Source organism: Pinus tabuliformis, chromosome 2_1, assembly GCF_031772625.1.
Source record: "Pinus tabuliformis cultivar Carrire ecotype Pingquan chromosome 2_1, CPIR1, whole genome shotgun sequence".
Classification (NCBI taxonomy): domain Eukaryota; kingdom Viridiplantae; phylum Streptophyta; class Pinopsida; order Pinales; family Pinaceae; genus Pinus; species Pinus tabuliformis.
In genome coordinates, this window is record NC_142299.1 from 923,004,757 (window position 1) to 923,076,845 (window position 72,089).

Below are 72,089 nucleotides of genomic sequence, written 5' to 3' on the forward strand. Positions count from 1 at the left end.
GAGGAGTATGCAAGGCAGGAACAAACACTACTATCTCAGCTAGATGAAAGAGGCAAACAAGAGGAACTGTTATGGCGACAAAAATCAAGAATTAGATGGCCCAAGGAAGGGGAACGAAATACGAAGTTCTTCCACAGCACAACCATATAAAGAAGAATGCACAATACAATCTCACATATTCAAAACTCTCAAGGAGACAAACTGGAAAATCAGGAAGACATAGAGAAGGAGTTGATAAATCACTTCAAAACTATTCACCAAGAACAACCCACAGACAGACAGAGTGCCATCAATGATATCCTATAGCACATACCTAAACTCATTACTGAGGAGCATAATAAATTACTGCTGAGACCAGTAACAATTATGGAAGTTGAAGAAGCGTCCAATCAGCTAAAGGTCGGGAAGGTGCCGGGACCTCATGGCTTCACGTCTATTTTTTATCATCACTTCTAGGATCTTATTAAAGTAGATGTCTGGAAGGTAGTAGAGGAATCAAGGGAAATTCATTGGTTACTCCCTTCGCTCAATTAAACTTTTTCGCCCTTAATATCAAAGTCGCGCAACCAAGCACTCTGTAGAAGTTCAGGCCTATTTCCCTCTGCAATGTTATCTACAAAATTATCTCAAAAGTCATAGCCAATCACCTCAAACCGCTCCTTCCTATTCTCATCTCTCCAGAGAAATCTGGATATGTAGAAGGTTGCCAAATTCTGGATGGTATAATTCTAACCCATCAAACCATTAATTTGCTCAAATTGAACAAACAAGTAGGTATGTTGCTAAAAATTGACCTTTCCAAAGCTTTTGATAAACTTAGTTGGACATACATAAGACAGATGGTAAAGGCCTTTGGTTTCAGTCCAACTTGGGTTCAATGGATGATGACTCTCATATCCTCCCCTCTTTGCTTTGTTCTTCTCAATGGAATCCCCTCTAAACCTTATCACCCTTCCAGAGGAATTCGTCATGTTGACCTACTATCCCCTTTTCTTTTTGTAATCATGGCTGAAGGTCTAGGTCATATCATAAAACATGCAGTCCAATCCAATGATCTCAGAGGACTCTCAGTCCATGGATCCCTTGCCATTACCCATCAACAATTTGTTCATGACAATATGCTTTTTGGTCACCCCTCTATACAAGAAGCCAGAACCTTCAAAGCTATTCTAGACACGTTTTTAGAAGCCTTGGGCACCACCATCAACACCTTCAAATCTCAGATTTTTTTTTCCATACTCCTATTTCCACCCAAAGAATCACCACTCGCATCATTGATTTCTCTCAAGCCAAGCTTTTGTCTCAGTATTTAGGCACCCCTCTTATAGACTCAGCTTCAAAACATACTTCCTGGCGTCAACTCATAGAGAAAATTGAAAACCGACTAGTATCTTGGACATATAGAACTCTCAATATGGCAAGTAGACTAGTCCTGATAAAAGCTATTCTTCAAGCTATTCCCCTTTATCTATTATCAGTTCTTGAAGCGCCAAAATGGGTACTGAAAAGAATTCGCAATTTTCAACGCAATTTCCTATGGGGTTCCACAGGACAAAATAGAAAGTGGGCCTCTAGTCAAATGGGATAAAGTTTGCAAGCCCAAAAAACAGGGTGGCCTCGGCTTACGAGATCATGAACAAAGCAACACTTTGATGGGAGCAAGGATCTGGTGGCAATGGGTCTCCTGTCCAAAGAATCTATGGGCGCAACTATGGATAACAAAATATGCTAACAATAGACCACAATAAGAACTAATCAAAATCACGACTACACCTACAGGTTCCCTAATCTGGAATGCGGCCAAGCAACACAGAGAGGTAATTTACCAGCATAGCTTCTGGGAGATAAGGGATGGAAGAACGACTCATTTATGGATGGACTCCTGGAAACAGAGACCCAAAATTGAAGCATTCTTACCAGATACAAGACATCATGCAAATCACATTAACCAGGCAGGCAATGTTGCACAATTTTGGACTCTAGGAATTACACAAGGATTCAGGCAATGGAAATCGGCAAGGCAAATAGTACAACAAGCAACGGAAGCATATCACTTGGAGCTACACAAAGAGCTTACCAATAGAAGAATCAGACCCCATACAGAAGGTGATGTTCTAAGATGGGGCTACACGCCAAAAGGCACATACACCACCAAAGAGGCATACCAAATACTATGCCAAACTCAGGAACCAATTGATCCCATCTGGCAATGTATATGGACTACAGGGATTTGGCCCAAAGTCTCCACTTTTATTAGGCTGCTGTATCATCAAAGAATTCTCACATGGGATAACTTAATTAAAACAGGATTTCATGGTCCTTCTTTCTGTCCCAACTGTCGCAACAATGAAGAAAATATTCAGCACCTAATGGATTCCTGCAGCATGGCAAATCAACTATGGGAGAAGCTCACATTCAGATGCCAGAGACCTTGAAGAATTCTTGGGGATTTAAGAAGCACCATCAGCAACTAGACTTCCGAGCCCTACAACAGCAAAATTCTCAATAAGTTATGAACCATCCTGCCAGGTCTCCTTCTATGGACAATTTGGAAGGAAAGAAATAAGCGAATTTTCAAAAATCATCAAACTTCCTTAGAAACAATATGGACTAACCTATGCCAGAACATCAAGGAAACTCTCACCTTGCATCAATGGACAATGGAGGACTTTCCAACCTAGCCACAGGAATTAAGTATATGGGCCAACTAGAATCTACATCTCCCATAAGTTCAATCGGCTCACAATAGAACCAGCATCAGAACCAGGCAGCTCTCATATTGGTCACGCCCCCCTACAGGAGTGATTAAATTAAACTTTGATGGAGCCTCCAAAGGCAACCCGGGAAAAGTAGGATATGGAGGCATATTTGGAAATCATGAGGGCCAACCCTTATTATCTTTTTCTGGCTCCATTAGATGGGACATGAACAAATCGGCAGAATTGGAAGGCCTGTGGCAAGGTATGAAGCTCGCTGACCAACATAATCTCTATCCAATCCTTATAGAAGGGGATACTCAAATCCTCATCAATATGGCTACTCAAATACAACAAGGAAGATCTGCCTTACGAGTTGTCAATAGTTGGAGACTAATGACCAGGCTTGAAACAATAGAGAAATGGATAAAAGACAGAAAAGCAATAACTTTTATTCATGTCAAAAGGGACTGTAACAAAGTTGTTGATGTTCTAGCAAACATTGGGACAGATCAAGACCAGATCCTTCAGTATGGACCGCTTGACATCGTAGATGACCAGAATCAACTGCAAACTTGCATTGACTTGGTGCTACAGGAAGCTCATCCCCCGGATGTGGATGACCATTAATGCGCTTGCGGTGAGAAGACAGGATGACGACGGATGGGCTGGCCACTTTGCTCTCGGCAATCTTCCCAAGACCAGAGTTAATACTCCTCAGAGCACCTCGCAGATGGCATTAAATGCCCACTATAGCCGAGGCAGAGCCATACCCTATTTAACCATGACGCCCACTCAAAAACCTAGCATTCTTCCCCTGTTCCATTGCGCTTGCCCTCTGCAGGCGGCCGAGCATACTGAAAGAACCAGTACAGGGCGACGCTGTTGGATTGTCTACAGCCTTGTTTCGGGCAAGGGTTACCACCATTCCCAAACAATTCTCTGTAATTCAGCACCCGCTCTCCAGCATTCTGATTCCTCAGTGCCCAAATCCCCTGTCTACTCCCCCTCCACTTACCCTGACTCTCTCTCTGCTCTTCCTTCCACCATGGTTCGCCACCGTATGCTTAGCAGACGTGGCGGCTCGCGGGGTGGTAGCTCTCGGTCTCAGGCTCGGCATCGCAGTATCTCGGATTCTCCAACTTCCTCGGCGGAAAATCCCCTCTTTCCAAACACCAGAAGTGGTCGGGGCAGAGCAGGCCTTCAGTGTTCTGGTAACGGTGTGGTGGCTGTGCACTGTGCTGCCTTCCCTTTGCCCCTGCACCAGACCCCCCATACCACGCGATTCCAATTCAGAAGCTCTCTAAACAAACCGATCATCGTCACCACTATTTCCATCTCCATTCTTGAGGAAGCGGAGCAGAGTATCTTGATGACAATCTCCATGGATGAGATGCACAGAGCTGGACCAAGTCGAAACAGAGACAATGAAGAAGCTCAAGATGGTAATGGTGGTCGGAACAAACAGAATGGGAAGGTCGTTGTTGGCAGCTCACATGAGGATTTGGGCCTGCAGAGTGATATGCAGGCTGTGGAAAGCCACATGATGAACACGTCGGGCCCGCAGCTGTAAGCCAGCAGCAGAGAAGGCGAGTAGCAGGCAGTGGGCCATACTGAGTCAGACAACCCAGATGATTGGGCTTGCTCGATTGTGGAGGAACCTGCCACGGAGGATTTCATTATGCGTGTCATGAATGCTAGGTGGCACTTCACTTAGCTCTTGGTTTTTTCTGCCTCTTTTTGTCTAGGTTGGCGGTCCAGTTCCGACGCACTACCGGTTTTTTGGGTGGTCCGCTGGTTTTGGGTGCGGTTGCTGGGTTTGCAATGTTGTTTTATTGGTTCTCTTCAGAAAACTGTGGATAATTTTTGGTATTCTTTTGCATCTCTCTCTCTATCCGACTGGTTTCCCTTCTGTCGTCTCAGATCTTGTTAATGGCAGCAAGCTGAGTTAGGCTGTGTTCCTTTCCAGCCAGGACACCTTTGTAAATACCTTTTTATTTTTTTCAATAGATTACTCTTACTTAAAAAAAAAGGAAAAAGTGTCATATGAAATGAGTTATGGTCTTTTTGGCATGTGGTAAGAATTCCTTTAATAGATAGTAAAGTGAGAGTAAATCTCCATGGTTTAAAATCTTGTTTTATGCATATATGTTTAATTGATATATTAATTATTATAATTAATAAGAATTTACAATAAAATTATAATTTAGTTAGTTTTTATAATTTTTTTTTTTTTTTTTTAATTTTAGTAATGTAAAATGCACTTTAATATCTATTATGGAGTGGTGACTATGAACTACTGACCATTTAATTTACATAATTGTTTTAAATACTTTCATTTTTTAAATTTTATAATTACAATTACATTAATTTTTTTCATTATCAATTCATAATTTGAATTTTTAATTAAAAAAAATCATTTCTCAAAATTACTTAGTAAGATTACAATATATCCTTGTCATATGAAATTTAAATAGCAAAGTTATTTATAGTTCAAGTTTTTTACTTAAAAAAATTCAAATTTATAATAATTATAAAATTATAATATAATAACTTCATTAAAAATCATTTTTTATTTTTTTAAACAAAACTTGAAAAAATGTTTGCATCATATTTGATACCTCTCAATATTATAAATCTATATCGATTATTTAGAATATTATCTATTTTACATATAAATTCAACATCTTTATATTAATAATAATTTTTAAGTTTCTATAAAAACCCTTGATACTAAATATATAATATGCCATAAAATTATTTTATTTGACATACATATATAAATAATAGATTATTTGTAAAGATATAAAGAAATTGTTAAAAGTATTAAGTTTTTATATTGTTACTAACTAAATTTAAACATGATGTTTTGAAATAGGATAGTTATTAATATGAATCATCATCTTCTTCTTTTATATATATATATATATATATATATATATATATTATTTTTGATTTAATTGTCTCTAATTTTATTAATAAAATCAAAATTACAATAGAATAGATTGAATTTAGTAGATTTTTTTTTTTTTTAATTGAGTTAACTCTATGTTTTTTAGTATTGTTACTATTGTTAGATGTAACTCTCCACTACATTTCCCTGGTATGGAACCAAAGATTTTTTTATTTAATTTTAAATCTAACATCTTATTGATCTAATTATCTACTATAATATCTCCCCATACTCGATTGTAGAGCGCCTCTCATACTCTTAATTTGGAAAGCACCTATCAATTGAAAAAATTTATATACACATATATAGAAACAAAACAAAAAAAATGTATATTAAATATCCACATACCAATACCTCATATGTGCATAAAAAGCATAATGAGTAATAGAGACAAACCATTTAGGTCTCGAACATATCATAATAGTCAAAATTTGAAATATTCTTATCTATACAATTCAAAATCATCTACTGGTGTGTAAGTATAACTTGTTAACAAAAAAATAAAATTTGAAATATTCTTATCTATACAATTCAAAATCATCTACTGGTGTATAAGTATAACTTGTTAACAAAAAATAAAATTAGGCTTAGAGGGGTGCGGAACAAGCCTCCTAAAACCATACACCATCAAATATTACAATAAAATAATTATGAACAAAATTGGGTGCCAAACCACACCCTTGAGATTTTGGACCATGCTAATGTTAGAGCATTAAATGCATCGATACCAAGGCCTGGAGGGGTGGGGAACAAGCCTCCTAGAGACATACACCATCAAGTATTACAATAAGATAACTATGAACAAGCCTCCTAGAGACATACACCATCAAGTATTACAATAAGATAACTATGGCCGTCAAGGTTCTAATCTTAGTGGGTAGTGTCAAATCTTTGCTTGATTTGAGATAGGCAATTTTCAATTTCACTTTTACTTCTTAAATATATACTTTGATTTCATCAATATTTACGATAGTATTTGACATTGATGATTTTGATGTTGCTTATTATACAGATATTGAGATGATTAATTTTTATGATTAGATGTTACTGCATTTAAATTTCATGAGACAAGGATATATTATAATTGATTTTTTTTAATTAAAATTTTTAATTATAAATTAATAATGAAAAAAAATAGTGTAATTTGAATTATAAAAATAAAAAATTGAAAATATATAAAACAATTATATAAATTAAATGGTATGTAGTTCATAGTCATCACTTTAGAATAAGTATCAACATATATTTCACATTGTTAAAACTAAAAGAATTGTAAAAACCAACTAAATTATAATTTTATTTTAAATTCTTATTAATTATAAAAAATTAATATGTCAATTAAACATATATACATAAACAAGATTTTTAAGCATGGAGATTTGCACTCACTTTATTATTTAGATTTACACTCATTTTATTATGGAAATTCTTACCACATTTCAAAAAAACCATAACTCACTTCATATAACATTTTATTAATTAGTCAAATTTTCACTTTACCATGGAGATTCTTAATTTTTAAATGTAAATCAAGATTGTTATAATACCATAGGCCAATGCAAATAACTTATCAATACCACCGGCCTAAAAAACCATTACTCAATTTATAGAGCACTTGTTCATATCATTTTAATTAATTAATTTAATTAAAAAAATGAAAATACATAATTATTTTGGAGAAAAATCTTAACCACTAATTTATATATATTATTATGAATAATTCAAAATATTCTATAGAAATTAAACTCATACTATACCTAATAATTATTGATAATTAAATTAAAATAAAATTCTGACTAAAATAAATATATTGATAGACATAAATACACCTAATTTTTTATTTTAAAATAAAATATATAATTTTATAATAAATAATATAATTTATTTTTAATTTAAATTTTAATAATTATTCTTAAAATATTTAAGAATTGTATTTCTGGTTCCATCACATAAAAAAACTTATATGAAATATTAAAATTGTTTTCCAAAAGTTATTCTCGGAAGAAAAGCTTCGTAATTTTTCGAAAGATATCCTAGCTTATCGTGCTAATACCTACTTCTTCATGTGCTCTGAGAATAATTTTAGCATTTTGCAATATAGAGGAATGAATTATGAGTGCAATTTGTATAACTCAAGAAAAATTAGGTTCGTTATTATGTTATTACGTTCGTTAGCACTTGATGTTAGCAGTTCTCTTCCTTTGTTCTCATGAAGATGGACACCGGGCAAGTTGGTGATGCCTCCTATTTAAGATTCCGTATGGACTCTTGGGTAAGAAGTCAGCTAGATGACAGGTGGTCTCCAAAATTGGTCTAGTTGCTTCATGCTTTTGGTCGCAATACAGTCGGTCATTTTGTTGTTCCCGCACATGGGAATTTATGGGAACAAGCATGGCTAGTAAATAAGCAAATGGGTTTTCCTCATATTTATTATCAACAATGGAATAGATTTATAAAAGCTTTAAGAAGGGAACATATAAAGTTCTTTAAAGAACCAGAAGAATTAGTGTGGTCTTTTGTATTTAGTTCTCATTGTTGACATGATTGATGCAATACAAAGAGATTGGTGAAAGTTAATTTAGAAATTTAAGGGTTTAGCAAAATCAAAGTTATTCATTTGGTTTACACTTTTAAACAAAATAGTTATGGTAGATAATTTGGTGAAGAAGCAGTTTCATGATTTTAATAGATGTTATTTATTTAAAAACAATTTGTAAGTTATCTTTTTATTAAGCTTTTATTTTCAAGAACTGTTGGGAAAATCTTACAAAATAAATTAGGACTTGATTGCATTGGACAAGGGGGAGAATTAATGGAAGTATGATTTCAATGAATATTTGTTAGGGGTTAAACCTTTCATTGTTATTCTTTTTCTATTTTGTTGGGTATCTCAATTGTAAAGAATAAAGTCAATTTCAATGATCACCTTGTTTTTGTTGATATATTGGGAGTTTATGAATTTCTTCCTAAGAAGACTGAGGTGAATAATGGTAGATAGATCAATTCTGTCAACATAAAAAAAACTATACCATTGGTTTTGTTTGATGCAGAGTAACACAAAATTGGAGGAAAAACAAACCTATATATATATATATGAAAATCATTCATTCACAATCAAAATAAGAACGCACTCAACTTATGGCTGAGATTTACTATAGAAAAAAGAGAGGAACAAATTAGGTATTTGCTGACTTTTTATTGGTCATTAATTAGGTTAAAAGACTTAACAAATGCTATGGTTTCACTTTAGTTCCTTTTGTGAATGAAACTATTACATTAAGATATTTTTAGTTCTTTCAGTTTATCTCATGTTAATAGGGGCTTTCCGATAGTCTTTATAAAGAAAGCTTACGATTGCATCATGGACTATGGTTGATTGGCGAGAAGCTAAATGAACAAATTTACTATACTACCATTCATTGAACCAGTATCGATATGAAGATGAAGCTGAAAAATTAAAAATAAGTTTAATTTTTGGTCATATGTTAGAATTTTCTAGAAATGAATGTGTTATGCTCTTCAAAGTCCTTTATGTTGTGGACTATTACGTTTTGATGAAGTTTATAAGTTATTGTTTCCCTTATAGTTTCTTTATTTTTTATTTTATATATGATATTTACCAGCTTGGATATCATATTAGTTTAGCCAATATACTCTACGGGATACATGCTGGTCACAGAATGTGATTTTATAATTAAATAAAATTACCCTTTTATCTTGGATCCTTTTTTACATGAAAGCACATATTCACAGAGATTGGCAAGAAGATCGGAGGTTTCCCGACCTCTTTTCATTTATATTCACACAAATCATCTTTTATGCATAACAAGTTGCGCTTCGTGTTGTGGACGAATTGTGAAATTTTGAGCAGGCGCATGGGTATACGCAAGGGAAAGTACAAAAGAGAACCATTGTAACAACATAGCCAAAACTGTTAGAAAGGCAGAGAATACAAAACATAATTCACACATAAAACATGAGCTGCTGCTCTTCTATTGATCACACAAAACATAATGATTACAATGAACCTGGTGAAGGGTATTTAAACCTTTTCCAACTAGCTAACTGCCTAAAATATATTGACATGCAACTAAATGCAATCTCACATTCAAAGTAGTCTATCACTTAACTCACTTGAATCAACACTCAAACACTCAATCATGCAATCACTCAGTTAACTGACTCTCTATTTTTATCTAACTCCTCATGCAGGTGTAATTATCTTAACACTCCCCCTTAATTACGACTGCTAAACTAAAACATGACTCATGAAAACTCAAACATGCTTGCTGGTCTATGTCTCAGCTAGGCTTACAACACCCAAGTTTCTTCTATGAAACTCAAACACGTATTGTGCTAATGACTTAGTAAATATATCAGCCAATTGATCACTAGATTTACAAGGCTTCAAGTGAACTTCTCCATTGCTCACAAGTTCTCTAAGAAAGTAATATCTAGTATCAATATGCTTGCTCTTCTGATGAAACACACTATTTTTGGATTGTGCAATCACTGAGACGTTGTCACAATATATTGTTGTTGATCCTTGTCGTTTCTGCTTGAGTCCATCAATTACTCTTCTTAACCACACTGCTTGATATGTTGTTGATGTTTCTGCTACATATTCTACTTATGCTGATGAAAATGTCACAATGGGCTACTTCTTAGATGCCTATGAAATCACACCTGAACCAAGGTGGAACACAAAACCAGAAGTTCTCTTCCTATCATCCAAACTGCCTGCAAAATCACTATCTGTGTATCCAATCAATTCCTTATTTTCTGTGCTTGCATACATTATGCCACAATCTCTAGTTCTTGCTATGTATCTCAGAATTCGTTTTCCTGCACTCCAATGTGTGTCTTTTGGAGTCTCCATAAATCTGGAAATCAAACTCACTCCTTGCATGATATCTGGTCTTGTAGCTATGAGATACATGAGGCTACCAACTAATCTTTTCAATAAATTTGGATTGACATTTAATCCTTCATCATCCTTGCTTAACATTGTATCTGTTGCAATTGGTGTAGGGATAGGTTTGCACTTTTCCATCCTAAATATTTTCAACAAATCTTTGGAATATTTATTTTGACAAATAAAAATTCCTTTTTTATATTGCTCAACTTTTATGCCAAGAAAATATTTCATGAGACCAAGATCTATCATCTCAAATTCTTTCATCATGGCTGCTTTAAACTCATCTATGTCAAAATCACCTGTAAAAATCATGTCATCAACATATAAGAAAACAATCAAAATCTATCCATGCTCATTTACCTTTGTGTACAAAGTAGGCTCAATGTTGCTTCTCCAAAATCCATTCTTGATCATGTAACTGTCAATTCTGCTACCAAGCTCTCGGAACTTGCTTCAGTCCAAAGAGTACTTTCTTCAACCTGTAAACTTTGTCTTCGTTACTTTCAACTTCATATCCTGGAGGTTGCTACACATAAATTTCTTCTTCTAGAATTCCATTCAAGAAGGTTGATTTCACATCCATCTGATATATTTTCCACTTGTTTTGAGCTGCTGTGGCTAGAACTGCTCCTACAATATCCAATCTGGCTACCAGAGCAAACGTTTCTCTAAAGTCTATTCCGAGTTGCTGCGAGAATCCTTTTGCTATAAATCTTTCTTTAAATCTGTCAATTTCACCTTTCTCATTCAACTTTGTCTTGTACACCCACTTCACACCAATGAGATTTTTATCCTTTGGTAAATCAACCAAATCCCATGTGTCATTCTTTTCAATAGCTTCAATTTCTTCATCCATGGCTTGCACCCAATTTTCATCTTTGATTACTTCTTCAAACAAAGAAGGTTGGAATGACAACAATGTAAAATTTGGACTAACATCCAAATCATCATAAATATCTTTCAAACTTCTCATCTTTCTCTTACCATTTCTTGATTCATCACCTGATTGATTGCTAGGAGAATCTTGATCTATTGATCTGCTTGAAGATCCATGATGCTCTGAAAATCTTCGAGTCATTGTTGGTGTGTCTCTGTTTGGTGTCTTCACTTGTGATTCTTGCTGCTCCTTTTCTACTACATCATCTTCTTCCATCAGTGGCACTTGTGCATCAACTGTTTTGTCTACAGTTCCATTCCATGACTCTTGTTCCTTGAACACAACATTTCTACTGATTAAGGTCTTCTTTGTGACAGGGTTATACAATTTGTAAGCTTTTGATTGCTCAGTATAACCAATGAATATGCATTTTTCACTTTTATCATCCAATTTTCCTCTTCGCTCCTTAGGCACATGTGCATAAGCTACACATCCAAATACTCTGAGATGAGATACGCTGCAATACATACCTGACCATGATTGTTCTGGTACTATATTCATCACACTCTTTGTAGGAGATCTGTTGATCACATAAATAGCACATGCAACTACTTCTGCCCAATACTCATTAGACAAGTTTCTGCCTTTCAACATGCTTCTTACCATGTTCATAATTGTCATGCTCTTTCTCTCTACTACACCATTCTACTGCGGTGTGTACCTGGTTGTAAACTGTCTTTTGATCCCATGTTGTTTGCAGTAATCATGGAATGCCTTTGAGTCATATTCTCCACCATGATTTGACCTCAATACTTTGATCTGTCGATCACTTTGGTTCTCTACTAAGGCTTTGAATTCTTTGAACTTTGCAAAAGTTTTAGACTTCTGCTTCAAAAAGTAAACCCAAGCCTTTCTATTGTAGTCATCAATGAAAGTGAGGAAGTAGCAACTTCCACCAATCAATTGCGTCCTCATAGGTCCACATAAGTCTGTATGCACTAGCTCAGCAAGTTGCTTTACTCTGTATGCAACTCCCTTTTGAAAACTTTCACGGTGTTGTTTTCCCAAGATGAAACACTCACAAGTACTAGCAGGCTCTTTGATGGGAGGTAATCCTCTGACCATCTGTTTCTGCTGCAACAATATTAAACCAGAAAAGTGCAAGTGTCCAAATTGAAAGTGCCATAACCAATAATCATCAGAACATGCAACTGCAAAAGAAATCACTTGACCACTGTAATTCAAAATGAGAGGAAAGAGTCTGTTCCTTGTCATCTACACCTTTGCTATTAGTTGCTTGCTTGGGGGCTTGTCATATATAACAAATTATTGACCTTGAAAGATAACTTTGTATCCTTTCTGTGTCAATTGACCAACACTTAACAAATTATGTTTAATACTAGGACCATAATATACCTTTGAGATCGTCTTCAGCTCCCCCTGTTTGGTCAGAATGTTGACCACTCCTTTTCGATCTACTTCAATAGTCTCTTTAGTCCCCAACTTTACCTCTGTTTACATAGATTGATTGAAATTTGCAACAAAATCCTTTTTGCCTGTCATGTGGTTATTGTAACCACTGTCTAACCGCCACACACTAGTAGATGGTTCATGCGTGGTATGGCAAGATAGGAACATAGAGTTAGTACTATCCGTAGTGACATTAGCTCTCTGGTTCCCTTGATCAGCTATTTTCTTCCTACAATCACGAGCAAAATGACCAAATTTATTGCAGTAATATCATCTCACCTTTGATATATCAACTCTTGGATTATTGTTAAAGCTTTTGTAGTTGCTTCCACTTGCATGTTCATGCTCTTCTCGGTCATCTCTTTGACCACCATATCTTCTACTTCATCCTCTTCCGCTCATTCTACTTCTGCCTCGACCTCTGTATCTTGAAATAAAAACTTGACTTTTGAAATCGGTCTCTAAAGTGGAATCCTTACTTCTGTCTATCCTTGCCTCATGCGATAGAAGTGATCCCATCAGTTCATCAACTATCAATGATGCCAAATCCTTGGTTTCTTCTATGGCTGCTACCACAACATCAAATTTGGTAGACAAAGATTGGAGGACCTTCTCAAACAATCATTGATATTTTATATCTTCATCATAAATCTTTAACTGATTTACAACAGTTATGACCCCATTCATGAAAGAATCGATGTCCTCTATCTCCTTCATCTGCAGACTTTCAAAATCTCTCCTAGTATTCTGCAACTTAACAATATTGACTTTGGCCATACCTTTATAGTTTGTCACCAAAGTATACCATGGTACTTTTGTTGAAGACGTGGTCATAATCTTCTGGAACACTACTAGGTCCACTCCCTGTTGAATAAGCTGCAACACATGTGCATTCTTCTTCTTGTCTTTCTTCCATTGTTCCCTCTCTCCATTAGTGAGAGCTTGTTGTTCTTATTTGTTCATACGTTCTAAAAACCCAAACTTCACATAATCCCAAATATCATGTGCCTGCAATGTGGTCGCCATCTTAATTGCCCACACATCATAATCTTTCCCTAAACGGTGGAAACTGGGGCTGTAAATTTGAGAATTCCATTTTTATATAACACGCCCTTCACTGAGTAAAAGGAAACATTTGAAGTGGCTCATTTTCAATAAAACTTCGCACTCAACTCAACGTATATGAAGTCAACCTTTCTCTGTATCTCTTTATATCTACGTATCTGCGAATTTATTAACGATTCTGCTGCGGTGATGGAGAGCGTGATAACTCTTTGCACAATGACTAACGTTTGCATTAATCCTCTAACACCATAGAAGGAGAGTGTGCTAACTCTTTGCATGGTGACTAACGTTTTCGTTAATCCTCTAACGCCATAGAAGCCAGAGTGACCTGCGTGCATGCAAAACTGCTATAGTCACATGCCGTTAATGTTCAAACACGAAAAACAAATATGTTTTTCTTCTTACACGGATTGCTAATAATCCATTTTACCTCACTCTGTGTAATCTCGTGCTCCAATACCAATTTTTTAGAAAAGCAGAGAAGACACAAAACACAATTCACACATAAAACATGAGTTTCTACTTTTCTATTGATCACACAAAACATAATGATGACAATGAACCTCATGAAGGGTATTTAAGCTAATTGCCTAAAATATCTTGACATGCAACTACATGCAATTTCACATTCAAAGTAGTCTATCACTTAACTCACTTCACTCAACACTCAAACATTCAATCACTCACTTAACTTACTCTCTATTTTTATCTAACTCCTCATGCAGGAGTAATTATCTTATTTTAACAAAAACCACCTTGGTTTTGACCGTGGAGAAATTCATACCCACTCAAATTCTTGGCCCTAATCCAAAAGGCATAAACGCCATAGAATGTTTACCGGCCTTGGAAACACCCTCACAAAATCTTTGTGGGTTAAACTCTTTTGCATCTTCTCCCCACATTTCCTTGTCATGGTGAACTACAGCGATTAGAATCGTAATTTCAGTGCTTTGTGGAAGAGTGAGGCTTCCCAGCTTCATCATTTTGGAAGTCCTCCTCACCATTAACGGTAATGGTGGATAAATCCTTAAGACCTCGTGAAGAACCATATTGACCTATATTGCAGATGAGCAGTCTGGATTAGCAACTGACATAATCATATTAAATTAATTCATCAAATAAATCTCAAGAATGCAGACTAGAATGCCACTTAACGATATATGTTCATAAGTAATTGCTTTGGTTCTTACTATTTTCAGGCGACTTAGAACCTCGGCATTGGGAGGTGCATTGTTACATAAGCTCAACGTTTCGTTTTTGGCCAGTTCCTGCCAGTCAGTATGCATGGCAAGGAGAATGACAGTCCAAGACAATAAAATGGATGTTGTTTCATGCCCAACCATGAAGAAAGTCTTGCATTCATCAATCATATCTTGAAAAGACATACTCAAATGCTTCTTCACATCATCATTGTTCGCTGCCATCATCAAGCCAAGAATATCTTTGCCATAGGGGTTCTCAACTTTCCCCGTCGTCGCATCGTTTTTGCGATTTGTGATTATTTGTCTAAGTGATCCCTGAATTTCTCATTCTAGACTTCAACCTTTCATGTTATTTCTGGTGGGTAAAAACATAAAATGAAATAGCTCATTAATGAGACTTATGAATATACTCAATCGAACGTGTTTTGCATCGAACAATACTAAACAAATTCACAAATCTGGACAGAAATCATAGAGATTTTGGATTCCAAAATATTTTGGAAATACGAAGTCAAATAAATAACTTTACTCTATCCTCAAATTCTACCTTACATTAAGGATAACCAATCCATTTATGATGTTCACATATGTGAACACACACTCTGATACAATATAAACTATTCTTATCAAAATATAACTCAAAACTTTCACGATGAAACGGTATATTACCTGTAACCTGGAATAATGAACTTACGGAAGCTTTCAGCAACGAGAATCGCTTGCTCAGTCTGCAGGTTGAAGATGTGTTTTCCTTCCATGTAGCTACTACTGAAATTAGTTCTCGTGATTACATCAATAGTGAGATTCCAAAATTCTTCGAGTACCTCTATCTCCTGCAGTCCAGAAGAGATTGTTTGGGGAGTAGTCTAACAACGTGGAGGAATTGCCCGGTTTCCATTGTTGCCTAGAAAAATGTCCGGCTCCGGCTGTTGGAAATTATTCTGCCACCCTCCGCCACCTTTCTGCATTAAAGTCGTGGTCTGATAGATTGCTCGATTTCCATCGCATTCTTTCCGCGAAGAGTTAATGCAAGTTTCAATTCGAATTTTCTGCAAACCGTGGGCTGCTCCTTGACCAATTCAACTTGACACTCCCCCTCACCAGCTCACCAGAAAATTCACTCCTGGGCTCGACTCGGCACTTGAGGTTTGGTGGGTGGCTTTTCTTGTTTCTTGTCTTGAGTTTCAATATCCGTTGCATTGATGTAACCTGCTATGTATTTTCTATGTGGTCTTGCTAAAGTAGGTTTATTCTATTGATGTTACAGGAACTATTGGTCACTATTCCAATCTTGAGGAGTTGCTATGGGCATAAAAAATATATGCTCCAGTGATGATGGCAGACTCTCCTGAATATGGGCACCATCATCTCTAGATAGATGCAGGATCGTCGCTCAGGCACTGTTTGTGGCAGACAGTAATCCACATGTTTATTTGTTATTTTTCTTGAACACTTTCTATAAAATGTAGTAAAGATCTGTTAAAAGTGCAGTTGAGTGCCATAATAATAGGGATGGAAAGGTCTGTCATAAACGTTTTAGGATAGGGAAAGAGGTCATAGAGTATGCCTAGTTGAACTTTATAATTGAGTTATGCACATCATGTTCTTGCTGAAGCGGGTTATTTCTGCTTGGACTGGATAAGTTTCATAAAGGTTACTAGCGTAGCATCTCTAGAAATTGCGTTATATCTAGGACTCCTACCCAGTTGGCTAGTCATGCTCAGAAATATTATAACTGTCTAAACTCTGCAAACAAAGACAGAAGACGGTCTAGTATTCATGATATCACTAGCGTGAACGATGGAGACACATCAACACCATAGGGACCTATCATAGGTCAAGAGAATGGTTCTGTAGGATCTGCGGGAAAGCCTTCTAAGAGTTTGTCTCAGCCATCTCTACCAAGAGTTGTTACATATGGACATCATGTGGGTCAACCTATTGTTGGGCCTGCTAGTTTTGCTGTTGGTACTCCCATCATGATTCCTCCTAGACATGTTCCTTATGTTTCAAGTGGACCTTTTCCAGGATCAATAAGTCCTGGTACTCCCAGGAATATTGTGCTAGTTGCATATGCCATTTCTCAGCCAACAATGCATAAATAGAAAGAATACAATTGCTCAAAACTTAAAAGCGAGGGACTGAATCTAACTTGTACATGTAAGTGTGCTCTTTATGTTTCCTTATGGTATAATGTAGGAAGCGGCACTGCTCTGTCAACAAATATGTATATGTTGGCAAACTTGTTTATTATTGTCATTATGGAACATGTGATTTAGAGGTGAAAGAGTTCAAGATGTTCTTTTGTATGAAAAAGTGTTTGAGATGAAATTCATTATATCTCTGTGTCAAATATTGATTGATAGAATTGGAGGCAATGGCCCTGATTTTCCTTCAAATCTGGTGCAGTTTTAGAAATCGAGGAGTTGTCAACCTAAGGTCAATAACCTCAAACTTCATGAACAAGTTATGCATATTCAATATTGAAAGATTGGTACACGGTGCACTGAAATGTCATTTTCATTTGATAATTTTCTTGTCTTTTTGAAACAAGGAAACTGAGTATTGTAATACAACTCAGGAAGTTTGTAGGTTTGCCATTTCAAATTTAAGCCAAGTCATCCTTATCATTTTGCTTCCATGGTAGAAAGGTTGTATATGTTTTGTTTCCATTAAAGTGGTCCACAAATTAACTTGAAACATGGTCTTTCTAGGGTTTAAGAGCTGCAAACATACCTTGATCCAACCTTACCTGCCATGCCAGGTACATTTGAAGAATTCATGACATTAAGGTTTTTGCTCAAATGTGCTCTGAACAACAATGTTTCTCAGCTGCAGGTGTTTTTGGATTCCAGATTATTAATCAGTTGGATGAATGGGAGAGGACATCTGCACAAGATTTCTTTAAGACTTTGAGTGATCATTTAAAATAAGTTGCAAATTCATTTTAGCTTGTTACTGACACTCATGTCTTTAGAGACCAAAATATGACAGCAGCCACATCATCAAAGCGGGACTACAAGTAGTTGCAGGGAAAATTATAATAAAAGAGAACATGAATGGAGTTATATCTGTCTCTAAATCTAATTTTTAATAATGTTCTACATGAAAAGATCTTGATATGGTTCAATCATATTGTTCTGGAGTGCGTTAGACCGTTAGATTTCTCTTTGTGTTAATTAAATGATTTTGTATGTACAAACCTGTGTGGCTTAATAATCCTTTTATATCATTAAAGATTTGCAAGGCAGGAGTAGTTTACTCTTTTTTAATATTTCATGGGCTACTCAGATGTTTGAAAGTGTAGTCACCTATGAAATATGTAATTTCCTTCTTGGAATGAAATGGCAAATTTTTCTTGAAAAAGATTGAGGTTTGGAATAAAAAACTTAATCTCATTGTATATTGCCTAGCAAATATGTTGGGGCATTAGGTATGTTACCTTTATTCTATTTTAAGAGAAAAATGGATTAGTAATTTTTTTCATGTTAGAAGAAAACATATACAAAATTTTTAAAACAATGGGGTAATATAATGGCCACTTATACATAAAATACAAGATATGTATGCTGACCCTATTTCATTTTAATATTTGATTTATTGCAATGTCATCATAAAAAAGGGCACTCATCAATTATTAGTCCATCCAAAAAGGTAACAAAATTCTGCGAGGCATTCCATATATGGCTTCTTTCAATAACATACAGTTATAAATAAACAATAACATACAGAATAGAAACTAGCCAGGAGTTCCTTTGAAACAAATATATACAAAGCGAAAGCTTGGCATTTTCATCTTACATGTTGATGAAGGCCTTCTGATTAAATACATACAAGACCATTTGACATTATAGGGACAAGGAAGGCCCTCCAATGACAATCCTCTTCTTATATAGGTCAAATTGTATGCCCAGATGTCGAATGCTGTGGATCGTGCAATTTCAAACCTGAACCTTGATCAGCATCTTTTTCATGTTATAATAGTCCAAGTTATAAGTTGAGAATTTATTGGCTACAATCAACTAATCAATATTTATTACAATTCTTATTTTTACATTTTTGATACTCCAAGCCATCTCCATTTTGTACTTCTTGAGAAATGCCATCTCACAAACTATTCGAAATTATGTGGAGAATGGTAGAGGATATGAATACCTCTGTCAAAGTAGCTAAATATTGGTACATCCAACTCTTATTCCACATTGATTACATGTTCATGATTTGCTACATCAACCTGTCCTTGCAAATGAAGAGCCATTTTAGCTGTTGCCTGCAACATAAAAGGGAAATAATTAAAGACCACATTGATCATAGAAAGGAGATGCTGACAAACGTGATGACTTTTGAAAGCTTCAAAGAATATTCTTCATCCTAGCTATTAATTATAGTTTATGCCAAACTCCCAATCAAATTTACCCAACTTATCCTAATAAAGTTTGACATTTAACAGATTCCCTCCAAATCTCATAAGGCTTTTATCATGATATACATCCATATAGTAGTTTACATGTCTTTGTCTTCTTCGCTGTATAATACTCAATGCACGAGCCATGATGTAACATGGCAAGAGAAATCTAGCAGCTTGAAGAATGAAAAGCTGTTTGAGTTTAAACATAAGAATCCCATGGTTAATTTGAGTGCAGAGGTATATAAGAAGGAAATAATAATAACTGTGGAGAGGAAATTGAAGAGAATAAAACAGGCATTTTCAAATCAAAATATCATCAGGAAAATCAACGAGTCCTTAAAATGAGTCCTTACAGTGAAAAGGTTATTGTATCCTCATCTCCTACAGAACTAGTTATGGAAAGTGCATGTCGTAAAAGCAGAAGAGCCATGAGCTGCCACAGAAAATTAGACAGAGAGTTATTCATAAACAAGATCTGAAGGATTTAAATGAAGTAAAAAAACCATTAACACTACAAGGCTTTCCACTGAGCTACAAGGCTACTCTGCACACCTTCAAGATTTGAAGGATGTAAATGAAGAAAAATAATCATTAACACTACAAGGCTTTCCAGTGAGCTTCAAATTATGATTTATTTTTTCATCTAAGGATTTCAGTTTATTAACAAACAAGAACGTTAATGGCTTTTTAAAAACTGAATGAATTACAACTTTGAATGAAAAAGTGTAGATGATGAAGAAAGGAGATGGATTGTGCATTTAAACACAGTGTGGCAATCTGGGCTCTTGTCTTGGTTGGTGGTCTGTCAAGGTTTACATTTGAAGGCTAAGCTCGTTAAGTCTAGCTTCACAGATGCATATTGTCCACAATGTGGCATCACTAAAATGGCTCGGCATATTTGTTGGCAATGCAAATGTGATAAAGATTGCCAATATTTGATTTGGACCTCTTGAAATCAGATCCTCTGCACTTGTCTCCTGTGGAAGAATGCCTTGCTAAAGAATTTTGATGCGGTTGTTCCACATTGCTCACGAGGAGCTTGGCATTGCATTAGAATAGGTTGTTTATACTTTATTAGGAGATTGAGATGCAGAAGTTTTCAGTAGTTCACAATGTTCTTTAGAATCTTTTGATGCGATGTTGTATGTTGATCTTAAGACTTGGAGTACCAGATGTGAGAAGATTATACAGAGAAGGCATTAGTGATGGCAATCTCAACAAACTATTTACAATTTTGTCACTTCCACTACAACACAATGATAGCAAAACAGAAATAAATTGTCCTTGCATTTAGCTGAAGATGAGCCCAATCTTAAATGGTTGACTATTAGAGGGATTGGAGAGGTTTCGCTAATTGCAAGTAGTCCTCTTAGCTCTCTCACAAGAATAGCCAGAACACCAACTGCATATTTTCTAGTTTTTATCTAAGAATCCCTTTGTAGAGGAAAAACTAGTGCAAGATTTGGAGGAAGTGGAGTGGTCACATGGGAGATTTAGCATAGTAGACCATCATGATGGATGTGATTTCTTGGAGAATACTGACATTTCCTTACTTATGACACACTGAGCATGAGCAAGATTTGCTTTGATTTAAAAAGACTAGGTCCTTATGTCATGATAAATCCACAAGCACAAGATGTGAAATACAAAGAAGTGAAGCCAAAATAGAGTTGTGATATGGGAAAACTATTGGGATGAAATCCAAGGTGGAGACGGGAAGAGTGACTGGGTGATTGAGAAATAATAGTGTTATTAAGAATAAATTCCTTATAAACATAGTAAAGAAACCTTTCATCACTGATCAACAACCAACAAACAAATCACATAGCATAACATTTGGGTGAATTAGGGGCACTTTAATTTTACATATGAAGAAATTATTTTGATGATTGAACAAAGATCTGTGTATTGAATGTAGATTTTCTAAATTTGTAATACTTCTTTTAAACATCTAATAAAGGACCGTGAAGAAATCAGATGCAGTTACTAAAATTTGTTAAAAAATGACTAACAGAGATTACTCCACAACATTGACATTTGACATTACACCGTGAAGACAACTGCAGAAAAACTTTAATCATGCTCATTTACACTGCCCCTCAAAGAAAAACAGGGTCATGCCAGGAGATGTTATCAAATTTTGTGCATTATTCGGGATCATATCATTCTCCTACAATTGGAGGATGCCGAGTTACAAAAGATCGTGACAAATCATAACATTAAATACAGAATGAGAATTTGCAGCTCTTAAAACACAGAAAGACCATCTTTCAGGTTAATTTTTGGACGACTTTAATGGAAACAAAACAGATACAACCTTTCTGCCATGGAAGCAAAGTGATAAGGATGACTTGGCATAAATTTGAAATGGCAAACCTACAAACTTCCTGAACTGTATTACAATACTCAGTTTCCTTGTTTCAAAAAGACAAGAAAATTATCAAATGAGATTGACATTTCACTGCACCATGTACCAATCTGTCAATATTGAATATACATAACTTGTTCATGAAGTTTGAGGTTATTGACCTTAGGTTGACAGCTCCTTCATTTCTAAAACTACACCAGATTTGAAGGAAAATCAGGGTCGTTGCCTCCAATTCTATCAATCAATATCTGACACAGAGATATAATGAATTTCATCTCAAACATGCTTTTGTACAGAAGAACATCTTCAACTCTTTCACCTCTAAAACGCATGGTTCTTAATGACTACAATAAACAAGTTTCCCAACATATGCAGATTTGTTGATAGAGCAGTGTTGCTTCCTACATTACACCAAAAGGGAACATAAAGAGCACACTTACATGTACAAGTTAGATTCAGTCCCTCGCTTTTAAGTTTTAAGAAATTGCATTCTTTATATTGATGCATTGTTGGCTGAGAAATGGCATATGCAATTGGCACAACATTCATGGGAGTACCAGGAACTACTGATCCTGGAAAAGGTCCACTTGAAACATAAGGAACATGTCCAGGAGGAATCATGATGGGAGTACCAACAACAGGACTAGCAGGCCCAGCAATAGGTTGACCCACATGAGGTCCTTATGCAACAACTTTTGGTAGAGATGGCTGAGACAAACTCTTAGGAGGCTTCCTCGCAGCTCCTGCAGAACCATTCGTGATGTCATGAATACTAGACCGTCTTCTGTCTTTGTTTGCAGAGTTCAGATGGTTATAATATTTCTGAGCATGACTAGCCACCTGGGTAGGAGTCCTAGATACAATGCAGTTTCTAGAGATGCTACGCCAGTCACCTTTACGAAACTTGTCCAGTCCAAGCAGAAATAACCTGCTTCAACAAGAACATGATGTGCATAACTCAATTATAAAGTTCAACCAAGCATACTCTATGACCTCCTTCCCTATCCTAAAAATTTTATGACAGACCATTCCATTCTTATTATTATGGCACTCAATTGTACTTTTAACAGATCTTTACTACATTTTACAGCAAGTGTTCAAGAAAAAGAACAAATAAACATGTGGATTACTGTCTGCTACATTTTACAGCAAGTGTTCAAGAAAAAGAACAAATAAACATGTGGATTACTGTCTGCTATAAATAGTGCTTGAGCAAGCATCTTGCATTTGTTTATAGATGACGGTGCCCATATTCAATAGAGTCTACCATCATCACTGGACCATATATTGCTTATGCCCACAACAACTCCTTAAGATTGGAAGAGGGACCAATAGTTCCTGCAACATCAATAGAACAAACCTACCTTACCAAGACCACATAGAAATTACATAGCAGGTTGCATCAATGCAACGGATATTGAAACTTAAGACAAGAAACTAGAAAATCCACCCACCAAACCTCAGGCGCCGAGACGAGCCAGGAGTGAATTTTCTGTTGAGCTGGTGAGGGGGAGTGCCGAGTCGAATTGGTCAGGCAGTAGCCTACGGTTTGCAGAAAATTTGAATTGAAACTTGCATTAACTCTCTGCGGCAGGAATGTGATGGAAATCAGGCAATCTTGTCAGCGGAGGGTGGCAGAGGGCGGAGGAATTGCCAATGGTCGGAGCCGGACGTTTTTCCTGGTGGCGATAAAAACCAGGCAATTCCTCTGCCTTGTTAGACTATTCCATTGTTTGGTCCCATTTGTCAAACAAATTTGCTGTGCTGGCCACAACCACTGGCATCATAGACTGGCAGAAGGAAAAAGAGTGATGTTAATGTTAGATTCCGTTGACAAGATTCATGTGCATCCAATGCCACAACTGACTCATTTTCTGACTCCACGGATCTCATCCAGGCATTATTTATCAGATAAATACTCTAGAAGCATTTGATTTTCTACACTATTTTAGTTCAAGTAGCCTAGCTTTATATATTATATCATCGTGAGATTGTTCACTTTTTTGACCACTAATTACACCTAAAATTACAAAACAATAAAATTATTATTTTTATAATTATTAAATTGAATTATAGTAATGTAATTTTAAAAAATAATTATTTTGAATAATTATTAACTTAAGCATCATTTTAAAATTAAATTATAATAATATAAATTTGAAATTATAATTATATTAAATGGTTAAATGTTATATATTTTTTCTAAATAAGAGATTATTTTTCTAAGTGATTTTACTTTTAAATTATATATATACGGGGTTTATTTCAATGTGAACTTATTATTAGAGTGAGGATGAGAATAAGAATGAAGCACATATTTAGTGAAATATATGAAAGTGGAGATGAGGGGAGATATTACATGAAATATAAACATATAAAAGTGATAGCAAGAATGAGTGGAGATATAATGTGACATATAATATGTTTTACATTATGTTTATGGTGGTAATGAAGTGAGATATTACGTAAGGGAGGGGATATTATGCCAAACATAATATGTTTTACATAATATTTAAGGGTGAAATGAAGGGGGATATGGTGGGAGATGTTATCTTTTAAGCATGAGGATGGGGTAGATATTATGCAAAACATCATTCTTCATCTGCATCTTTAAATATTATACAAAAAGATAGTATGTTTAGCTTAATATCTCTCCACTTAATATCTCCCCACGTAGACTCTATCTCCCTCCACTTCTACCCTCACTCTCATATATTTATTTTTTACATAATATCTTCCCTAACCGCATTCTTAAATATTGTGAAAACATATTATGTATTGTATAACATCTCCCCCCAAACAATATATTTTGCATAAAATGTCTAGCTACCCCAACTTGCATCCCCACCCTCATTATGTTTTCTATCTCTCACCCTCATATATTTTGAATGATATTTTCCAAAAAAAAAATATGATCTTAACTATTTTTAATATTAATTTTCCTAATATAAAAAAAAAATATAAATTATAAATTGATTAATTAAAAAAAATCACATTTATAATAAAATCAACAATATTTTTTTAATTATTAAATAAATAGACATAATATTAATTATATATTATAATAAAGTAAAAGAGTAACCAAATAAACCATTTTTAAATCCATTTATTTTATTAAAATTATTTACATATTTTGAAAATAAACTAAAACTTCTATATCCTATAATCAATTTTTTAAAATAAAATAATACTATCATTTTTAACAAAATCGAATTAAATTTTAAACAAAATGAAATTAAATTTTAAACTATCCACTCACTCACTTCCAAATGATTTGCTTATGTCTTATTCCAAAAAGGTTTGCTAGGTTAGATTCCACTGACAAGATTGGTCATCCCTTAATTAGATTCCATTAACAACATTGATCATTCAAACATCCCATTGATCCCTTAATTGAAACCGAAATCGAAGATAAGAAACACGTAGTTTAATTAGCGGGAGGAGTTGACTGGAAAGTTATAGAAATTTCAGGTATATTTAGAAAAAAATTGGCAAAGATTTTTGTAAATCCAACTTATAATTGTTAAACTTCAAAATTTTAAGTGTCCTAAAGATTTTGATGGTGATGAATCTATTTCCACCATCAAAAATATGATTTAAACACTGCCGCTATAAACTTTTTTGAAAAATTTTCATCTAAATTCCGGTCACTTTTGACCGTCCCAAAAATTCCTCCACTCATTAGATGACTCCCCTAAGAAATACCAACCTTCAACGCTTCTGCATGGAAGTCAGGTCAGATAAGTCTTCTTTGTCGGGCCCATTTTTCTCCTCGGGAAATCGCAAGACCATCGCCGGAGAGCTGCCTCAACTGGGGCGTTGGTTCAGGCTTCTCGTACTGACAAAATTTAAAGCAGAGCAGCTCCCGGATCAGCTCTGGCTGGGGAATAACAATTCTTCGTACAGGACCGAACCAGTACACGAAATTCTCGCCTATTAGTGCAAACATCATTAAAAAAAAATTAGTCATCTAGTGGCAAAACGGTCATTAAAACTGTTTCCTTCATCGAACTTTGTAATTAAAGTTATCAAAGTGAAATACGATTGCTCCGCCCCCAACTTCTACCCATGAAAGAACTCTGCCGTTTTTGCTTTAGGGTTTTGGTCTTTTAAAGGTCATTTTTCAGATTTTGCATTGATGAGTTGCCAACAAAATCTGTAAATAGAAATAAACGCACTAGTCTAAACTTCTTTGAATCTTATAAAAATTGAAGAGAGACAAGTTTAAATTAGAAAAAAAATAATAGATAGCCTAGGGGCCTAGTTTCTCAATATGGTGATGGTATTGTCAAGTCATTTTCTGGGTCACTGTGTCTCAAGCTTGTAATTTTTGGAGAATTCACAGATTGTAATGGGATATTGTTAAGCTATTTTTTGTCATTGTTTCTCAAGTCACATGTAAGTATGATGTAATTACATTAGGTTTGAGAAACAAAAATAAATAAATAAATAAATATTGTGATAATTGATTTTTATGATTAGATGTTACTATTATTTAAATTTCATATCACAATGATATATTATAATTGAATTTTTCTAAATTAAAATTTTTAATTATAGATTAATAATAAAAAAAATAGTGTAATTTCAATTACAAAAAAAAGGAATTGGAAGTATCTAAAACAACCATATAAATTAAATAGTATGTAGTTCGTAGTCATCACTTCAGAATAAGTATCAAAATATATTTCACATTGCTAAAATAAAAAAAATAAAAAAACTAACTAAATTATAATTTTATTTTAAATTCTTATTAATTATAAAACATTAATATGTAAATTAAACATATATACATAAACAAGACTCTTAAGCATGGATATTTGTCGTCACTTTACTATTTAGATTTACTCTTATTTTATTATGGAAATTCTTACCTCATGCGAAAAAAACCATAACTCACTTCATATAACATTTTATTAATTAGTCAAATTTTCACTTTACTATGGAGATTCTTAATTTGTAAATGTAAATCAAGTTTGTTACAATACCATAGGCCAATCCAAATAACTTATCAATAGCATCCACCCCTAAAACCATAACTCAATTTATAGAACACGTGTTCATATCACATTTTTTAATTAATCCATTTAATTAAAAAGATGGAAATGCATAATTATTTTGGAGAAAAATCTTAACCACTAATTTGTATATATTATTATGAATAATTTATAATATTCTATAAAAATTAAATTCATACTATATCTAATAATTATTGGTAATTAAATTAAATTAAAATTTTGACAAAAATAAATATATTTATCTACATAAATATGCTTAATTTTTTATTTTAAATTAAAATATAAAATTTTATAATAAATAATATAATTTATTTTTAATTTAAATTTTGGTAAAATTTTTAAAAATTGTATTTCTTCTTCCGTCAAATAATTTTTTTTATATGAAATATTAAAATTGTTTTCCAAAAGTTATTGTTGGAAGAGAAGCTTCATAATCTTTCCTAAGCTATCCTATCTTATCGTGCTTATAAGCATACTTCTTTCTCTAGCCCGCTTCTTCATGTGCTCTGAAAATAATTTTAGCATTTTTCAATATAGAGGAATGAATTATGAATACAATTTGTATAACTCAAGAAAAATTATGTTCTTTATTATGTTATTACGTTCGTTAGCACTTGATGTTAGCAGTTATATCTTCCTTTGCTCTCATGAAGATGGACGCCAGGGAAGTTGGTGATGCGTCCTATATAAGATTGGGTATGGACTCTTGGGTAAGAAGTCAGCTAGATCACAAGTGGTCTCCAAAATTGGTCTAGTTGCTTCATGCTTTAGGTCGCAATACTATCCGTCATTTTGTTGTTCCCGCACATGGGAATTTATGGGAACAAGGACGGCTAGCAAATAAGCAATGGCGTTTTCTTCATATTTATTATGAACAATGGAATAGATTTATAAAAGCTTTAAGAAGGGCACATATAAAGTTTTCTGATAGAAGAGTGTGGTCTTTTGAATCAAATAGAAGATATATTGAGAACAATATTTTGTTTTGATGGCTGACACGATTGATGCAATATAATATAAGGAGATTAGTGGAAGCTAATTTGGAAACTTAGGTATCTCATGAAATCAAAGTTATTCATGTGGTGTGCATTCTCAACAAAATAGAGTTATGGTAGATAATTTGGTGAAGAAGCACTTTCATAATTTTAATAGGTGTTATTTATTTAAAAATAATTAGCAAATCATCTTTTATTCACTGTTCATTTTCAAGAACTGTCCGGAAAATCTTAAAAAATAGATTAGGACTTGATTGCATTGGACAAGGGAGAGAATTAATGGAAGTATAGTTTCAATGAATATTTGTTAGGGGGTTAAACTTTTCATTGTTATTCCTTTGCTATTTTGTTGGGTATCTGGATTGTAAGGAATAAAGTCATTTTCAATGATCATCATATTTTTGTTGATATTATCGCTGCTTAGATATTGAGAATTTTCTTTTTATAAAAACTGAGATGAATAACGGTAGACAAATCAATTCAGTCACCATAAAGAGGGCTATCCCATGGGTTTTATTTGATGAGTAACCAAATTTATATGGAGGAAGAGCAAACTTATATTTATCTAAAAATCACTTATTCACAATCAAAATAAGACTTGAAGACAAATAACTATGCTGAATTAAAAACACTCAACTTATTGCTGAAAATACTATAGAAAAAGGAGTGAAACAGATTAGGTCTTTAGTGACTCTGTGTTGATCATTAATTAAATTAAAAGACTTAACAATGCTATTGTTTGACTTTAGCTACTTTTGTCGATAAAACTATTACATTAAAAGATACTTTTAATTTTTTGAGTTTGACTTTAGCTCTTTTTTTCGATAAAACGATTACATTAAAAGATATTTTTAGTTTTTTCAGTTTATCTCATGTTAATAGGAGCTTTTAGACCGTCTTTCCAAAGAAAGCTTGCGATTGGATCATGGACTATGGTTGATTGGCCAAAAGCTGAATGAACAAATCAATAAACCAGTATCGATCTGAAAATAAAGCTGAAAAATTGAAAGTAACTTTAATTTTTGGAATCATATGTCAGAAGTTTCTGGAAATGAATCTGTTATGCTCTTCGGAGTCATTTATGTGAACTATTACTATGTGAACTATTACGTTTTGACGGTGTTTATAAGTTATTGTTTTCTTTATAGTTTCTGTATTTTTTCTTTATGTATGGTATGTGCCCGCTTGGAGATCAGAGCTGTTTAGCCAATCTACTTTACAGGATACATGTTGGGAACAGAATGTGATTTTATAATTAAATAAAATTACCTTTTTTTCCTGGGATTTTTTTTACATGAAAGCACATATTCACAGAGATTGGCCAGCAGATCGGAGGGCTCGCGGCATCTTTTCATTTATATTCCCACAGATCTTCTTTTATGCATAACAAGCTGCGCTCCGTGTTGTGGACGAATTGTAAAATTTTGAGCAGGCGCATGGGTATACGCAGGGGAAAGTACAAAAGAGAACCGTTGTAACAACATAGCCAAAACCACCTTGGCTTCGACCATGGAGAAATTCATACCCACGCAGATTCTCGGCCCTAATCCAAAAGGCATAAACGCCATCGGATGTTTACCGGCCTTGGAAACTCCCTCACAAAATCTTTGTGGGTTAAACTCTATCGCATCTTCCCCCCACAGTTCCTTGCAATGGTGAACCGCAGCGATTGGAATCGTAATTTCAGTGCCTTGTGGAAGAGTGAGGCTTCCCAGCTTCATCTTTTTGGAAGTCCTCCTCACCATTAACGGTAATGGTGGATAAAGCCTTAAGACCTCGTGAAGAACCATATTGACCTATATTGCAGATGAGCAGTCTGGATTAGCAATTGACATAATCATATTAAATTAATTCATCAAATAAATCTCAAGAACGCAGACTAGAATGCTATCTAATGATATATGTTCAAAAGTAATTGCTTTGATTCTTACTATTTTCAGGCGACTTAGAACCTCGGCATTGGGAGGTGCATTGTTACATAAGCTCAGCACTTCGTTTCTGGCTTTTTCCTGCCAGTCAGTGTGCATGGCAAGGAGAATGACAGTCCAAGCCAATAAAATGGATGTTGTTTCATGCCCAGCCACGAAGAAAGTCTTGCATTCATCAATCATATCTTGAAAAGACATACTCAAATGCTTCTTCACTTCATCATTGTTTGCTGCCATCATCAAGCCAAGAAGATCTTTGCCGTAGGGGTTCTCAACTTTCCCCACCGTCGCATTGTTTTTGCGATTTGTGATTATTTGTCTAAGTGATCTCTGAATTTCTCGGTCTAGCCTTCGGCCTTTCAAGTTATTTCTGGTGGGTAAAAACCTAAAACGAAATAGCCCATTGATGAGCCTTATGAATATACTCAATCGAACTTTTTTTGCATCGAACACTACTAAACAAATTCACAAGTCTGGCCAGAAATCTTAGAGATTTTGGATTCCAAAATATTTTTGAAATATGAAGTCAAATAAATAACTTTACGCTATCCTCAAATTATGCCTTACATTAAAGATAACCAATCCATTTATGATGTTCACATATGTGAACACGCACTCTGATACAGTATAAACTATTCTTATCAAAATATAACTCAAAACTTTCACAATGAAACGATATATTACCTGTATCCTGGAATAATGAACTTACGGAAGCTTTCAGCAACGAGAATCGCTTGCTCAGTCTGCAGGTTGAAGATGTGTTTTCCTTCCATGTAGCTACTACCGAAAGCAGTTCTCGCGATGACATCAGCAGTGAGATTCCGAAATTCTTCGAGTACCTCTATCTCCTGCAGTCCAGAAGAGATTGTTTGGTCCCATTTGTCAAACAGATTGGCTGCGCTGGCCACAACCACTGGCACCATAGACTGGCAGAAGGAAAAAGAGTGATGTTAATGTTAGATTCCGCTGACAAGATTCATGTGCATCCAACGCCACAACTGACTAATTTTCTGACTCCACGGATCTCATCCAGGCATTATTTATCAGATAAATACTGGAGAAGCATTGCTTTTCTGCACTATTTTAGTTCAAGTACCCTAGCTTTATATTATATCATCTTGAAATTGGTCACTTTTTCGACCACTAGGTACACGTAAATTACAAAACAACAAAATAATTACTTTTATGATTATTAAATTGAAACATCATTTTGAAATTGAATTATAATAATGTGATTTAAAAAACAATTATTTTGAATAATTATTTGCTTAATTGAAACATCATTTTAAAATTGAATTATAATAATGTAATTTAAAAAAATAATTATTTTGAATAATTATTAACTTAAGCATCATTTTAAAATTAAATTATAATAATATAAATTTCAAATTATAATTATATTAATTGGGATTTTCTTTTGTAAAATAAGAGATTATTTTTCTATGTGATTTTACTTTTAAATTATATATATGGGGTTTATTTCAATGTGAACTTATTATTAGAGTGAGAATGAGAATAAGAATGGAGTATCCATTATGTGAGACATATGAAAATGGAGAGAAGGGGAGATATTACATGAAATATAAACATATAAAAGTGATAGAAAGAATGAGTGGAGATATTATGTGAAATATAATATGTTTTACTTTTTGTTTATGGTGGTAATGAAGTGAAATATTATGCAAGGGAAGGGATATTATACTAAACAAAATATGTTTTTGCATAATATTTAAGGGTGAAGTGAAGGGGATATGATGAGTGATGTTATCTTTTGAGCATGAGGATGGGCTAGATATTATGCAAAACATCACCTTTCATCTCCATCTTTAGATATTTTACAAAAATATACTATTTTTAGCGTAATATCTCCCCACCTCAACTCTATGTCCCTCCACTTCTACCCTCACTCTCATATGTTTATTTTTACATAATATCTCCCTCACCTCATTCTTAAATATTTTGAAAAACATATTATGTTTGGTATAACATCTCCCCCTAGCAATATGTTTTACATAAAATGTCTCCCTACCCGAACTTGCATCCCCACTCTCATTATATTTTCCATCTCTCACCCTCATGTATTTTGAATGATATCTTCCAAAAAAAAATGATATTAACTAATTTCAATATTAATTTTAGCCATATAAAAAAATTAAATATAAACTATAAATTGGTTAAAGCCCCAAGAGTTAGCTCAATTGATCAAATCAGTGCCTCGCCAATGGGGCGGAGGGGTGTTGATGCCCTTTGGGTAGGGTCCACTCAGTGGAGTGTATGTTAAAAAAAAATTGATTAATTAAAAAAATCCTCTTCACATTTATATTAAAATCAACACTATTTTTTCAATTATTAAATAAATACACATAATATTAATAATATATTATAATAAAGTAAAAGATAACTAAATAAACAAATTTAAAATCAATTTATTTTATTAAGATTATTTACATATTTTAAAAATAAACTAAAATTATTATTTCCTATAATCAATTTTTTTAAAATAAAATAATGCTATAATTTTTAACAAAACGGAATTAAATTTTAAACAAAATTTCCAAACCGTCCACCCACTCACTCCTAAATGATTTGCTTATGGCTTATTCCAAGAAGGTTTGCTAGGTTCGATTCCACTGACAAGATTGATCATCCCTTAATTAAGATCCCACTGACAAGAATGATCATTGAAACCGCCCACTGATCCCTTAATTGAAAGAGAAATCCAAGGAAAACCAGTGCCTAAGAAATACCGACCTTCAACGCTTCTGCATGGAAGGCAGGACTGATAAGTCTTCTTTGTCGGGCCCATTTTTCTCCTCGGGAATTCGCAAGACCATCGCCAGAGAGCTGCCTCAACTGGGGCGTCGGTTCAGGCTTCTCGTACTGACAAGATTTACAGCAGAGCAGCTCCCTGATCAGCTCAGGCTGGGGAATAACAATTCTTGGTACAGGACCGAACCAGTACACGAAATTCTCGCCTATTAGTGCAAACATCGTTAAAACAAAAATTAGTCAGCCTAGTGGGAAAACGGTCACTGAAACTGTTTCCTTCTTCAAAATTTGTAATTAAAGTTATCAGACTGAAATAAGATTGCTCCACTCCAACTTCTACCAATGAAGGAACTCTACCTTCTAGTTTTTGCTTTAGGGTTTTGGTCTTCTAAAGGCATTTTTCAGATTTTGCATTGATAAGTTGCCAACAAAATCCGTAAATAGAAATAAACGCACTAGCCTAAACTTCTTTCAATCTTATAAAACTTGAAGAGAGTTTTAATTAAAAAAAAATAATAGATAGCCTCAGGGCCGTAGATTCTCAATACGGTGATGGGTATTGTTAAGTTATTTTCTAGGTTATTGTTTCTCAAGCTTATGTAATTTCTGGAGAATTTAGAGACTGTAATGGGGTATTGGTAACTGTTAAGTTATTTTCTAGGTTATTGTTTCTCAAGCTTATGTAATTTCTGGAAAATTTAGAAACTGTAATGGGGTATTGGTAAATTCTTTGCTAGTCATGATTTCTCCAGTCACAGATCAATCTAATCTCTCTAAAATTCAAATAATTTGGTGAACAAAAATAAATAAAAATGAAAACTCAGACAACTTACAAACAAAACAACAAAAATGAGTAAATAAAACAGAACTTTCCACTGATATTTAATGGAGTATAAACCTAACTCTGCAAAAATGAAACGTTTCAGGTGCTCCAAATCAAATTCGTTTCAATGAAATATAATCAATCAATCGCGATAGATATATAAAGTTCAACCGTTAAGAATCAGAAAAACAGGTATGGTTACAGAGAATTCCACCGTAGGCGCTGGTCCAGTAATGAATCTCAGGAAGAACTCGAGGCAAAATATCGTGCCTCGACAGCTCCATGGGAACCGAATTGACCTTCTCCATCATTTGAATGACTTCCGTTGTGTTTCCATAAAGCAGCCTGTACTGAGGACCCGAGATACCCTGCGACTCGAAAAACTTCTTCATTCGAAGAGGCTTCCACCATATTTTATTCACAGTTCTCACCAAAACAAACAGAAATACGAAGGCCGCCACTGATAAAACCGAGAGTTCCATCTCCCTGTATTTCGTTTTATTGAAATCTGCGATTCTGATAGTTAATTAGCTCTCAAAAGTGGGCTTCATCATCTGCAATATTTTCGTAAGATGCACGGTTGCTCTGTTGTATCCAGCACTGGGCCCTTATAGATTGCGTTTAGAAAGCCTGGGCGAGGGAAATGATGAAATCTCAAGGGTCGAATTATCTGTCTCAGCAGTGTGTGAGAAGTTTCCAGTTGTTTAACATCATCATATGCGTAATTCAAACAGCTGCAAGTCAACTTATGTTCTGTAACCATCATTATAGTATCGTTACTATCGAGCTGTAGTCACAGGACATCAATGTGGGGCCATGAATTGCTATTACAGTAGGGGAGTGCTCAGCATTCTAAGAAGTTGCATGCAAGAGTATTTTTTTATTTTTCTGGGTTTGCACTTTAACGGGAGTGTCATCAAAAGTTTCTTTCACACTGGTTTGAAAAGTAACAGGGTTCTGTAAATTTGATTATTTAATTTGATTTTGTTGGTTAAATTTCAAACTATTATTGAAATCTCTAATTAAATTAAAAAATGACACTTATAGATGTGGTACTTTATTTGTTATATTTTTGGACTTATATTTTTCTGTAAAATTTATTCATAATAGATATGGTAGTTTATTTGTTATATTTTTGGACTTATATTTTTCTGTAAAATTTATTCATAATAGGTATATGGTATATTGGAATTAGACATTTGAGTTGGGAATCATAGTTATCAAGTTAGAATTCGTAATATATTTATTGGAAGAAGACATTTGAGTTTGGAACTATAGTTACCAAGTTTCAATTCAAATGTGTGACATGATATTGAAATAATTGATTAAAAAGAATTCAATTGGGAAAAAATTCTGCAGTATACTTCAAAAAATTTACTTATATAAAATTTTCCGAATTTATTGTAATTTGAATAAGAATGTTTGTTGTTTTGGTTTGACGGCTTCTTTAATGTGTTTTTACAGTATCACAAAGAAAATCCTCTATTAAATTAGTTTTAGTGTTTTTCTTTTTATTAATTAGACCCAACTATTTTTCTTGTAGTAGTCTAATTTATAGACGGAATGGCTTGACCATTTTTCTTGGTTAATTTTAATCAAAACCAGACACAGATTTTTAAAAATTTGAATTTAAATTGTTTAATCTACATAATTCTAGTTCTTTAAGGGGTTTTTAAAGTGCTGAATCCATTTATGCATTCATATTTTAAATAACAAAAAATCTTAAAATTATATTACTATATTAAAAAATATACACAATTCAAAATTTTTGAAAATACTAAACTCAAATATATAATCAAAATTTTAATGGTAAATAAATCAAAGCTCACGATTTGAAAACAAATTATTTCTGTGAATTCTGAATTCCAGCCAGAAACCCTAAAAATTAAACAACGCCTTCCAGGCTAGAATTCGCCATGACAATGTGGATGCGCTGACCAGATTTGTTTTTTCTTTGCGCTGATCTTTGGGATATTGTGCCTTGACTCTGCAGTGGTGTAATACATTTTGGATACTGTATCATCGACTTTTTACAATAGTGCTGTAATAAGTGGAAATCAGAATCTTCATATATCGAGGTTGTCCATGATTTATAAGTAGCTTGACTCTGGAATTATGGAACGAGGATAATTGTCCTTTTCTCGACCCACCACTCATCCTCCCACGTGAAATTGTGGAGCAGAGCGTCGGTCCATGTGGGTGCGGAGTTGACGTAAACTGCACGCGTGTTGGGGGCAACCAGGTGCACGATGGGATCGCTGGGAGGCAGGGCCCATTGGCAGTGGGAGATCAGTACGCTTTTTCCAACTATGTCAGTACGAGAAATTCAAGCGCATGCAGGCGATTAACACCCCAGAGTTATTGCAATTTTCCAAGACGGTTTGAAGGATGAAACTTGCACGGATTACGATCATGCACATGACATTGTAACCATGAATTGCGTTTTTCACTACAAGGGAATTGGATCTGGTCAAGCTTTTTTTAAGTTTTTGTTTTTAGTGATTTGGTGGAAGCTTTTTTTGGTTTTGTTTTTAGTGAAGGTTTTTCTTTTCAAAAGTAGAGGTGGAGGTGGGTAGTTGAAGCTTCCAGTGAGACTTTTTTTAGAATGTACCATCTGTGTTTAATGATAACACATGTATCATTATATTTATATTTTAAAGGGAGAGGAAATTTAAAAAATAGTTTTCATTAGTTAAATTTAAAATAAATAAATAAAACAATCAAAAGGTTTGCATTTTATATAAAAACAGGGATATTTTTAAATCTCTAACTTTTTAGTTTTTTTTTTTTAATAAATAGTAAGGCCACACATGTATTTAATAGAGTTAAATTTTTATATATATATATATATAAGTCACCATACTCAAGGTGTATTACTCAAAGCTTAAAAAAGATCTCAATATGTAACCATAGATGTATTTAATAAAGTTAAATTTTTAAAAAGAATATATATATATATATATATATATATATATATATATATTACTCAAGGTGTAATAAAGATCTCAATGTGTAACCTTTCTTGCTGTACATTGATATGTCTAAATATTTTTAAAATTTGCTTATTAACATGTTTATTTTAAATTATTATTTAATGGTGTTTTGTTTTATATATATATATATATATATAAAAGGAGCACCACTTACTCAAGGTGTAATAAAGATCTTAATGTGTAACCTTTCTTGCTGCACATTGATATGTCTAAATATTTGTAAAAATTGCTTATTAAAATTGCTTACCAGACCTTCAAATTTCGTTTTCCTAGCCGCCTTGTTCGCCCTGAAGTGGTGGTCACCTTTACAGTCTTCATCTCTGAAGATGAGCCTGGCCGGTCTAATTCCAGCTCCCCCACAGTGGAAATTGTCCAAGAAAGCGATATCCTCCTGGCTGATATGGAAGGTTTGGTGTATCGCACTCATCGACACGCAGCCCAGCAAGCAATTCAGGAAACTTCTGGCTATGAAGCCTCTGTGCAAGAGGTCCAGCCGCTGCCCAATTCCAATGTGGAGATGAACGTTTACAGCCCCTGTGCTCCTAGACAGGGCATTACCGGTCACGCCGCCTCTGTATGCGAGGTCATGCCACCGCCCAATTCAAATATGGAGGTGGAAGTCTTCAATGTTCATGCTTCGCCAGTTCAGGGACACCCGCTTCAGAACGAAGACGAGTCGGTGATTTGGCTCGGCCCGCCAAGCCCAGATACTGGAAGGCAGGAGGCCACATCCAACCAGCCAGTATAAGTCACGGGTGCACTGTTTTAGTTTTTCTTACTGTCATGCTACTGCATTTCATGTTGTGTTTTTGGAGTCCTTTTTATGTTTTTGGGTCAGATCTTTGCTGCAAGCCTCAGGCTTCAGCAATTTGCTATTTCTGTTTAATGGTTCATGATGTAAACTGGCTCAGTCCGGCCAGTGAATATGAAGTCTTTGTCATTTTGGGTCTAGATTGTATGAAGTCCAAGAACTATAATGGACTCTGTCTCATGATACGGTTAAAGTTGCTCAAGCTTGAGGACTGGCTTCGGCCTCCTCGCAGAAAGTAAACCTCTATAAATATTTTCTTTTCCTTAATATAGCAGTAGTCTTAATTTAGAAAAAAAAAACATGTTTATTTTAAATTAATTTTAAATTATTATTTAATGGTGTTTTGTTTTTTATATATTATATTATGATTCGATTGAAATTCGTATTTATATTTATATTTTAATTCATTTTTAAAAAAGTTAGAGATAAAAAAAAACTGAAATAAAATATTTTATGATGTGATTAATTTCAATTTTGAAAAACAAATTAATTTGTTAATATTAAGATGAAAATAAATATTGTTAAATTAAACTAAAATTTATTGACTTGAATTGGGTATTGGGTGTTTGTTAATATCCAAAAAATTATGAGATGAAAATAGAATCTCCATAAGATCATGGGATAAAAGAGTCTATCACCTATGTGACGTTCAGAATGTTGAAGATGAAACACACTTGCTCATAGGATAGAAGAATCTATCAGTTATGTGATGTTAAGAAGGTTGAAGATGAAAAACACTTTCTCTTGGATTGACCATGTTATACTCACATCCATTCAATCAAATTTTCCAAATATTTGTCAAGCTATGAACTTTCTTCACCTTTTAAGTGAACAAAACTATGGTGATCTTGAAGTCTTTCTCTTAATGCATTTTTTATAAACCATATCAAGTTTTAATGGATATTAAACACCACCATCATCATTATATATTAGTAAAATATAATTCATAATTCATTAAAATTTTAATTATTATTTTTTAGGATAATGATTATTTTATTTTAATCATAATGATAAATTGTATTCATGTTAAAATTTTGTTTGAGGCGCAATCTTACATCAAAATTCAACAAAAGTTTGTGTTGAAAGCAATTATAGTCAATTTTCCATCTTAAAAAGTGTAAAAGAACCAATCTACAAAGACTATACTCCCACCATACCTATTGTTTAATACTTAAAAAAAAATTGCAAAAATGTACATGATTTTGTGTGCATTCTAAATCACAGAAGTAGGGGGGTCCAGCCCTTGTTGAATTCTATCCCTATCTTGAACACGAGTTGGAACATTAAGATTTGGAAAAATTATTACTAAATAACTCATAAAATTATTGAATGGTGGAAAATTGATTTTCCTCTCATAAAGGGTCATTTGTACCTCCTCAAGCTATTGATGTGAGCATGCTAACTTGGCCTTGGTCCTCTAGATGAGAATTCTATGGTTGATGAGCATATCCATTGTTTAGGTGACACTAGAAACCAATTGATTATGCTTTAATTACAACTTAGTGATCTTTGAATGACCTTGTAATGATCTGGATTGGATCATTATATTTTGTTTCATCCATCTCGATGCTTTCACGATGGATAAGTCGAGGAATTAGCTCACAGAACCATGTTTACCGGTTGGACTGAGTCTGGAAAATTGGGGTTCGAAACATTCTGAGAGCATTTTGAGGAATCAAATAACATTTTTGGGGGTAATTTGTTTTTTCACTACCACAATACCTCTTTTAATATTCCACATGCATAGACCCTTCAAATGGTATAAGAATCACCTCAACTAGAGTTTGTATGCAAAAGTTATGTCACTCAAAAAATAACCTTCTTGTTTTCACTACCATAATTTGCGATGATGCCACGCCAGCCCCCATAATTCATGGAAAAGGGGCTATCCATGTAATTATGATGAAGAAGAGTCTAGAAGAGTCCATATTGTAACTTTGGTTAAGAGTCAAAGTAGTCAACCTAGCCACTAGTAGGTTATCGAGTTGTGTACTTATAACTGAGCCACTAGGAGGAAAAGGGGGTTCCATTCTTTTTGAGTGTGTTTATTTCATAGATAAAAAAAGAAGTATTGAAAGGGATAGGGAGAGAATACACATAGAAGATTTGAGCATTGTAGTAGCCCACGAGCCACATATCATGCTTATTTATATTCACAACCATTTTCTTTTCAGAAAAAGAGAGGAGAGTGGCCTCACCTTCGAGTTGGGTTTTCTCCCAAAATGATTTCCCAAGTTATATATTTTGTTAAATAGTGGTTTGTGAGTTTTTATTACACTTTTTATTATTTTAATTTGCATGCACACGTAATTAACAATAATCTATAGATCGATAAATATAAAGAGAAATAAAACCCTAATAATGTATATTTTGTATTTTTGAATATAATTTTATTATATTTCTTTAGATGAACTATCCAATGGAATATGCACGACAATTTACATATCATGTTGTAGCTTCTTCATCATTTGTCATTGGATTAACCTAGCATTACTAGGCATATTGACCCAAATTTCATCATTTATTTATTTTCCACTCTAATGAGGGCCCTCAAGATTCAAAACACTCTAAATATCAGAATAAATTAACTACAATTCAAAATACAGGCCTCATTTCCTATATTACATGGCCGATACAAACCAATAGTTAAGGAAAGTAATGGGAGGATCTTCCCTTGACCTAGACAACCTTGCACTAACATCAATTTCAAAGACAACTAGAACTAGATTTAAGAGTTGCTTACCTCTGGTGCAATCATTCCTTTTATATATAACCCAAATTACCTTAGAGACCTTCATGCCATTTATACAAGGGGAAGAGGACTGCCCACAAATGCTAATTATGCCAAATGATCACCAAAACTCCACCACCATTCCAAACTAATTACACTAACATGAGTGATTTCTCGCGTTCCTTGCATTTTCTTCCTATTTAGGGTAGTTTACCATTAACCAAATAATTGAGAGTTTTGGACTTAAGTCATACTCATGCCATCATGTTAACGAATAACAAAGCACAAAGAGAGCCATAACGAATTAATATAAGTTGTTGTGGATACACAAGTCTACGTCCTTCCCATGTAACATAAACCTTGCGTAACCTCATAAATTGCATAGACATGATCTTCCTCTAACACCATCCCTTTCTCATCATCGTAGGGAATACATCAGATGATTTGTGCCTCCCCTATCACACCAACCTGTGCATAAATAAAATAACTTATGCATACTTCATATTGTATGATCACACCACCCGAGGCCCTCCATTATGGATGATTTGTTTAATTATACTCATAATCCACTTCATTAGGGTATAGGTAAATGTTCCTCTTGCCCATTAATCCATGAAGTTCTTTGAGTCAAGTTTGTTCCCCTATTGGCCATTTTCTTATATTTCTGATGTAACACATGGTACAAGAAAGAGAAGTGAGTCAAGTTTGTTCCCTTATTGGCCATTTTCTTATTATTCTGATGTAACACATGGTACAATAAAGGGAAGTGAAATTTAATTAACAGATTTGTAATTTACTTTGAGAATGTTTTATCATTTGACTTCTTTAGATAATGGAAAATTAAATTCCTGAAATTTCCAATAATCACCAAATTATTGATATTGGAAATATAGACCCGAGTTATGCATTAGAATAGTGCAAAATTTTCAACCTCATTGTTTGAGTCATTTCTAAAACCTTATACATATGCTACTTTCTTTTTTTCATTAGAAAAAAATAACCCTAGCTCATGCTACCTTTAAGATAGTGATTATTAAATAATATATATATATATTTTGATATTTAAAAAAAATCTTTAAAATTATTATTTTTAATTGATTTGTTAAATTTATAAAAAAAAAAAACAAATTTAATAAAAAAATTTAATTTATTTCCCAATTAAAAGATACACTTCTAAATGGTTCACAATTTTAAAATAAAAGAAAAAATAAAATTTAATTAAATTTTAACGCATTTATTTATTTAAACAAAAAAAACTTTAATTGTAAAAAACGTAATAAACCTAGAAATGTGATTCTATACCATTCATAATTTCTGAATGAAAACTCCATGCATGTGGGTAAGAGTTAAAAGAATCTTCTTATTGAGAACGACATTTTTGGTTATTTGTTCTCGGTGTGTGTAAAGGGTTGAATTTATTTATTTATTATAATCCTATCAAATGAATAATTTATTAATTTAGAATTATCAAATAAATAATTTATTAATTTAGAATTATGTGTTAATATTATAAAATTATTTTTATGGGTTGTAAAATAGAGGGTAATGAATGTATTGTTAAGTCACTTTGTGATTAAAAGTTATTTGTTTGAAATTTTGTGGGTAAAAATTTAATCATATTAAAGGTTGGTATAGTCCAAGCCTAATGTTATCCCCGAATAATTTTGAAAGCTTAATTACTCCTTAATATCAAACTCAAACTAATGTAATATTTAATAAACTCAAACCCATTAACAAAAAAATAAAAAATAAAATTATTATAAAATTATAATATATTAGTTTTATAAAATTATTAATATTAAAATTTTAAAAATATTATTTAAAAAATTAATTATCTTATTTTAAATTGACATAACAAATACCACCTTCTTTAAACTATGATTTTACTATTTTAATTAAAAGAATTACCCTCTACGCTTACCTAAACCCTAAACCCTAAATCTTCATGTAGACTTTCATCTCAATCTTCATCTCCTTCGTGGCTTGCTTGACACTATGGAGCATCGTCCACAAACCTTCGTGCCATAAGTTACATGGTCAACAAATTCAGTAACATTAGAATTATGAAAAAAAAAATTATATATATATATATAACTAAAATTGAATTTAGACACGTGATTTAAATAAATTAGTTGAAATTAGTTTTAGTTAAAATAGAGTATGTATAATGAATTATCTACAAAATTTTAACCTTAAGCTTTTGAACAAAATGTTATATTATCAACAATATTTCATTTGTATATTCATAATATTGGTCTACGAACACGGTTTTCTCCTACCATCAAAGTTCACCTTTATTTACCCTTGACCCCAAATTATTCATGTGAATAGCTTTGGAGTTGTTCCATCGTAGAATTGTGTGACATTTTTTCTTGGGGATTTACTAATACAAATAATAAATCCGCTTGAAAATATGACTTAACTTTGTATGTGAAGAGAGAAATATTGAATATAAATTATGGTGAATTAAATTTAAGGAATCACAAAAAACAAGCACCTCCTAAATTCCTAGATTTACAATTTGCTTCAAACCCTTCAATAACATTAAACATTATTGGAAATTGATCTAAAAGCCAACATATCTATATTCTTCTTAATTCCCTAAGAAAAAAATAATCCCCACCCTTAAAAAAAAAAATAACAAAATTAAAAATAAAATAAAATAAACTAATTTTTATTATAAAATCCATATTTTTTTTACTTTAAAATATTAAATAAAACTAAAATAAAGTACTAACTTTTGGTTATGTAAAAGCAATGATTAAATAAAAACAAGTATTATGAGTCTAGCTAGTAGTCTGTATATTTTATATAAACATTATGATGCAAAACTCATTATTAAAAAAATTTAAAAATGCTAATGCGAAAGCTATGAGTGTTATGAGTGTAACATCGGAATGTGGATAAATTTTAAACCTAATTCTTTTAAAGTATCAAGTCAATCTAATCATTTTGAAATTCATTGAAATCGTTTTCTTCCATTTTAAAGTATCCAATGCCATTTAATAGCTTTAATTAAAACTAATTTTTATTTTATAAAAGAAAAACAGTTCATTATTTCATGATTAGTAATTTTTTTTTAAACTTCAAAAAATCGTATTAAATTACATTCAAAAGAAAAGAAATAGTTCCTTAATGAAATCCGCTCTATTTTTTTATTTAAATTGAAAATGAGAAACAAACCAAGTTTCAAATTGTACTCATCATATAAATTCGAGATCTTCTACCTAATTGTATATGAAAAACCATTTTATAAATTAAAATTAAAATTAATTATTTATATATAGATATAATTAATTTTGAAAAAATAAATCAACAAGTATTTAACATTTTGATTATATTCTCATTAGAATGTCCTCTCACTTCTAAGATGAGAATTTGAAATTGTTGAAATGCAAAATTTCAATTCAGTTAATCTAAATTTATTACAGTAGAGTCTGAATAAAATATAATAAGTAAAGTATTTTATATTTCAATAATTTTATAGCATATTTTTTTCCTTTAATTATTAATAAAATATAAAAAAGATGAGGTTATGTATTTGAAATACATGGCATGATTATGTGTGGAGAAGATGGTAAGGAAGTTGAAAATGGTTCATCTATTGCTTTTATTATCGTAATTAAAGGTGGGCCTTAATCACATACTTTGTTATTTGCAAGAGTTTTATTATAAATGTATGGATGAAGGTTTAGGATTATAAGATAGGTCTGGTTTATTTGTTGGTTAAAGTAGGATTTTTCTACGTTGGAATGTTTGTTTCATATTGTTAGTCTATAGGATTCAACAAATTTCTTTAAATTTGGTGTTGAAATATGGTAAGAAGAATATTCGAATTTAATTTGTCTTTGAATTAAATTGTGAATTAAAATCGAATTTAGTCTTAACATCTACTTGGAAATAATTAATTAATTTATTTTAAATTAATTAGTTGGAGAAATTCAAGTTGGAAGTCTTTCTGAAGTCATGCAAGAGTTATCCCTTAAATTTAAGGAGATAAGATTGAGTTATATTTGAATTGTAATTAGTTAACTCAGTTTACTGAGTTAAGTCCAATTAAATTAGTTCCAAACTGTTTGAGGAACTAATAGTGAGTTAACATTAAGTTGATGCATTAATGCATTCAACTAGTGCTACTCCAGATAACTGAAGATTCCCTCATCAGAAATTCATGCATGTCTATTCTGAGGAAGACCCAGTTGAGATTAATGTTCAAGGATAGTGTACTACCAGTTGCATGTGTTTTATCATGGAGAAAACTCATGCATGCAGTCAAGGATTCATCCTTGACGATTGCATAGTTTTGAAGGTCGGTTTTCCACTTGGTAATAGGCCAATCATCCACAAGGAACAACACAAGGAAATAGGATCTTGGAGGGTAGAGAGGAAGGCTGGAGAGAAGCCAAGATTGCCTATGAGCATCTGTGAGGATTGTACTGAGAGCTGGCTAGTTGTGAGAGCTAAGGCTTTGTATAATTCCTATGTATTTCCACCATGTATGATAATACAATAGTGTGGGGTTTTATCTAAGACTTTCCCCAAAAGTGTTTTCGTGTATATTGTGCCATTGATTCTTCTTCTAGTTATATTGTTCAGCTCGATCTTTAAGCTTCTGCAAATTGATAGTAGAAGTAGGTTATAGTATTCTACTTTTATTTATATTATATTATCGGGTTAACTTATCACATATTTTCTACATGGTATTAGAGTTGTGAACAATATACTGAGAAGAGAATTCAAAGTTTGAAGTTCGGGGTTGTAGGTGCAAATCAAATTGATATCATACTTCAAGGTTGGCCAATGGCGTTCTATGGCTTGAGACTCCAGTATGCCATGGAAGGTAGCTCAAATTACATAGAATGGAAAGATAGAATGGAGGCTGTATTAGAAGACAATGGCCTGAAGGAATTCATTGATAAAGAAATCCCAAAGCCAGCTTCAACTAATGCACAAGAGTTGGCTGAGTGGAAGAAGTGTGTGGCAAAGGCGAGAGGGATCATCCTTGAGGGAGTTCGAGACCATATTGTCTCGAGTCTCCATGGGAAGGATACTCAATTTTCAATGTGGAAGACATTGAAGGACCTCTACAAGAAGAATAGCGACTAGAGTAAATTGACGATCAAGGATAAGCTTCGAAGAATCAAGATGGAGAAGGGCGATACTATTTTCACATATCTGAACAAGCTCACCACCTGCATAGATGAGCTTGGCAGTGTGGGAATAACTACTGCCGATGATGATATGGTGAGCCTCGCCTCCTTGGCCTTCCAAAGAGTTGGAATAGCTACCAGGACTCTGAGAATGGAAGGGAGAAACTGCTGGATTGGGAACGACTATGGTCGGATCTTATGTAGGAGGAGATCAGAAGGAGCACACAAGATGGTTCTTCATCCAAGAATGATGATGAAGAAATTCTGGCCTTAGCAAGTAAGGCAAGGAAAGGAAGGGGAAGGCTTCCCATTCAAATCGAATTCTTCTCGTGGAGGGAAGAAGGGTGACATGTCTAAAGTAAGATGCTTTAATTTTCACAAGATGGGACATTATGCGACTAATTTCCCATTGAAGAAGTCCAAGAAGGGATCCTCAGAAGGATTGGAAGGTGAGGCATTAGCCTCTCAGTTTGAAATGGGCTTTACCCTCATCAGATGCATGCTGTCATTGATGATGGGTTGTGTCTAGTATCTTGACAATGGAGCCTCATTCCACATGACCAATGATAAAAATTTGTTCAGTGCCTTGGAGGAGAAACACCTCAAGATGCGCATAGAGATGGGTGACGACAGAAGGTATAGTGTTTCAGGAGTGGGCACAGTTGCTTTTCAGAGGGAGCATGGAGCTCCTCTCACCTTCACAAATGTGATGTATGTGCCTAGACTGAAGAAGAACTTGGTATCGGTCAAAATGTTGGAGGACAAAGGCTACAATGTTTTATTTAGTAAAGGAAATGTGTTCCTAAGACACATAGTCACAGGTCAGACCAAGAGGATAGGGATTCAGGTGAAGAATCTCTATAAACTAGAGGTAGATGAATGTGCAACATTGAGTACAAAAGTAGAATTGGTGCAAAGCCAAGACATTGCCGAGTTGTGGCACAGGGGGTTGGGATATTTGCATCATAGGGCTTTCAAGATAATGCAACAGATATCTACAGGACTTCCCAAAGGTAAAATTGAGAAAGTTGACACATGCAAAGGTTGTACCTTGGGAAAGTACACCAAGTCTTCCTTTCATGATCGAGAGAAAAGAGCAGAGGCTATCTTAGAGTGAGTTCATACTGATTTGTGTGGACCATTCTCAATGGCATCCACAACGAAGGAAAGGTATTATGTTGTTTTCATTGATGACTATTCTCGTAAATGCTGGATTTATTTCATGCAGAAGAAGGATCAAACTTTCACAAAGTTTTGTGAGTTCAAATCTTTGGTCGAGAAAGAGTCAGGGAAGAAGATCAAGGCCTTGAGAAGTGACAATGGTGGAGAATATTTCCCTCAAGAGTTTAAGGAATTATGTGCAGTGGAAGGAATTAAACAAGAGTTGACAACGCCTCATAACCCACAGCAGAATGGGGTGGTTGAGAGGAAGAACAAAACTATTGTAGGGACAATACGGGCAACATCGTATGACCAAGGCCTACCACTTCACTTGAGGGCTGAGGCATGCAACACAAGGACCTATTTTCAGAATAGAAGCCCGCATCGCATACTTGGGATGAAGACACTAGAGGAAGCTTTCTCTGGTAAGAGACCAGATGTGGGTCACTTCAGGATCTTTGGCTCATTAGTATATTGCCATGTCACAAAGGATGCACAAAATAAGCTTGAGTCGACAACAGAGTTGGGGATATTTGTGGGTTACACTGATATACCTCACAACTATCAGGTGTAGTTACCTACCAGTCGGAGGATAGTGGTTCACAGAGATCTCAAGTTTGATGAGCAGAAGGCTATGTGAGTTTCCCTTGAGAGGGAGCTCCAACTACAGGCTGTGGAGGAACTGTTGGTTCCTAAGGAGGAGGAGCCTCAAACTGATTCGGACCAGCTGCATGCAGAGGTTCTAGGAGTGGAGACATCCACACAAGCAGTTTCTTCCAGAGATGGACGGAAGCACACAAGAGAAGCTAAAAAATTGTTGGAGGATGCGAGAGAGAACGTGGGAGCACCATCTTCTCAGCGGAGACAGAGGAGGTCACCTTAGAGGTACACTAGATACATGGCCCTTGCTGGGGAATGTGTTGAGACCGAGCCACTTCCTTGAGGAAGCAGTGCATCAGCCAATTTGGGTTGATGCTACAGTGGAGGAGTATGACTCCATAGTTCATAACAATGTTTGGGACATTGTTCTGAGACTGGAGAACAAGTCATTTGTGAGTTCCCGTTGGATTTACAAGGTAAAGCAAGCTGTTGATGGTAGTGTTGAGAAGCATAAGGCAAGATTTGTTTCTCGTATCTTTTCACAAGTCGAGGGGATTGACTATGATGAGACTTTTGCTCCTGTCGCAAGGTACTCATCTATCAGATCTATGTTGGCACTATCAACACAGATGGGTTGGAAGATCCATCAGATGGATGTGAAGATTTCATTCCTCAATGGCCAGATTGAGGAAGAGGTGTACATAGAGTAGCCGAAAGGTTTTGAGACCTTTGATCATGAGTCGCATGTGTGCTGAATCAAGAGAGCATTGTACGGTTTGAAGCAAGCACCTCATGCTTGGTACATCATGATAAACAACTACTTCACTGGGTTGGGCTTCACAAAGAGTGAAGCGGATGCGAACCTGTACCACATCATGGTGAAAGGTAAGTTGTTGATCATCATACTTTATGTTGATGATCTCATATTGACTGGTGATGATCAGTTGATCGGTTCTTGCAAGGAGGAACTTGCGAGAGAATTCGAGATGAAAGACATGGGTCTCATGCATTACTTCCTTGGCATGGAAGTGTAGTAGAAGGATGGGTAGTTGTGTGTGTCTCAGGGCAAGTATGCCAACGAGATACTGAGGAGATTCCATATGGATAAGTGCAAGACCACGCGGACTCCTCTAGCAGGTAACTGGAGGAAGGAGGTTGCTACTTCAAGAGAAGTGGTAGAGGCTACTGTGTACAGGTAGCTTGTGGGTTCATTGATGTACTTAATGAACACACAACCAAATTTGTGCTATGCGGTGAACCAGTTGAGTCAAGCGATGGTTCAACCTACCAAGAAGTTTTGGAAGGCAGCAAAGCATGTATTGAGATACCTCACAGGCACATCTCAATATGGATTATGGTACAAACGGATAGAGGGAATGAAGCTATAGCGCTTCACTGATGCAAATTGGGCAAGGAGTCCATTAGATCGGAAGAGTACATCATGAGGGATTTTCAACCTTGGGTCAGTGGCAGTTTCTTGGTACAGCAGGAAATAGAGCTCGGTTGCACTCAACTCAGTAGAGGCAGAATACATGGTTGCAAGTCAGGCAGCATGTGAGGCCTTCTGGATGTGAAAAATCCTGGTTGGTTTGTTTGATTAGAGGATGGATCCAACTGTGATCTATTATGATAATCAAAGTTGTATGAAAATCTCTGAGAATCTAGTATTTCATGATAGTTCCAAGCACATCAACATCCGGTATCATCATCTCAGAGATTGTGTAGCAAGGAGGATCATGTTGCTGCAGTATATTTTGATAGAGGAGCAAGATGCTGACATTTTGACAAAGGCATTGTCAAAGTGTAAATTTGAGTTCCAAAGTGACAAGATCGGGGTGGAAAATAATCCCTTTCTTGTTGAGAGGGAGTGTTGAAATATCACAACAAGAATATTCCAATTTAATTTGTCCTTGAATTAAATTGTGAATTAAAATCGAATTTAGTCTTAACAACTACTTAGAAATAATTAATTTATTTATTTTAAATTAATTAGTTGGAGAAATTCAAGTTAGAAGTATTTCTGAAGTCATGCAAGAGTTATCCCTTAAATTCAGGAGATAAGATTGAGTTATATTTGAGTTGTATTAGTTAACTCAATTTACTGAGTTAAGTCCAGTTAAATTAGTTCCAAACTTTTTGAGAAACTAATAGTGAGTTAACAGTCAGTTGATGCATTAATGCACTCAACTAGTGCTACTCCAGATAACTAAAGATTCCCTCATCAGAAACTCATGCATGTCTATTATGAGAAAGAATCAGTTGAGATTAATGTTCAAGGGTAGTGTACTATCAGTTGCATGTGTTTTCTCATGGAGAGAACTCATGCATATAGTCAAGGATTCATCCTTAAGGATTGCACAGTTTTGAAGGTTGGTTTTCCACTTGGTAATAGGATAATAATCCACAAGGAGCAGCGTAAGGAAGTAGGATCTTAGAGGGCAGAGAGGAAGGCTGGAGAGAAGCCAAGATTGCTTGTGAGCATATGTGAGGATTGTACTAAGAGCTGGCTAGCTATGAGAGCTAAGGCTTTGTATAATTCCTATGTATTTCCACCATTTATGATAATACAATAGTGTGGGGTTTTATCTAAGACTTTCCCCAAAAGTATTTTCATGTGTATTATGCCATTGATTCTTCTTCTTCTGGTTATATTGTTCAGCTCAATCTTTAAGCTTCCGCAAATTGATAGTAGAAGTAGGTTATAATATTCTTATTTGATTTATATTGCATTATCGGGTTAAACTATCACATATTTTCTACATTTGGATCTCGCTCTTCCAGTCAACTAAACCTAGGATCAACTTACACATAGTCATGGGTAGTCCAAGTTTGCTTAGTTTGGAAGGAGCTTATGATGGAGAAAGATAACAAATTTTGGTTTAGGAATTACAGGTGAAGGTAGTGACGGGGAAGACTAAGGAAATGCAAGGAAGCCATTGATCCAAACTTGAGGTAGTCGAGAGATATTTTGATTTCCTAAGTGGTAAAAAAAGCAACAAATTACAAGAACATATTAAATCTTCAGTGGTAAAACAAGAAGCGGAGGAGATATAATCAATAGGCTGAGGAAGAAATGTGGTAGTGTATCTAGTGACGAAATGGATGATAAGGAAAGGCCATGGGTTCTAAACATTAATTTTTCAAGAAGTGAAGTTACAAAATATCTCAAGCTAATGGGCATATATTAGCACATGAAGACCTTTGTAGCTATGACTTAAGCAATGGTATTGGATATATGAGAGTTTAGTCAATGCTATATGGGGCATTTGAGGTAGAAAGTGAGAACCCATAATAATATCAATTAAATACTACAACCAAGGAAGATGAGTAGGGAAAGACAGGTTTGATTGTGGCCCAAATTGAGGAAGCAACTACAATCCCTACAATGTTTGTCAACATTTACTCATGCTCAAACTTGATGATTAACCTAATCCATCTCAAGTAAGTTGTTAGATTATGTTCTCCTTTTTTATATGCTAATATCACTTATAAACCTCTAATTTGTTCTAGAGTCAAACTTGATAATATTACTGATTTTGGGGGATGAGGGGGGTTTATAAGTTCCATGTTAAAAAAATTTATACGAGGTAAATAGGGTTTTATCAAAATGGAGGTCTCTAGTGACATAAGCAAATTGAGCTTTTAACATGGCTTAAATATTTTATGTCCCTAAGTATAGTTAGGTGTACCCATGCTATATTATGAAACACATACCAATGCACTTATATATCTAAAAGAAAAACTAAATAAAAATTCAAAAAATGGCCTTACACATTGGAAATTTGTAAAACATGATAGTTTAAAAAAAAAATCTACATGGTGTGTACTAAATAAATAAACATATGAGTGTTTATTAATAAATACAGAGCATCTAAAAAAATAGCTTTTGATGCTAACTGAACTTCAATACCCATTATTGTATACAATACCATTATGCATCATGTTAGTGTGCCATAGACAATTAACCGCATAAGTGCAAAGCAATACTATGCACACTACAATAACACTAAATTAAAATAAACCAAACCATGGTTAAATTTATAAAATAGATTATTTTAAAAACTATTATATGGTGCACAATAAACATATATCTACATCAATGCATTGTTATATAATGTGCACTTATTTAGGGTTAAATTAAAATTTTGATTTTTGTAATAAATACTATTATAAAGTGCATTTCTTCAAGGTTAAATTAAACACTTGATTTTTATAATAAATACTATCTCAAAAATTTAGTATACAGTGCTTACAAAACATATAAACAATTCATTATGTAACCCTACAAGGTGTGTTGGACAGTTGGCATTATTAGGATTTATGGTGGCCTTTAGTGTGTTGACATTGATGTCAACCAGGTTAGCATTGATGTTGGTGAAAACAAGTGTGTTGACATTGATGTCAACTAGACTAGCATTGATGTGCATGGTGTGTCAAGCTGAGGGGGAGTCCCATGGTTGCTGCAATCTTAGGTAGAGAACCATCATAGTAGTACGATATCAAAAGAAGCTATAAAGTCTTATATTTATAATAGTTAGGGAGACCATGATTTGGAGGAGGTTCTACCTTAGGAGTTTAGCTCATATGATCTTGAAAAGGGCATAGTTGGATTGTGCTCGGAAAAATCCTTCCAATGGTATATTGAAGTTCGTGAATGGTCTCTTGGATCAAAACTTATCACCAATCAATGCTTAGGTTGCCCAAAGTCAAATATGCAGTGTTAAAATGGTTAGAGGACCCGTTGGATTGTGTTATTTTGGTTTTTTTCCAAACACATCATAATATTTTAGTGGAGAAAATAAAGGAGGATTGAGCGGATATGGATTGACAATGTTGTTGTAACTGACCTTGGTTGATTTTCCTTGCAAATAAATTAAACCAAGGTCATGGGAGATGTATTCCAATATTAATGGAGGGAAAAACATTATAGTGGGCATCAATTTTATTTTATTAATGGCTATGGAAATTGGCAAAGGCATTGGCAAAGGAAAACATACAATAAATGGAAATTTAATATAAGAAATAAATGAACTAGCAGAAAAGGAAGATGAAGATACACAAATATGAATTCAAGGGAAATTAGAGAGAAAATAAGGAAAATAAAATAAAAAGGGAAAAGTATAAGAAGAGACTAGACATGAATGATAAAAATATATCAAAGAAAGAATTCACAACTTTTGTGAGTTCTAGCTTTTGATCACTTTCAGAAATAGATCTCTAAGAGAAGAGAGAGGAAGCACTTGGAAAAGAAATCAAGAAAGGGAAAGCAACAAAGAACAAGGAAAGGTTGGAAGAATAGCTATAGTAGAGGACGTTGTAGGTAATAGGTTTCATGTGTGATTTCATTGCTAAGATTTGGATGCATGGTACATGAATTTGGTTATTTGGTTTTTTTATCGTCATTGGGATGGGCTTTTCCTAAATTAACATTGGTTTTCAACCTTGCCTAGTTGTTTCCTGGATAGCCATGGTGTTGTTGGTTCCTTATTTTTTTTTAAGCTTTGGATTTCCTATAGACTTTGGATCTTGGTGAGGTGGTCTTAGGAAAATTACCAAGGGTCGAGGGTGGAGATGAGATTTCTCCTAGAACTAGTGATAGATGGGTGGATGATCTAGATCTTGGGTATAAGCTCCCAAGATCTAAAAAAATGAAAATCCAAAAGAAAAGAGGAGAACGCACAATAAAAAAAACACAAAGAAACATTTTATGAAAATAGAGAATAAATGTATAATCTACATTGTGGTGAAAAATTTTGTCCTTTTACAAAATGTGACTTGTTACTTATAGTCTTTTTTTTGTTACAATACCACAGGTAAATTTCATGGGTGGGTAAATACCATGGGTGAATGAATACCATAGGTGGATGTCACTTACAATACCATGGGTAAATTCCATGAGTGGATAAATACCATGGGAGGATGAATACCAAGGGTGGATGCCACTTACAATAGAATGGGTGAATGAATTCCATGGGTGATGAATACCATGGTTCATGAATACCATGGTTGGATGCCACTTACAATACCATGGGTAAATTGCATGGGTGAATGAATACCATGGGTGGATGAATACCATGTGTGGATGAATAGCATGGGTGGATTATATTTTCCATTCAGATCATTCCTCCCTCTGTAAGAAGCAATGGTCCCCATTGTGTGAAGTTTCCTCCTAAGAAGCCTTTGTTGAATCTAAAGAGCCACTGAAGAGAAGGGTTTTGTGTGGTTAACCCATAACCACGATGAAAGAATATATAAGGATATAGATACCCTGTAATGTTGGTGACCAACTATCATAATAATAGTGTGGCCTAGAAAATGGAATTCGATGAAGCATGGGTTTGTAGATTACCCATAACCATGAAAAATGAAGACCTGGGGATAGAGATACAATGTAATGCTTGTGACCAACTATGATACTAATAGTGAATGACCTAGCAAATTTACTTCGATGACAAGGGTTTTGTGTGGTTGACCTATAACCTTGATGTTGATTATTGATGAAGTAGTAGGTGCCTCACCTGGGGTGGGAGGGCACGTATCCAAAGAACCCAAGCCAGATGTTGCTATGTTGAAACTGATGAATGTGAAGAAGTTCCTACTAAAGTGAGGTGGGAGGGCATGTCTCTAAAGGGAATGCACTCTGAATGTTGCTCCATATACAAAAACTCATGGATTCTAAGTGGGGTACAGAACCAAGCCACACCAGATATGCACTTGAACTATAATCGTGTTGCATACATGTAACAAAAGTACCATGGGTGATGTAGATTCTCATATCCAATGAGATGTTGTAAAGGATTTATTTCCATTTATGTATGTAATGAAATGAAGTTTTATTTCTGCTGCATCTCTATTTTTATTTGTATATTTGTATTTTTTTGTGTTCCTGCATAAGTCTAGATTAGTGGAGACAGAAAAATTCCTCTGGGTATGGTGAAAAAAGTCGGAGGCATCCAAGCTTGTTTGGTGTTAGTGATTTCTGGACAGGTTTAGGTGAAATCACTGTGGTTGATGGTTTAGGTGGTTTTCCCTCTGGAAGCCCTGGTTGGTTGTATTTTGATTCATCCCATGTGATCCCACATTCATTCTTGGAATATTGCATGGGGGTGATTGGTTTAAAGAAATATTTGGTTCAGCCCAATCTATCATCGAGTGGTACGTGGAAGCCTCTAACTTGGTTGGCATTTTCATATGTTAATATGATTTATTTTCTTATTGTGATTGATGACCACATGTGTTGATTATTGTGGTGATTTTATGCCTATCTTTTCATGGATTTATTTTGGTTAAATGTTGGTTATATGCATGATTGAATGATGTGCTCCTATTATGGAACTTGTTCATGGTTTGACAAGTTATTGAATGGATTTATGAATGAAAGGGCTAAGAAGTGTTGTCGTATGTAGTTTGAGAGGGGATTGAACCTTCTTGGTGATTCCTTGTTGAAGTTAAGGAGACATTGAAGATATATGCATTCTTGACTTGTAGTTGATATGTTTACCATGTTTTTGATGAAACGATTATCATGTGTTTGATAATTTCCAAGAAAGATTTAGCCTTAGTACCTATCATTTAGATTTATTATCATCTTAGACTGAGTTCTAGATATTTTTGGGTTATTCTTGGTAGATGATCTATGGCTAGCTCTGAAAATCTAGATCTAAATTACTAGCTGCACCCTCTTAACTAGGATATTTGGGCTACAACCACACAAAGGAAGGCTTGTGTGTATGACCAGAGCCTTCCAATTGTAGGTATATCTTGGCATGCATGCGATTGGAGTGTAAGGTATGGGGAAAAGAAGCTTCCGACCGAGGTCAACCTCATTAATAAATGTTGTTTAGTATTTGGGTGATGTGATGCTCCTAGGAGGTGTCAATATGTTTTTGGTTGGCAGACCCCACTTCCATAACTGGAACTTGGATGTTGGGTGATTCCATAGTAACTCTCATCTCATGCTTACCTTGGATAGCTTGTAAAGGCAAGTAAATGTGGGATGGGGTGGTTACAGGGGTGGTATCAGAGTGAGGTTGCAACATTGGGCCTCAGGGTAAAGGTAGACTGTTATGCTTGAATGTCAGTTGTCTATATGTTTATCGTGCATGCACATTAATGATTGTTATGATTATGATATCCATGTATGAGTTGGTATGATTATGATGTTGTATCATGCTAACTTAGATTGGCTTGTGCAGATGCAATAGCCTCCCCTGAGATACATTAAGGAATGCTTTTGATTATGTTTTACATAGCTAACAATGGCATATTGTAGGAAATAGAAGGCCAAGAGATGAAGAGAAGAATAGTTGAGTACAATTAATGTGACTCTCTCTACAGGCTTGAAGAGACACTTGTAGGATGGGAGAGATTAGTTGAGCAATAGGGAGAGGGATATTTTCCTGGTTTAGAAGATACATTAAGAAGCTTGAAGGCGGAAATCATGAGTTGCAAGGAAAAAAATAAGCAGTTAATTGAGGCATAGGAAAGGATTGCTAGAGCTCAAGAAAATAAATATAAGGTTAACATTGTCATCCTCTAGAGCCTTTTAGATTTATAGAGGCAAGGATAGCATGGGATAAATCATGGACAGGAAGAAAAGATTAATGGTGCAAATGGAAGCAGGTCTCAGAAAGGGTACATGATGGACATAGATGATATAGTAAGAGGTGGTAAATCCTTGGATACACTTGATAGGAGGTCTAGCACTCATATTCTATTCTAACTCTGGTTTCAAGTGACATCATCACCATCACCTCCAACATCCTTATAAGAGGAGTGAGAGGGGATATTTGCAAGAAGAGTTCAAGAAATCCAAACCTCCTACTTTTGATGGAGAAATGAAGAAATCAGAAGATGCAGAAGCATGGCTGCTTCGGATGAATAAATTATTCAAATTGCATGATTATTTAGAAAATATGAAAGCCAAGATCGGCACATTTAGTCTCAAGGGAAAAGCAAATATCTAGTGGGAAGATGTTAAGCACGTCATAGGCATAAGGGAATAGGAGTTTATTTAGGGTGAGTTTGAAAGACTCTTAAGAACAAAAGGAATTGTTTGAGATGTATTATTATGGGAAGGATACATACTTCTATGAGCTGAGGATGGGTTCATGATAGATGAAGGTTGTACAACTAGATTTCTAGAGCTGTTGAGATATGTACCTTATCTCAAGGATGAATAAGAGAATATCCAAAGGTTCATTAGTGGGCTTCTAGTAGAATTCAATGAACGAATTGAGTTTGATGAGCCTTGAATATTAGAGGAAGAAATCGGAAGGCTAGAGCATTGTTATGAGCAGTCAAAGTGTAAGCCTAAGTTCAAGTGTGATTGGAGAGGTAATGAGAAGACTACAGGAAAATGGCCTACGAAGCAAGGAAGATCTCAGGATGTAGGTGACAAGGAAAATGTGGTGCCTCATAAGAAGTTCAATGTAACTAAGAGAGGACATGGGTCTTAGCCTGAGAAGCAACAGAATAAAGGTGATAGAATAAAACCTTTGAGGTGTTGGACCTATCATAGAGACCACTATAGGAGATATTTCCCATTGCATTAGGGAGGCGAATCTCAGATTTACAGTGCTCAGGAGGTGCATGTAGTAGGAGACATGGGCCAAAGTATTCCCCAAATTTACACAGTAGTGGATAACACGCAGGAAAATGATTAGGCATCCATTATCAAGATGGAAGGTAAGCTTTGTGGTCAAGTTGTTTCCATTTTCATTGATCCTAAATATAATTATAGCTACATTAGTGCTGACCTAGTGGATCAGTGCTAGTTGAATAAGTAAGTGCATGGAAAATATTGGTTGGTGCAGTTGGCTACAGGGACCCAGAGAAGATTTCTTCACTAGATGGGATCTTGTGCATTTAAGCTAAATGGTATGTCTACATCAATACATCTAAATGTTCTCCCTTTGGGATCATATAACATGCTTTTGGGCATGGATTGAATGTTCATTCACTAGACCAAGGTAGACTGCTGTGACAAGGTCATTGAGTGCCTGGATGATGATGGAGAAAAGAGAATCTTGCAGGGAAAGAAGAATCCTACATTAGTGAGAATGGTTACAGATATGCAGGCCAAGCGCAACCGTAGGAAATTATGTTTATTGTTTACAATACATGTTTCTAGTGACAAAGGGAAGGAAGATGAGTATGATGAAGTCTTGAGGAAATATCTTGTCTTGCAATAGCTTCAAGATGTGTTTCCTAATTCCATAACCTCCACCTCATTGGGAGTGGAATTTTCTATATAGGATGAGCACTCTGCAATTGGTGGAATTGAAGTTTCAACTTAAAGAGATGCCTTATAAGGGATACATAAGCCCAAGTGTGTCACCTTGGGGTGCACTAGTGCTTTTTATAAGGAAGAGTGATGGTACTCTGATATTGTGCATTGATTATAGGAAATTGAACAACATGACTATCAAGAACATGTATCCATTGCCACAAATTGATGATTTGTTTGATCAGTTGAAGGGAGCTACAATATTTTTGAAGATTGATATGATATTAGGATACCATTAGGTGCACATCAAAGAAGAAGAAATCTACAAGCCTTCATTCTATATGAGGTATGGGAATTGTGTGTTTGTGGTGGTTCCTTTTGGTCTTACCAATGCTCCAACCACCTTCATGTGTTTTATGAAAAATGTGTTGTATCCTTATCAAGATAAGTTTGTGATAGTATTTGTTGATGGTATATTAGTATATTCAAAGAATGATGAGGAGCATGAGGAGCACCTGGTAGCGATATTGAGATTTTTGAGAGAACATAAGATATATGGCAAGCTCAACAAGTGCAACTTCTTTTGGACTTAGATTCATTACTTGGAACATGTTTCATCCAAGGAAGGGATAGAAGTGGACCTGGAAAATATTAAGTCTATCATGGAGTGGAAAGGTCTCAGGAATGTGGATGAGGTCAGATCATTCATGGGACCAACAAGTTATTATAGGAAGTTCATCAGAAACTTCTCAAATATTGGCTATCCTATTACATCTTTGTAGAGGAAAGGGAAGAATTTTGAATGGACTGAGGAGTGTGTAGGTAGTTTTGAGCAGTTGAAGCAGTCACTTACAAATTCTCCATTTTTGAACATTTCAAATCCTGATAAGGAGTTGGTGGTTTGTACAGATGGTTGTAAGGAAGCTTGGTGGAGTCCTAATGTAGGAAGGATAAGTAATTTGTTATGAGTAAAGGAAGCTGAATTAGCATGCGCAGAACTATGTGACTCATGATATTGAGTTGGAAGCTATCATTTATTCATTAAACATGAAATACCTTATCTCCTTGGTTGAGATATTTGTTTGACCAACCCAATTTGGATGCAAGGCAAGCAAGATGGTTGTCTACTCTCAGTGAGATTTATTTTGAGATCACATACATCAAGGGTAAATAAAATAGGGTTTTATATTCTCTCAATAGGAGAGTGAAGGTAAATCATATATCAACAGTGAGCTCTTATGGCATAGAATTATAGGATTTTATCTTGCATGTTGGGCAACATGATGAGAAGTATCAACAACTGAAGCAAAGATTGCAACAACAAGGTGAAGGTGATAGGGATGAGGAGTACCACCTCACAACATATGGTTTAGTCAGGTTAAGGAGGAGGATTTAATGAATTGAAGAATATTATCTTAAGAGAGTTTCATGTCAAGCCATATTCAGGCTATGCGAGATACTAGAAGACTTGACAACTGTGAAGAAGTTATACTATTGGATGAATTTGAAGAAAGAGATGATGAGTTTTTGCAAGGTGCTTGGACTATCAACAGGTGAAAGATGAATGAAAGCATCTAGTTGGTATATTGCAACCTATTCCAATCCCATAACGGAAATGGGAGGTAATCTCCATGGAATTAATTTCTAGATTAACTGAGGACATGGAGGCAACATCATTCCATCATGGTTGTGATTGATAGGTTAAGCAAGGTAGCGCACTTCATTGTGGTAAAGTCTACTAATTTAGTTAATGATGTTGCTCAACTATTCATCAGGGAGATAGGCATGGTACATTATGTTCCCAAGAAGATTATATCATATAGAGATGCCAAGTTCAATTCCAAGTTTTGGAAGGAATTTTTTGTAGGCTTGGGGACAAAGTTAGCCTTTAGTAAAACCTATCATCCATAGACAAATGGATAGACTGAGAGGGTCAACAAGATCCTTGAGTATATGTTGAGGATGTATGTCATGCATTAGAAAAGGAAGTGGGAAGAGTATCTTCCACTAGTGGAGTTTTCTTATAATAATGGGTATTATAAATCCTTGAAGATGGTTCTTTCTGAGGCTCTCTATGGGTGAAGTTGTAATAATACTATCAGCTGGAGTGATTCAGTGAATAGGGTATGAATTAGACCATATATGTTGGCTGAGATGGAGTAGGATATGCATGTTATCAGAAGGAATTTGAAGGAAGCACATGATAGAAAGAAGGGTTATGAAGATCAACATAAAGGATTCAAGGAGTTTCAGGTTGGGAAGAATGTGTACTTATTTATCAAGCCTAAGAGGAGCTCCTTAGGGATGGGTCACGTGCCAAGATGGCACCTCAGGATTGTGGGCCTTTTGAGATCCTTAAGACAATTAGACCATTGGTCCATAGACTTGCACTACTGCCAACAGTGAAAGTCCATGGTGCTTTCCATGTTTCATTGCTTAAGAGATATGCGTAGGATAATGATCATGTGATTGATTGCTTTGTATTGCAGGTCGAACTTGAGGGAGAGTTCTAGTCAGAACCACAATGCATATTGTAGTAGAAAAAATTCATGCTCCAAAACTGAGCAATAGAGCAGGTTTAAGTGTCATGGAAGCACTTTGGGACCAATCAAGCTACAGGGGAGATGGGTGATTCTTCTTTATTTGCTGGTTGAAGAAAATAATATATATATGTGTGTGTGTGTGTGTGTGTTTCATTGTAAATATCACATCAAGTTATGTTTATAAAGCTCCAATAACCGGTACATTTGTCACTTTTTTCAACAGTTGGCATGGTAAATATTACATTAAGTTCTGTTATAAAGCTCCATAAGTAGCATGTTTTGATGATCATAAGTGTCATAGAACACTGAGGATGGTGTTTCCCTAAGGGGGAGGGGTTTGTAACAACCCCTAGTTGGTTATCCATTTAAATAAATTAAACCAAGGTCATGGGACATGAATTCCAAGATTAATGGGGGAAAAACATTATAGTGGGCATCGCTTTTGGTTATTAATGGCTATGGAAATTGGCAAAGGCATTGGAAAATAAAAAGAGGAAATAAATGGTTTTTAAGATAAGAAATAAAGGAAAATAGGAGAAAAGGAAGATGAAGGGATACAAATATGGATGCAAGGGAAATTAGAGAAAAAATAAGGAAAATGAAAGAAAAACGAAAAGTAAAAAGGATAGGAAGAGACTAGATGTCAATGATAAAAAGGCATCAAAGAAATAGTTCACAACTTTTGTCAGTTCTATTTTTTGAACACTTTCAGGAATAGAGCTCTAAGAGAAGAGAGAGGCAACACTGAGACAAGCAAGAGAGAAAGGGAAAGAAAGGGATAAAAAGAAAAGGCTGGAAGAATAGATACAAGAGGAAGATATTGTAGGTAACATGTTTCATGCATGATTTCGTTGCAGATATTTGGATGCATGGTACATGCATTTGGATATTTGGTTTCTTTGTTCTCATTTTCATGAGATTTTCCTAGATTGACAATGGTTTTCAGCCTTGCCTTGCCATTTCTTGGATAGCTATGGTGTTCTGGGCTCCTTGTTTTTGTTTAAGCTTTGGATGACCAGTTGACTTTGGATCCTGGTGAGGTGGTCTTAGGAAAATTCCCAAGGGTCGAGGGTGGAGATGGAATTTCTCCTGGAACTCTTGACAAATGGGTGGGGATAGCAAAATTATTGATTTCTGGACCATTTTAGGTGAAATTACTGTGGTTGAGGGTTGAGGTAGTTTTTCCTCTGGAAGCCCTAGTTGGTTTTATTTTGATTTATCCCATGAGATCTCACATTTGTGCTTAGAATATGGCATATGGGTGATTGGATAAAATAGAGACTTGGTTCAGCCCAATCTATTGTCGGGTAGTACATGGAAGTCTCTAACTTGGTTGATATTTGCATATGTTAATATGAGTTAGTTTCTTATTGTGATCAATGAGCACATGTGTTAATTATTGTGATGATTTTATGACTGGTTTGTCATGGAATTTTTTTGGTTAAATTTTGGTTATAAGCATGGTTAAATGAGGTGCTCTTGTTGTGGATCTTGTTCATGATATGATAATTTATTGAGTGGTTTTATGAATGTAAGGGCGTTGTAACTAATTTGAGAGGGAATTGAGCCTTCTTGATGATTCTTTGTTGATGTTAAGGTTGAAGAAATATGCGTTCATGACCTATAGTTACTATGTTTACCATGTGTTTGATGAAACATTTATCATGTGTTTGGTAATTTCTAAGAAAGATTTAGGCTTGGTACTTATCATTTAAACTTATTATCATTTTAGACTGAGTTCTTGAGAGTTCTAGGTTATTCTAGGTAGATGGTTTATAGCTAGCTCTAAAAATCCAAATCTAAGTTCCTTCCTGCACCCTCTGAACTAAGTGATTGTGACCGCGTAGAGGAAGGCTTGTGCATGTGGCTGGAGCCTTTCAACTGCATTCATAAGTTGGCATGCATGCGGCTAGGGTGTAAGGTATGGGAAATAGAAATTTCCAACCTAGGGCAACCTCATCAACATATGTTGTTTGGTATCTGGGTGATGGATGAAAGTATGAATATGGGTAACACTTTTGGGCCAAATGTGGCAATGAAATTTCAAAATTTTCCTCTTTTATTGAATTGCGCCCCTCAAATTTCATATATGAATTATGAATTTTTAGCCAAAGTAAAAAAAAAATATGTGGAGAATTATGTTGTTTTCCTAATGATAGTTTTTGCAAAAAAATTTAGTGTCATATAATCTCTCAATTTTCCATTAATTGCAATATATGTCCTTGAAACTTTTCGCAAAACTTAAGAGGTATGTGTGTGTTCACGTAGCATAACTTAGTCTAAATGCGTAATTTTTAAAATTATATATATGAGTATGATATGAATGGAGAGAAATAAGTTTTTCATATTAATTTTTTTTTTAATGTAAAATTATATTTTTTATTATTTTTCAAGGTTGACGAAGTAATATTTCAATTGCATTTTGGAGACATGTGTTCACGTAATATTTTTTTCAAGTCTTTAAATAAATTGAAAAACCAAGACTACCAATTTGAAGAGGACTCGTAAATGAAGGTAGTGGTATTTTTTGAATTTTTTTTGTTGTGTATATTTTATGTTATTGATTTTTTATTTAAACCCTTTGAAACTGTCCGAAAAAATTTCAAGTGTTATGTTTAAAAGAAATTAGATGAAAAATATCATATGAATTCGAAAGTGTCAAATTAATATTCCATTGGATAGAGGATTCTTTCACAAATCTAATGGGATCAAATCCTTTAGTCAAGGACAATTTCTACCCTAAATTCGATAGGGTACAAAATGGGGTTGCAGAGAAATTTGCATAATAGGTGTTGAAACTGTAATTTTTAGGACTTCAAGAGCTCGATCAAGCACTTTAAACACTCAATCAAGTGCTTAGATTCAAAATCAAAATTGCTTGATTGAGCGTTAAAGTAACCCTCGATTGAGCAATATGCATGGTTAACTAGCGGCTCAATCGCGCTCAAAGGCTCGATTAAGCCATTAAAAAGCTAACGTGTCAGCACCCTTACAACATTTTATTAATGGTATTAATGGTGAATCATATGGCTCAAGGGCTCGATTGAGCCTTTGCTGTCAAAAAATAGTTTAGTTTCTAAATTCAATTGTGCAAAAAAAACAACAAACATTCCTCCATAGAGAAATATCAAAGCATGGAAATTATGCAAAGATTCACAACAAACATGGGAAATTGGAGATTTCAATCCATAAAAGGAAAGAAATTTCCATCAACAGAGGAAATACGAGAGAGATATAGAGAAAGGATGAGAAAAAGACATCAAAAATTGAGAGAACAAGAAGTTCATGGAAATACAGGTAATTCAAATTATCTCACTTGTCATTTTACTTGCTCCATATTATATGCATTAAGAAATATGATTGAAAACAAAAAAATGGAGAATGAAACAATAAAACTAAGATAAAATAAGAATCGAAAGTAATACCATGTACTTAAAAAATCAGATGTAAAAAAACTAAGGAAAACCACTTGAAACCATAAATTATTGAAAACCACTTGAAACCATGGTTTATTGGAATTTTTTGAAACCACTTGAATTCATGAAAATTATGAACCACATTTGAATTGTATTGTTTTAAGATAACCCACAAAAATTAAGGATGTGATTTAACCAAAAAGATGATTGGAAAATAATTTCCATATATTATTTACATGAATTACAATTCATCGCAATTTATTTACAAGAGGGTTAGCAAAAATCGTTATCAAAGAGGTTCTCCAAAAACCTATAAAAAATAGCTTGATTAATGTTTGTGTTGATGGTGTTGGAAATCCATCAAACAAGGGGGTCTCCTAGATGTGAAGTCCCAATTATACCTGATATCGTTTGGAATAGGAGCCTCATCCAGAGTATCAATCCATTGCCATATATCCTTATAGATTTTCCTTGGCTTTAGTTGTCAACAAGAGAGAGAAGGCTGCATGTTCCTTTGTGAAAAGAAAGTAAGTGTACCTGGTGAAGGTTCAGTTGTAGGTGTATCAAGGTTCTTTTACCAAAGAGGGAGGAAATGTGAGCCTCTAAGTGAGAGGTAATAGTACCATGACCCTAGTAGAGGCACATACAGGCGAAAACAGAATCACTTAACATCAAGCATAATAGTCTTCATAGATGCAACAATTGTTACAACCATTACAAAACATTTTCAATTAGATAAGCACTAAAATACTCAAAATAGTTCAACTACTTTAGTACAGGTGAAAGAAAACATGAATCATAAACATTCACATAACAATGTTACAAATATTCACAATCCATGCATGAAAACATGCTGTGCATCAGGCTTCATGTATTAAATAAAATTCTCCAGATAGATGAATACAACAAACATCACTAGCTCTAATAGTGGAGCATTAGAGCGACGAATTTCTCCCCAAAAGTGTTGACTCTATTTGTTTGATTCCTTGTGGATAATCTAAGGGGAGAATTCCTTTGTTTGTACAATGATGATGTATATATAACAAATGGGGCAACCCTTCACCTGCATTGTGACTCTTCAACTAGCCTCATGAATGTTCAACTTATCTATGACCTTTTCACTTCCTACATGAATTTTCACATTACATGAATGAATCTTGGACTTCCACTTTACATTATATTTCTTCGTTATAAAATTTACATAATCCACAAAACGAAGTGCACATGACGACTCATGACATGACATGACATGAAACTAATGACATAAACTGCATGATGACATGGCAATGTCAGACCACTCTTCACTACCACCTCTTTTGCTAAGAGATGTATCCAATACTTCATCTTTGTAAGAGATATGTTTTTTTCTTTATATCCACCCTCTATAGGGTTGTGAATTAGTATGAACACTTCATGCATTCTTAATCTTCCATCTTCTGTTATAATCTAGTGTTCCTTCGTCTTCTTGTATGATGATCATCTTATCTCCTCATCACCATAGGTGTCTTCTAGAATGCTCTCCTTCTCCATCTCCTTCATCATCATCTTGTCATGGCACAATAGAATACCTATGAATGCAATCCACCCATGATAAGACAACATGAGTTCTATAAACTGCTAGCCTAAGATGCTTCATGAAATCACTTGTTAAGGCTGGAACTGGTGACTATTTGAGTGACTAACTCATGGATTATGTAGTTCTGGAGGACAAGGTTTCGGACTAGTGTTTGAGACTGTGAAATTTATAGTTTAGGATGCCAAGGGTTAAATGGATTCCTAGTTGAGGGACTCAAGGACTCACGCTAGATACTTGAGACTTGAGACTTTGCAATGTGTAGTTCTAGATTCTTGGGTAGAAGAACTGTGCAATTGAGGGACTCAGGGGATCAAGTTGGAGGCTTGAGGCTTGAGACAACATAGTGCATAGTTTTGAGGCATAGGTTGAGTGACTAAGTAGTTAAGGAACCCAAGAGGTCAATATTAACGCTTGAAGTTTCCCAACATGCAGTTCAAACAAGAGAACAAGCTAGGAGATTACGCAGTTGAGGGGTTCAAGGCCTCAAGCTTCAAGCTTGAGAATTGAAGTTTACCAATGTGCAATTCTAGGGGGAAAGGGTCAAATTGATTATGAAGTTCAGGAGGTCAAGGTTGAGGCTTGATGCTTGAGACTGTGCAGTGCACAAAGAAGGTTGGTTGGAGGCAAGGAATGCATAATTTTGGAGCTCAGGGGTTGGGCTTAAGCACTGAGATTCCACAATTCACAGTTATGATAGGCAAAAACTATGCATTGCGTAATTCAAAGAGGAAATATTTTTTCTTGAGGATTGAGACCGCGTCAATAAGTAGTCTAGGAGGTTTGAATGAGGTTGAGAGGTCTTGTCAGGAAGTTTTCCCAATTTTGACTAAGTGTGGGATTAATGAGATGAATTTGAACAAGAACAAGACTTGAGCATGATCACACACTTAGATCACTTGATAATACAACACAAGACACTCAGAAAAGATGAACAACATACTTTCCTCAATACAACAACATTGCAACATGTTGGCTGTGTGGGGTTTGACCCAGGTTCATCGTTAGTTAGCCCAACAAATCCCTACACTACTAGTCCTTTTGATATCAACCCGTGGAGCGTGGACTGAAGTCTCACCCGAAGTAGTATGGGGGGACACTGGAACGAAGTTTCTGCACCCTGAGATGGTCGTGATGTCAGTTTGTACCTTTTGTTCTTGCTTTCACGTAGGTCGTTAAGTCCTAGGGCTCTATCAGTCTAGCCCTTTATTCCGCCCTTCAATACCTCGTGAAAGAGTACGATTGACATTCACGTAACCCTAACCTGAAGTCCAGGTACTTTCACGCTGATATGACAGTGTATTGTATGAGTTCCGAAGTTATCTTAAGTGTTTATTTATCTTACTAAACAATCAGTGTTAGCACCGTGTAAATAGATATTCTTAGTTACGTTCGATTAACTAATACAGTCACATACATTCACACATCACATGAGCATTTGTATATTAAACCCAAAATGCAATATAAATAGATGCCTTAACAAGAAATAGATACATAGAATTTGTAGAAAACTTCTCTTTATTGATATCTTTAGAATTTTATAATCTATCTGCCCTGTGCACAAAACTGCAGGGGTTCACACACTCAACTGTAGACTTTCACCCTAGGCCTCTGCGCACTCAGCTGTAGAGCCTCTACCTACGCTAAGACCTGAAACTTAGACTTCTCTACGAAGACTCCAACCTTGTCTTCCACTTTCAAAAACTTATTACCCCTTAGAGCTTACTTACTTAGCTCTTTTTATATAATCCCATGTTTCGCAGACCATGGGTGGATCTTTACAACCGAATTTACACTTTACAAAATAAGGGTGGACAACCCTTTATGACTCATGACACCTTCGCACTCCACGACCACAAAATGTGGAGACTTTACAATTTATTACAAAATTGACCCAAAACATGGAATTTTAGCCCCAAAACTATCCTTCAGGGATCCTATTCCCAATAGGCCCCCAACACAAACATCACGACTCGCACTCAAGTCACTCTGTGGGTGTGGATATTTTAGCGTGAAGTCCTCCCAGCTCGACTCATATGACTACAACCTCGGCAGTACACTGTGCGACCATTTGCTTCACTTCTTCAACCATCTACTCGATCACTGCTCCTGAGCTATCGACCTGAAGCTTTTGCTGACTTGCTTGCATAGTCGCAAGCTTTCCTTCAATAGAGGCCGTAATTGCATAAGACTCATCCAACCAGGGATTCTATCATGCCTTCAACACTGCCTCCTTGTGATACGCTGCATCTACCTGTTCTTTCAACTGCTTAGCTTCGTGCAGATTTGCCAGTCTCTGTGTGAGTGCACTGGTTCGTGTTGTGCCTTTTACCTCGTTAGAGTGCTGTTGTAGTTCATGTGCTTCTGTCTCTATCCACTATACATTAGGGTCCTCCTGTAAGCTCGCAAGGACTTCAAACAACTGTTCAAAAAGTTGTGTGTAGCCTGCTACTACACTGTCAACACTGCTATTGCTTCTATGACAGTGGTTGCACACTGATCCTTTACTTCTGGCAGAGTTGAAGGCTGGGCCTTCAACTGTAATTTAGTAATTTGTAGGTTCAACTCCAGCTTAACCTAAGCCATCTCTGTGTGAGTGTCACGCACCCCTGTAGCTAGCTTGTGGATGTGCACCTCAACCAGTTCTTCCTCAGGAGTGGCCAACTCCGGGACCATTCAGTATGCCTCCTCCATGACTTGAATTATACGTTTGTTCTGGTCAGTTACCTCGGTCACGATAGTGATGGTAGAGTTGTGTTTTAGGGCCATATGCTCATTATTAACCATTTTTTCACTTATTACCTGTAGGGCACGATGTTCACGGGCTCTCAGCTCCGTGATCACTCCATCCTGCAATAGGTAGAGCACCTCACTAGGCAGCGCTGCCAGATTCAACCCTACTCCCTTGAGGGTGCTGACAGTGGGCTTGTCAGCTTCATTCTCCTTGGTCAATTCTCCATCAGGAAACACTATCATGCTGTAGATCTTCACGTGGAGCATCTCGAGAGCTTCTGAAGTGTCGATAACAAGGTTGGTGGACACCGTGCCAACGTGTGATGCGCGGATCTACAGCTTCTGTAGACCTGTCTGGATGGACCCCAATATTAGTTTTTGTTGCTTTTGAGGCCGGAAGCTCAAGCAGGACCAAGATATTGGGATGCCTTTGAGGCTGGAAGCTCAAGAAGGACTAAGCGTAGGGCCTGCGTTGTGGTGCGCTATATGTCAAGTAGTAGGAAAACATACGACCAATAACTATCATTTGCTACAGAATTTTGTAGAAACACCGTAGCAAATGTTCTGCAACTTCTGCAAGTCAGTAGGGAATGATGAGCGCAACTACAGAAGTTATGAATTGATGATGGACATGACTCTTGCGTATAGGGTTCAGGTAGAAACACGCCCGCCTGACTAGTGTGCAAGGATGGTGTGAACAGGATTTCAGGGGCGCGGACGGGGTTGAGGCAAAGGAGGACCTAGCAAAGGTCGGGGATAAGTAATCTTCTATAACTATAAAGGACCATGACACTATGTGGTGTACTGAAAACATCCCCACTTAGGCGCGAAGGTCGTCTTTCTTCTATCCTCTAGTGCGATTTTGATTTGAAGGAGTACGCTTCCTGGCCACCTACATTATCCAATACCTCATCAGTGAATGAAGTTAGGAAAGGATCATGTACGCAAGCATCATTCAACTTCCTCATATCTACACATATCTTTATTTCATCCTTCTTCTTCTTTACTTGTACCACCATGGGGCTTACCCAATCAGATTCTTCTACAGGCTCAATGATGCTTGCCGTGAGCATCTTATCTAGCTCTAAGTGGACCTTCTCCTTATACTTTACATTTAGATGATAAGGTCTTTCCTTAACTAGTTTCGCGTCAAGTTTTAACATGATATTCATAATGCCCAGGTCTTGTATTATCCCTTTTAGCTCCGTAAACTTGGTAGGGAACAAATCCTGGTATTTGAGAAGAAATTCAGCGACCTTATCCATCGTCGTGTCATCTTAGTAATCTCCAATCTTCGTGAATTTGGGGTCTGCCTCCGTACCAATAATTACCTGTTTCATTTTTAGTGGCATGGTTATATCAAGATTCTCAATCTGTGGTCCCTCAGCCTTGCAGTGACCCTCTGTTTCATGGATGTTAATCTTTCACGGATCCTCATCTTCTTCTTCGATGATCACGTTATAGCATTCCAACGAGTGGCTCAACCGAGTAGTCCAATCAGGTTGAATCAAATCCAAAAGATGTTGTGGTATCCTAAAGATTGTTGCTTTCACTTCTTGTAGTGCCTCGTCAATACAATAAAACCCATCCTCAAAGTTGAACGTCATTATGAATCCTTCACACAAAATATCCCACTCACCTATACCATGGTGGATCTATGTTTCCAAGTACCAGTTCATTATGATGACATCCAAGGTATGATAAAATAAGTGCATCCATTCCAGTTGTTGCTTTCTTCCATTATCATGAGCCCATTTGGCCAAGTGTGCATGCAGATCATACTTCCCATCATATTTGTTTGTTATTCTCACCTTCGGCGTCCCAAAGCATATTCTCATCATTCTCCTATGCTCGCACCAATCATCAAAGCTACCCTTGTGTGTACCCCACCACCTTGCGGGTGTAGCGCATAGTGCCCAGTCCAAAGCTCGGAAGCGCTGCCTCTCTGCTACTTCCCTCCTGAAGGCATCCAAAAATACATATACATCATTTAGGACATCATAAGTGGGTAGATTTTTTACTTCTGATGACACACAGCTTAGCAACTAGGTCATCATGTTACAACTTAGTGTGGTTACTTCATGCAACTGATTCTGCCAACGCTATAATTCTTCGTTAGAGTCTGAGGTACAAGAAATCTTGCGATCCCATGTAACTCATCCATCCACTCTCAGATTCACCCAATATTGGTCTCACGCTGCTATCTTATATATACAGTCCAAGTCATCATCACTCTCATAATTGCGAACTGGTTCAGCATAGAGTGACCCTTCAGCAGGATCTAGGGGTACTATTATGCGGAATGATTTCTTTCCAAATATCATCTTTCCCTTCTTTAGGTTGATTACCCTGTTTATATCAATAGCCCAATCAATGCCAAGGAGCGCAGGGTAGGGGTTGTTTTCATTCACAATTTCTATTACTTCAAGTCAGCCAATGCACTCGCGCCTTCAATATCTACAGTCATTGCTTGCAGCCTCCCATGGGGATGATCTTCTATTGATTTTCCATCCTTAACTGAATTAGAGACCACTATAGCACGGGTCTTCCCATCCACTCCCAAGTATTTTTTGGTAAAACATTCGAGTCTAACCCCAGATCCAAAATAACCTGATCCATTTCATATTCTCCTATCTACGCAGCTAGTCTCATCTCTCGTCCTGTCCTTGTTTTATTCTTACCAATATTTTGTACCATGCGCAATTCACCCGGAGTGTCTCCGGTGCATCTATTTATAAGCTCCTGTAATCCCTTCATAGCCTTTATATCGCACAACAACTTCATGCAGGTTTCTAGAAAGGTCGTAAGCATAAAAGGGTCCATATCCTGATCCAGCTTATCCTTTCTCCCCGAGGTGGAGGTCTCAGCAAAGCCCTTCTTTGCTTCCATGAATGTTTCGTGTGCACATTCCAAATCAAATTTAGCCTCCTTCGACAGAGCTTTGCGAACCAATGCGCTATCTTCGAGCTATTTTCCCTTATCATCCCTTATTGTAATTCCACTTCAGAGCACTATATTCACATTCAGATCCTCTTCGCAAGGCTCAAACCTCATCATCTGTAGGTTTTGAGTTAGCTGAGGTGGTAGCACCCCTTTGTCAGATATCCTCGCTATCAGGGTAGGACAGTCCTCTGTTTCATGATCAAACAGAGTGCAATATTTGCATGACAGACACATTGGGTTAGTGCAATCGCGAGCATAGTGTCCTAGTCCTCTGTAGTTATAGAAGATTAGCTATCTCCGACCTCTACCACGTCCTCCTCCACCTCAGCCTCGTCTGCACCCCTGAAAGCCTGTTCACACCATCCCTACGCACTGGTCAGGGGGCCGCGTTTCTGCCTGAACCTTATAGGCGGGAGTCCTGTCCATCATCAATTCATAACTTCTGTAGTTGCACTCATCATGCTCTATCGACCTACAAAAGTTGCAGAACAATTGTTGTGGTGTTTGTACAAATTTCTGTAGCAAACGACAGTTATCCGTTGTATGTTTTCCTACTACTTGACATATATCACGCCACAACGCAGGCACCACACTTGGTTCTCCTTGATCTTCTAGCCTCAAAGGCATCCAAAGTGCAGGTTAGGGCTACACAAAGGTCAATCATACTCTTTCATGAGGGTGTTGATGGGAAAAATAGAGGGCTAGACTGACAGAGCCCTAGGACTTAATGACCCACGTGAAAGCAGGAACAAAAAGGTATAAAATGACATCATGACCATCTCAGGGTGTAGAAACTTCGTTCCAGCATCCCTGCATACTGCTTTGAGTGAGACTTTGATCCTCCTCCTACAATATAGTTCAAAAAGACAGGGTAATGGTCTTTATCATACCCTTGACCTTTACATTTTAGGCACCATACCTCTTCGCGTACCTCCAGTCAAACTGTTCTGTCTTGCTTTGAATTTTTCATTTCAAGGCAATGATTTTGCAACTACGCATGGATCTGTTGAATCCTTAGATTCAAATCTTGCATCGGTGTTTCATGCAGTCTCATTTCAATCTCCAAAGCCTTTGCCTAGGTCGTTATCTTCTATTGTGATAGTGCAACCCTTAGGTGTGGCAAGAGTGAAGCCACAAACCACTCGCGGTGTTGTCCATCTATTAAATTCATATTAGCTTCACAGATTTTACATTTCAACCTCTGATGCAATTCCTAAGACATCTCTCCTGGTTTCGTCACGATTTCCTTGAACCCCGCAATCAACTACGCCTCAGATTTAGGCCTACTAAATGCTTTATTCAGTGTGGTCTAAATGTCTGCCACTGTAGCATTTGGGTTATCATTAGAGTACTTGATGTATCATGTCAGTGCGTGATCCTGCAAAGAATTAACCAATGTTTCCTTCTTCATGTGATCATCTGTAATGCCTTGATCTTCCCACACAACTTTCACAACGAACCAAAAATGGTCTAAGTCCTCATTTCCCAAGCCTTTAAACAAAGGCAACTTCACTGAATTTGCCATGCTGAACTACGACGGATGTGGTGGTGGTATGGGTGAAGTCACAGGTGATGGTGGTGAAGTTGGAGGTGGTGTGGGTGGAGGTGGCAGTTGTGGGAATCCCTATCTTATTAACTAAATTGCACTTCATGGAGAAGCTTTCGCTACTCCCTCTTCATCACCTAATGGAGGTGAAATCAGTGGGCTATACTGAGG

At 35.4% G+C, this 72,089-nt stretch overlaps 1 protein-coding gene and 2 pseudogenes across 1 annotated transcript; 1 reads left to right on the plus strand and 2 right to left on the minus strand.

Annotated features, from left to right (window-relative positions):
- Positions 1–14,274: 14,274 nt before the first annotated feature.
- Positions 14,275–25,906, minus strand: LOC149203673 (cytochrome P450 734A1-like; annotated as a pseudogene).
- On the plus strand, positions 16,694–17,286 carry LOC149203674 (transcription factor SRM1 pseudogene; annotated as a pseudogene).
- Positions 25,907–29,198: 3,292 nt separating the features above from the next.
- LOC149203675 (cytochrome P450 734A1-like) lies at positions 29,199–34,225 on the minus strand. The gene is made up of 5 exons (XM_089400229.1): positions 33,705–34,225; positions 32,650–32,873; positions 30,583–30,824; positions 29,902–30,283; positions 29,199–29,766 (listed from the first exon to the last, which is right to left on the minus strand). Exons 1-5 carry the CDS (start codon positions 33,970–33,972, stop codon positions 29,326–29,328), a joined length of 1,557 nt encoding a protein of 518 aa, XP_089256355.1. The 5' UTR covers positions 33,973–34,225; the 3' UTR covers positions 29,199–29,325.
- Positions 34,226–72,089: the final 37,864 nt, after the last annotated feature.

Excerpts from the sequence above, each read along its gene's own strand:
- LOC149203675 (XM_089400229.1), bottom strand. The coding sequence starts at position 33,972 with ATGGAACTCTCGGTTTTATCAGTGGCGGCCTTCGTATTTCTGTTTGTT. Across the intron at positions 32,874-33,704 it reads TTACTGGACCAGCGCCTACG|GCGAGAATTTCGTGTACTGG; the intron begins GTGGAATTCTCT and ends TTGCACTAATAG. Across the intron at positions 29,767-29,901 it reads TTCTAAGTCGCCTGAAAATA|GTCAATATGGTTCTTCACGA; the intron begins GTAAGAATCAAA and ends TCTGCAATATAG.